At 45.4% G+C, this 71,307-nt stretch overlaps 2 protein-coding genes across 6 annotated transcripts in view; one reads left to right on the forward strand and one right to left on the reverse strand.

The window, feature by feature from the left end:
* Positions 1-16,949: 16,949 nt before the first annotated feature.
* On the forward strand, positions 16,950-51,345 carry JPT2 (Jupiter microtubule associated homolog 2). 2 transcript variants are annotated; one of them, XM_034783671.1, is made up of 6 exons: positions 16,981-17,103; positions 19,247-19,346; positions 32,169-32,317; positions 33,730-33,872; positions 47,668-47,716; positions 48,826-51,345. In XM_034783671.1, the coding sequence occupies exons 2-6, from the start codon at positions 19,312-19,314 to the stop codon at positions 48,996-48,998; spliced, it is 549 nt and encodes a 182-aa protein (XP_034639562.1). In that variant the 5' UTR covers positions 16,981-17,103; positions 19,247-19,311; the 3' UTR covers positions 48,999-51,345. The 2 variants fall into 2 exon arrangements, with proteins under 2 accessions (XP_034639561.1, XP_034639562.1); XM_034783670.1 differs by lacking the exon at positions 19,247-19,346 and having other exon boundaries at positions 16,950-17,103.
* Positions 51,346-59,522: 8,177 nt separating this feature from the next.
* LOC117884371 (major facilitator superfamily domain-containing protein 1-like) overlaps positions 59,523-71,307 on the reverse strand; it is a 12,157-nt gene continuing 372 nt past the window's right edge. Inside the window, exons 3-12 of one of the 4 annotated variants that reach the window (XM_034784720.1) lie at positions 70,308-70,451; positions 69,877-69,942; positions 69,636-69,794; positions 66,644-66,759; positions 65,398-65,498; positions 63,066-63,177; positions 62,231-62,368; positions 61,490-61,629; positions 61,155-61,266; positions 59,523-60,696 (exon numbers count right to left, since the gene is read on the reverse strand). In XM_034784720.1, coding sequence (XP_034640611.1) covers positions 60,586-60,696; positions 61,155-61,266; positions 61,490-61,629; positions 62,231-62,368; positions 63,066-63,177; positions 65,398-65,498; positions 66,644-66,759; positions 69,636-69,794; positions 69,877-69,942; positions 70,308-70,451 — 1,199 coding nt within the window. In that variant the 3' untranslated portion in view covers positions 59,523-60,585. The remainder of the gene's footprint in view (positions 60,697-61,154; positions 61,267-61,489; positions 61,630-62,230; positions 62,369-63,065; positions 63,178-65,397; positions 65,499-66,643; positions 66,760-69,635; positions 69,795-69,876; positions 69,943-70,307; positions 70,452-71,307) is intronic. The other 3 variants (XM_034784722.1, XM_034784724.1, XM_034784723.1) reach the window with 3 other exon arrangements.

Genomic DNA, 71,307 nt, shown 5'->3' on the forward strand with positions numbered 1-71,307 from the left:
GCAGCTGTCTGGAAACCTCGAAACTTCCAGAGGTGGATGTGACAATGCACAACTCCAAAAGCATACTTGCTATCAGTAAAAATGGTAACGGTCTTACCAGCGGCCAACTGGCAAGCTCGGGCCAGGACATAGAGTTCGGCGGCTTGGGCTCCCCAGTTGCCTGGCAGTGAGGCGGCCTCTTGAATGTCCCATTCAGAGGTGACTGCATAACCGGTGAAACGCTTGCCATCAACATAGAAGGAGCTTCCGTCCGAGAAGAGGATCCAATCAGGGTTGTCCAGTGGCATGTCAAACAGGTTGTCCCTTATCTGTAAGATGCTATAAACTACTTCCACACAGTCGTGCTGATCCTGGAGGACTGGCAGGTCAGGAAGCAAGGTAGCTGGATTAGGGGGCCCACACCTTTCAAAAATTAGGTTAGTGTCTTCTAAGAGTTCGGCCTCTAGCTGTTGCTGACGATGAGCCGAAAAGACTTGGGTTGTGTCCCTACGCAGAAGGGCTGACAAGGCATGAGAGGTCCAAACCGTGGTAAAATGACCTAGGGTCAGGTTCTTTGCCTTTGTGATCAGCAGGGCAGCTGCTGCCAGAGTCCGGGTGCAGGATGGGGTTCCCTGAGCGACAGGGTCGATCTGCTGAGAGTAAAAAGCAAGCGGGAAATGGTGGGGCCCGCTCAGCTGGGTAAGGACGCCACTAGCAATTCCGCCCCTCTCGTGGACAAAAAGGTGAAAGGGTTTGCTGTAATTGGGGGGGCGGAGAGACATGGCGGAGGCCACACTGTCCTTGAGTAACTGAAAGGCTTGGATTGTGTCCGGGGACCACTGCAAAGGGTCAGGAGCAAGGTTAGCAGTGAGTCGGTGGAGCGGTTTGCTTAACTCCCCGCAGGACGGCAACCAGGGGCGACAGAAGCCAATTAATCCTAAGAAACCTCGAAGTTGTTTCTTGGTGTTTGGCAGAGGGCAGTTTTGGATAGTCTTTATGCAGACTGGGTCCATTTGTCTCCCCTCTGGGGTTAACAGGAAGCCCAGATATCGGACCTTCTGTGAGACCCACTGAATCTTGTTAGGGTCTACCTTGTGGCCTCTGGTGTGTAGGTATAATAAAAGTGCCTTACCATTGATGCGGAGGGCAGCTTCTTCGCGGTTACCTAATAGGATGTCATCTACGTATAGCACTAACGTGGATCCCTGCGGACTGGTGAAGCCTTCCAAGTCATGGCGGAGGCATTGGCTGAAAATCGTGGGGCTGTCTCTGTAGCCTTGAGGAAGTCGTTGCCAGACATAACTTTGTCCCTCCCAGGTGAAGCCAAAGAGATACTGAGAGTCTGGGTGCACAGGAATGCTGAAAAAGGCTGATTTTAAGTCAATAACAGTGAACCACTCAGCATCTCAGGGGATTTGGCTGATGATAGTAGCTGGATCAGGAACTACTGCATGAAGAGGGACCACATACTGATTAACAACCCGTAGATCCTGTACAAAGCGCCAACGAATAGGGTCTCCATCCTTTTTAGGAGGCTTTTTGACAGGCAGTATAGGGGTGTTACAGGGAGTGCGCTGAGGGCGGACTAGCTTTTGTGCAATGAATCCCTCGATAATGGGGCGGATGCCCTCCCGGGCTTCCAGCGACAGGGGGTATTTGAGGGACTGACGGGGGGGTTAAGGAGGGCTTCACTTGAATCCTTACTGGCTCTGCCGAAAGGAGCAGGCCAACATCAGTGTCAGAAATTCCCCAGAGGGTTAAAGGCAAGTCAGTGAGGTCAGGGGAGAGAGATGGGGGGGGTTTCCCAATTACCCTGAGTTGGGGCCGAATCTCCTAACACTGTCATCAATAATCCTACCCCTTCAGGAGTGCAGGTTAAAGTAGCCTCAAGCTTACAGAGTAAATCCCGGCCCATCAAAGGGATCGGACAAGCTGGGGAAAAAAGAAAACAGTGAGAAAAACATTTATCAGCATAAATAACATTTAGAGGCAAAGGGAGTCCCAGAGACTGTGGGTTGCCCTCCACCCCAGTTGCAGTTTTAACCTCAGAGGATAGCCAGGGAGAGGGGGCATGATTTAAAAGAGAGAAAGTAGCTCCAGTATCAATGAGGAAGGAGACAGGCAGTCCTTGGACTGAAAGGGTTAGACGAGGCTCTTTGCTGGGAGGGGAGAAAGTGAGGAAGGAGCCGGCTAAAGACATTAAGGAAATAAGACCATCACATTGTTTGCCTTCGCCCCCGGGGTACCGTCATTGAGGAGGCTGAGTTTGGTGCAGCTGCTGCTGTTGCCCGTAGTTGATCCAGGCCTGGGGAACGGGCTGAGCTGGTGGTGCAGGGGTGTATTCGTCCCTGGTGTAAGTATCTGCGGATGCGACCGGACCCTCTGGGTGTCCCCAGGGGAGGGGTATGCAACCTGCTGCATCTGCTTGATTTTTTTGCCTAGTAATTACTTCTCCCGAGGTGTGCCCTTCCATTTCCCCCTTATCCCTCTGCAGAGATTCTGATCTGGAGTCCTGCAGATTCCCCTCTGCGCCCTGGAGAGAGTCCCCCTGCGGAGGAATAGGGGCAGGTGCAGTGGGGACCAACTGACGAATCAAAACACGCCGTGGTTTACACCCTTCATCGAAATAACATGGAGGGTGTTCACTCTCGGGAGAATACCTGACTGCCATAATTTTTAAAGATTTCCACAGCTCTGCTGCTGTGTCCCAACAAAACCAGTAACATAACTGTCCCGGATGGTCTTTTTCGATCTGGCTCCTTACTCCTCTTAAGGCAGCCTGTTCGAAAGAGCCATACGAAGGCCACCTCATCTCCGGGTCGGCCAATACCGCGGTATACCCAGTCCAATTCCTTACACACAGTGTGTACAACTTCCTCCTAGACATTCTTGTCTGTACTGGGAGTTTCCCTTCGTTCCATAACTTATTTACAATCCCCAACGGACTCTCAAGAGGCACGCTAGTCCCTTGACCCATGGTGTCTGACAGGAGCCCTCCAACTGGCGTTTACCCTGCTGTCCAGTACACGACCCCTCAATATTGAATTGACTGGGAGAAATCTCCCGTGGCGCCTGCCAATTCGTATATGAGTGGTCTGACCACTGGACAGAGGCACCGCACCAGAAGGAAATCCCGGACGAGCCCCCAAATTGTTAGGTAAAAAAGCAAGTCCTCACTCACCTCTCCAGCACCCGAGTTCGTGTGGAATTGGTATGGGGCTCACAATCTGTCAGAGACCAGACACCAATTCGTTGATCAACGGGCTCACACTATCCTTAGCTTGAAAGGCTTCAGAGTAAGTGTGGCAAGTTTCAGAGTAGCAGCCGTGTTAGTCTGTATCCGCAAAAAGAAGAACAGGAGTACTTGTGGCACCTTAGAGACTAACAAATTTATTAGAGCATAAGCTTTCGTGGACTACAGCCCACTTCTTCGGATGCATATAGAATGGAACATATATTGAGGAGATATATATACACACATACAGAGAGCATAGACAGGTGGGAGTTGTCTTACCAACTCTGAGAGGCCAATTAATTAAGAGAAAAAAAACTTTTGAAGTGATAATCAAGCTAAGCCCAGTACAGACAGTTAAGAAGTGTGAGAATACTTACAAGGGGAGATAGATTCAATGTTTGTAATGGCTCAGCCATTCCCAGTCCTTATTCAAACCGGAGTTGATTGTGTCTAGTTTGCATATCAATTCTAGCTCAGCAGTCTCTCGTTGGAGTCTGTTTTTGAAGTTTTTCTGTTGTAATATAGCCACCCGCAGGTCTGTCACTGAATGACCAGACAGGTTAAAGTGTTCTCCCACTGGTTTTTGAGTATTTTGATTCCTGATGTCAGATTTGTGTCCATTAATTCTTTTGCGTAGAGACTGTCCGGTTTGGCCAATGTACATGGCAGAGGGGCATTGCTGGCACATGATGGCATATATCACATTGGTAGATGTGCAGGTGAACGAGCCCCTGATGGTATGGCTGATGTGACGCCCCATCATCTCAGGCATTGGCACCCTAACATCAGGCTTGTCTGGTTATGTAGACTCTCTCCTTAGACCCTACGTTACCAGCACTCCCAGCTATCTTCGAGACACCACTGACTTCCTGAGGAAACTACAATCCATCGGTGATCTTCCAGAAAACACCATCCTGGGCACTATGGACGTAGAAGCCCTCTACACCAATATTCCACACAAAGATGGACTACAAGCTATCAGGAACAGTATCCCTGATAATGTCACAGCTAACCTAGTGGCTGAACTTTGTGATTTTGTCCTCACCCACAACTATTTCACATTTGGGGACAATATATACCTTCAAGTCAGCGGCACTGCTATGGGTACCCGCATGGCCCCACAATATGCCCCTCTGCCATGTACATTGGCCAAACCGGACAGTCTCTACGCAAAAGAATTAATGGACACAAATCTGACATCAGGAATCAAAATACTCAAAAACCAGTGGGAGAACACTTTAACCTGTCTGGTCATTCAGTGACAGACCTGCGGGTGGCTATATTACAACAGAAAAACTTCAAAAACAGACTCCAACGAGAGACTGCTGAGCTAGAATTGATATGCAAACTAGACACAATCAACTCCGGTTTGAATAAGGACTGGGAATGGCTGAGCCATTACAAACATTGAATCTATCTCCCCTTGTAAGTATTCTCACACTTCTTAACTGTCTGTACTGGGCTAGCTTGATTATCACTTCAAAAGTTTTTTTTCTCTTAATTAATTGGCCTCTCAGAGTTGGTAAGACAACTCCCACCTGTCTATGCTCTCTGTATGTGTGTATATATCTCTCCTCAATATATGTTCCATTCTATATGCATCCGAAGAAGTGGGCTGTAGCCCACAGAAGCTTATGCTCTAATAAATTTGTTAGTCTCTAAGGTGCCACAAGTACTCCTGTTCTTCTTTTTGTGGCAAGTTTATTAGAGGTGAGCATCAATATTTATACACAGAAGTAAACAAAGTGATTAACAGATCATAATGGTCATGCATAATCAATCAAGATTCTACAGGATAAAACAGGTTAAAAATGTAAATTAAGAAAGAGAAAAGGGGAGATGGCTACTTAAGGGGAGGGGGTGTTATGAGTAGTTCGCAGGTCAGAGCTTTGATTAAAAGTTCAGACAGAGACATCAAGTCTGGGTTAAGTTTAAGCTCATCAAAAGTTCAGACTCAACAGTGTTACTGTGGCTCTTCGGCAATGTACATTGGTAAATTCTGGATCCTTCTCAGGCTCAGGTTGGCCACCCTTGCATTAAAGCAACCCTCTGGTACAAGCTTCCACCAAAACGTCTTCCAGCATCTTAGCAACAAAATTGCCTGTGACTTATTAAATTTATACAATTACATTTTGAGGTAGATTCTCTTATGAAACAAGGTTCCTTGTGACATAGTTACTCTCCTGCCTACTCTGTCAAATGCTCTTTACAAAAGCAGTGATGGGATTGCACCTTTAAGCCTGAGATCAGTTAATGGACAGATAATTTAGTCTAAAGTGCAGCTGAAGCAATTCCAGGTAAGCCTTTTAGGGTTGGTGGGTAGGGAGGATCTTCAAGTGGATGTGACCTGGACATTTTTTGTGGGGAGGGGAGATGCTTACAAACCTATTCTTTACAGTAACTCTCTCTTAGAGTTGCTCTCTGCCATTTCAGTTCATTTTTTTTTCACCTGACAAGTGGAAGGTGTGACGTTGCACTCCATATGTTTTATGGAAATACATTATATTTACACTCATAAGCATAACTGGAATATGCTTTATGCAAAAGGTCTCTTGTAAGGTATTACAAAGCTTATAATCTACTGAATGTGTTCATCCTATTTGTATGACTGTAGCATTCTTGTATCTGAAGCTAGAAATATGAAGTATTACTCTGAAGTCCTATTGTAACTATGCAAAGTGTGGGCCATTAATGGTGGCTTGGAATCTTGATGGCTCCCATTAACTAGGACAATTGGTTGTAAATGGCTCTGTTTTACTTGTAAGCCTTCATGTATACATGGGTGCCAGCCAGTGAGTAATGATGTCTCAAAGGACATGTGAACATGTCACATGATACTGGAATCCATCTTAAACCTGGTGCTTTTCCATTGAGAAGGAAGGGTGGGAACCTAGAGAGAGACAAAGGATTCCCGCTTTGTGCCAAAGATATAAAAGGGTGTGTAACAGAACAAATGGGGCTGCCAATCATGAGAAATCCCCTAGTTACCAGAGAGAGAAATATAGGCCCAAATTGAGACCTAGAAGAATGTACTGGCTGTAATGGAGTGAAAGAGACAAAACCCTTCAGCAGCTGGCTCTGCTTCCCCAAACATCCACAAATGGGAACGATTATGCCTACAGTATGATAAATCCAGTGATATTGCTGAATATTTCATCACCTTGGGGGAATGTACACTCTCCATGCGATTCCTGAAGATCAAAAGATGACTACTCTGGTTGCAAAATTGACTGGGAGAGCTCCATTGATGATGCTTCAAACTATGGTAAATTTAAGGAACTGGTTTTGAAATAGTTTCAGATTACACCTAAAACCTACAGGGTTAAATTCAGGAGTCTTAAGAGGGGATCTGGATTAAGTAATGTGGCCTATGTAAATAAAATGAGAGATTTGTTAGATAAGTGCGTGAGAGGAAAAGGCATTAAGTGTTTTAAAGAAATGTGGGATTTCATTACTCAGGAACAGTTCCTGAATATGTACAGTGATGATGTAAAACAGTATATGTGGGACAAAAAGGTGGATGCAGTGGGGGAATTAGCTGGGTTTGCAGACGCTTACGAGCAGTCACAAGCTGCAATTAAACAGAAATCACTGGCAGAGGGCTACAGGGTTGGTGGAAAGCAGAATCACCGTTTTACCCCGGGACAAGGGAGGCTGGGCGTTTACCTCTGCATTCCCCTATTACTCATCCCAAATCTCCTGTACAAGCAGAGGAGCCCAGAAGGTGCTATCATTGTAAGTCCACTGAGCACCTGAGGAATAAATGTCCTTGACTGAGCAGGTAACTTAGGAAGCTGCTGTTTCTCAGAGCACAGGGGTATCCCAGGCTACTGTCTCTTTACACACAGGATTTGTAAAGATTGCTCCTACACAGCCAAGCAGTGAGTAAATGCATGCTGTCAAACTTAATGGCAAAGTGCTCCAATGTTTAAGGGACACTGGTGCAGAGATTTCTGTGGTCAGGAGAGACCTGATCCAGGAGAAGGATTTGTTATCAGGAAAAATGGCAGAATTAGAATTGGTGGGAGGTTACAAAGTCCTTGCACCTTTAGCTAAGGTACATATGGAAACTGGTGACTTGCAGGATGAACTGACTGTTGCAGCAGTGGCACATAACTTTGCACCATTTCTACTGGGGAATGATTTTTTCGATGTGGCAGAATCTGTCCCAGGGTTTGTTAGCAGCAAGAAGGAATCTTGTGCTGAAAGCCCCAGGGGAGAGGGTAAAGTCACAAATGCTGCTGGAGAAATAGTGTGTGTCTTTAATTCCTTGGTAGCAGCAGGGATGGTCATAACCAGTTTCTGTAGCCCCGGGGCTAAAGCCAAGTCCCTGGGGGAAGAGTTGAATAAAGCCAGCTCCTGTCCTGTGATCATCTCCTAGGGGGAGGGGAATGTTCCACTTTGTAACAGAGAGGCCTTCCCTGCTGCTGACTGCCAGGAAGTTGCAGGTCAGCAGGGGACAGAGCCTGCCCTAGGGTACACAGAGACATGCATCCCAGAGATGGAGAGTGGGGTCCTGATGACCGCTGTGGTGGGAACAGACCCCAAGGGCTCTGTAGCTGGAAACAAGCCCAACCTGAGTGGAAGTGTGGGGAATTTTGTTGGCCAGTGAAGGGTCTGTCATAGCTGGTAGCTGTGAGCCCACAGCTGGATCAGGGTCACCTTCCCTTTTGCAGGACACAGGAGTGTCTGCCTCAGAGGGGAGCCCAAAGAGGGAAGTCCAGATGGAAGGTGAGGGGGGACAGGAGGGTCTGCCCACCTTTTGTAGAAAGGCTTTTCCCCAGGAGGAGGGTGAAGGATCTGCATCTGAAATGCCAGACCCTCACCCATGGATCAGGTTTTAAGGGAAGCCTGGGAGTCAAATCTTCTGGAGGTGAGTCTCCACCCAGCTGACCTTTTGGGAACAGATTGGGGTGACCAGGGGATTTTACCAATCCTAAACATTCCATTGAAATATGTTGTTCCTGCTATGCTTGTAAGAGATAAAACTGTCTCTTTAAGACAGGAGGAAGAAAAACTTTGCATTTGGGAAACTTCACAAGCAGGTAGGTCCAACATAGAGATTCCAGAGGGAGGGGCCAAAGGCAGGCACGGTTGCAGTGCACCCTTTCCTTGTCAAATCCCCAAACACATACCTGAATTAAGAGCCTTCTCCAAAGAGACAGGAGTATCTATATCTGAACACCTACCATGGTACACAAAGGGATTGAAAAAATGGAACAGACGTTGAACAAGCCAGGCTCTGTGAACGGAGTCTGTCTGGCGTGAATTGGCTGTTAATCTTGTATCTTTTGCTACTTCATCTAGGGGTCAAGACAAAGGAGTTAATACTAATGGTAAACTCTTTAAAAGTGTGTGACATACCTGATTTATGGGGAAAACTTTTGTACATGCTAGGGATGGTGACAAGACAGTCCCACAAGCATGTTGCTTTTCAGCTTATACCTGTAAACAGGCTGGAACCTTGGCACAGCAGCAAAGGCCTACACTGCTGTGGGAAAGGGGCAACTGAGGCACACCACCTCATGGCATTGGTGTCTAAATGCCAAGACACCTACACTTTAACAGATATTGCTATCTACATTCTATTAGCAATACTGCACCCCAGCATGTTTTCAGGGACCAGGAACCCAGAACTTTGCTAGAACACCTGTAAATGACACCATAGGGATTAAAGGTACTGGGAGGGTGTGACGTTCCACTCTGGTGTTATCTGGACCAGTGATCTGCCAGGTCACCCCAATCCTTGACTCTGGGACCAGGCTTACCCTGCTCTGCTGTGAGAACCCCCACTCCTGGGCTGTTCACGCACAGCCTCTGGTATGTAAGCTGCTCCTAGCTACTTGCAACTGAATGACACTAGTCAATATCTCCGGTCCCAGACACAACCCTAGGAACCTCCGTCTTGCAGTGTCCAGTTATACCCCCTGGACACTGCAAGCTTATATGAGTTTGTCAATTTAACAAAGAAATTGATATGTACCAGGCTTGCTATCCCAAGGGGAACCTCTGACACACTGCAACCCAAACGCACTGCTTCAGGTAGAATAAACAAACAAATTTAACTATAAAGATAGATTTTAAGTGATTATAAGTCAAAGCATAACAAGTCAGAGTGGTTACCAAAAGAAAAGAAAATATAAGCACGCAGTCTAAACTCTCAACCCTATTAGACTGGGCAGCAACTAGATTAAGCAGCTTTTCTCACCCCACTGGATATTGCAGTCCTTAATATACAGGTTTGTTCCTTAAACCTGGGCCAATCTCCTGTGTTGGAGTCTTGTCTTCTTCTCAGTGTCTTGGTTGCTTGCAGCATCGGTGGGGTAGGAGAATGGCATAGTATGTGTCCCCTCTGTTTTATACTCTCAGTCCATGTGCTTGTATAATACAAGTCCAGGCATGTCTGTGGGGCATTGCTGAGAATGGCAGTCACGACTGGAACGCAGGTATGGAGGGGTATGCGCTGTTTAGGAAAGACCGGAATAAAGGTAAAGGTGGGGGGGTGGCATTGTATGTCAATAGTGAAATAAGCTGTAAAGAAATAATAGTTGATGGATTAGGTAACACAGAGTCCGTCTGGGCAATACTCACACTGGGTAATAGGACTACTAGAGCCTCTCCGGGGATAGTGCTTGGAGTGTGCTATAGACCGCCGGGATCGACCCAGGATATGGATAAGGAACTATTTAATGTGTTTAGAGAAGTAATTACTAATAGAAACTGTGTAATTATGGGGGACTTTAACTTCCCTGATATAGATTGGGGCACAAACGCTAGTAGTAATAATAGGGCTCAGATGTTCCTAGATGTGCTTGCTGATCAATTCCTTCATCAAGTGGTAGCTGAACCGACGAGGGGGGAGGCCATTTTAGATTTGATTCTGGTAAGTAGTGAGGACCTCGTTGAGGAAGTGGTAGTGGGGGACAATTTGGGCTCCAGTGATCATGAACTAATTCGGTTTAAAATACATGGGAGGAGTAACAGAATTAAGTCAAAGACTAGGGTTTATAATTTTAAAAAGGCCAATTTTAACAAATTAAGGGGACTGGTAAGGGAAGTGGATTGGGCAAACGTATTAATGGATCTAAAGGCAGAAGAAGCCTGGGATTACTTCAAGTTAAAGATGCATGAGCTGTCGGAGGCCTGCATTCCAAAAAAGGGAAAAAGATTACAAAGCAGGAGATTTAGACCAAGCTGGATGAGCGACCGACTCAAAGGGGCGATTAGGAAGAAACAGAAAGCGTACAAAGAGTGGAAGAGGGGAGGGATTAGTAAAGAAACTTACCTTAGCGAAGTCAGAGAATGTAGAGATAGAGTGAGAAAGGCCAAAGGCCGTGTAGAGTTGGACCTAGCGAGGGGAATTAAAAGCAATAGTAAGAGGTTTTACAGCCACATAAATAGGAAGAAAGCAAAGAAAGAAGAAGTGGGACCGCTGAAGACTATTGCCGGAGAGGAGATTAAAGACAATCTAGGCATGGCGCAATATCTCAATGAATATTTTGCATCGGTGTTTAATGAGGCCAATGAAGGTATTAGGGATGCTAGCATCACTACAGAGGGGCATTCAGGATGGGGGATTACCGTATCCGAGGTAGAAACAAAACTTGAATGCCTTAATGGGGCTAAGTCGGGAGGACCGGACGATTTTCATCCGAGAATATTGAAGGAATTGGCGCGGGAAATAGCAGGCCCGTTAGCGATAATATTTAATGTATCTGTAAACTCGGGGGTGGTCCCGTTAGACTGGAGAATAGCTAATGTGGTTCCTATTTTCAAGAAAGGGAAAAAAAGTGATCCGGGTAACTACAGGCCTGTTAGTTTAACATCTGTAGTGTGCAAGGTGTTAGAGAAAATTCTAAAAGAGAAACTAGTTGAGGACCTGGAGGTTAGTGGCAATTGCGATAAATTACAACATGGTTTTACGAAGGGCAGATCGTGCCAAACGAATCTGATCTCCTTCTTTGAGAAAGTAACGGATTTATTAGATAAGGGAAATGCGGTGGACCTAATATACCTGGATTTCAGTAAAGCGTTTGATACTGTACCCCATGAGGAATTATTGGTTAAACTGAAAAACATGGGGATCGATATGAAGATCCAGAGGTGGATAAGGAATTGGTTAATGGGGAGAATGCAGCGGGTCGTATTAAAGGGTGAACTGTCGGGTTGGAGGGAGGTTACTAGTGGAGTGCCTCAAGGTTCGGTTTTGGGACCCATTTTATTTAATTTATTTATAACTGACCTCGGGACCGATTGCAGGAGTGGGCTGATAAAGTTTGCGGATGATACGAAGGTGGGAGGCGTTGTAAATTCGGAGGAGGATAGGGATATCCTGCAGGGAGACTTGAATGAGCTTGTGAATTGGAGTATCAGGAATAGGATGAAATTTAATAGTAAAAAGTGTAAGGTGATGCATTTGGGGATGACTAATAAAAATTTTAGTTACAAGATGGGGACGCATTGGTTAGAAGTAACGGAAGAGGAGAAGGACCTAGGGGTCCTGGTAGACCGCAGGATGACTATGAGTCGACAATGCGACGTGGCGGTGAAAAAAGCCAATGCTGTCTTGGGATGCATTAGGCGAGGTATATCTAGTAGGGATAAGGAGGTCCTGCTTCCGTTGTACAAGGCGCTGGTGAGACCTCATTTGGAGTACTGTGTGCAGTTCTGGTCTCCCATGTTTAAAAAAGATGAACTTAAACTGGAACGGGTGCAGAGAAGGGCCACTAGGATGATCAGAGGAATGGAAAACCTGTCGTATGAAAAGAGACTAGAGGAGCTTGGGTTGTTTAGTCTGACAAAGCGAAGGCTGAGGGGGGATATGATTGCTATCTTTAACTATATTAGAGGGATTAATACGAGGGAGGGAGAAGAATTATTCCAGCTTAGTACTAATGTGGATACGAGAACGAATGGATATAAACTGGCCGTGGGGAGGTTCAGGCTTGAAATTAGACGCAGGTTTCTGACCGTCAGAGGGGTGAAATATTGGAACGGCCTTCCGAGGGAAACGGTGGGGGCGACGGACCTGTCTGGTTTTAAGATTAAGTTAGATAAATTTATGGAGGGAATGGTTTAATGGTAAAACATAGTAGTCAAGGAAAACCAAGAAATGGTAGGTAAATTGTATAATGGCCGACAGGGGTCAGGCTGGAGACTCTTGCCTATATGCTCGGGGTCTTACTGATCGCCATATTTGGGGTCGGGAAGGAATTTTCCTCCAGGGCAGATTGGCTGAGCCTCTGGAGGTTTTTCGCCTTCCTCCGCAGCATGGGGCAGGGATCTCTAGCAGGAGGGTTTCTGCCAATTGAAGTCACCTAAAACAGGATTGGGGACTTCAACAGCAGAGTCCAGGGAAGGGGTAGGGACGGTTTTATGGCCTGCAGCATGCAGGGGGTCAGACCAGATGATCATAATGGTCCCTTCTGACCTTAAAGTCTATGAGTCTATGAGTCTATGAGTCTCTCCCAGCAAGGTTGAGCAATTCCCCTGGTAGGGCCTCATGCAGGTGAGTCATTGCATTGTAGCTCCCTTGTTAGACAATGGCTGTTGATGGGCTGTTTCACACCCTGCTCGGGTGCTGGTTACTTTCCTTGCTTTTGCCTCTGGGGAGCTAATATCTGTCTGATTCCCCCAACTTACAGCATGTTTTAGTGACAACCATACTACACAATTCTCATAACTTCATATGCATTAATGATATACATACATGAATAGAGAAATGACTTTAAGCAGATCATAACCTTTCCCTGATACCTTAAAAGGCATGCTTTATATGTAAGATCATGATTATATGAAAATGAGGAATATGGGGGTTACACCATGTTCCCCCAAGGTATAGAATGTCACAGAGGGTATGACCAGAAACAAACAGGGATTTTACATGTACTGCCTCCACCATGGACAGTGTCCAAGTCTCTGGCAGTAAGTTCAGGAGGCGGGTGTGATGTTGCACTCCATATGTTTTATGGAAATATGCTTATAAGTGTAAATATAATGTAACTGGAATATGCTTTATGCAAAAGGTCTCTTGTAAGGTATTACAAAGCTTATAATCTACTGAATGTGTTCATCCTATTTGTATGCACTGTAGCATTCTTGTATCTGAAGCTAGAAATATGAAGTATTACTCTGAAGTCCTATTGTAACTATGCAAAGTGTGGGCCATTAATGGTGGCTTGGAATCTTGATGGCTCCCATTAACTAGGACAATTGGTTGTAAATGGCTCTGTTTACTTGTAAGCCTTCATGTATACATGGGTGCCAGCCAGTGAGTAATGATGTCTCAAAGGACATGTGAACATGTCACATGATAGTGGAATCCATCTTAAACCTGGTGCTTTTCCATTGAGAAGGAAGGGTGGGAACCTAGAGAGACACAAAGGATTCCCGCTTTGTGCCAAAGATATAAAAGGGTGTGTAACAGAACAAATGGGGCTGCCAGTCATGAGAAATCCCCTAGTTACCACCTGAGCTGGAACTAACAAGAACTGTACCAGGGGAAAGGATTGGGCCCAGACTAAGAAGGACTCTAGTCTGTGAAAGAAGCTTATTGGAACATCGCTGAGAGTAAGATTTACCTGTATTCAGTTTCTTAAATGTACTGGGCTTAAACTTGCGTGTTTTGTCTTATTTTGCTTGGTAACTTACTTTGTTCTGTCTTATTACTTGAAATCACTTAAATCCTACTTTTTATACTTAATAAAATCACTTTTGTTTATTAATTAACCCAAAGTAAGTGATTAATACCTGGGGGAGCAAACAGCTGTGCATATCTCTCTATCAGTGTTGTAGAGGGTGGACAATTTTATGAGTTTACTCTGTATATGCTTTATACAGAGTAAAACAGATTTATTTGGGGTTTGGATCCCATTGGGAGCTGGGTGTCTGGGTGCTGGAGATAGGTGACTTGTTGAGCAGTTTTTGGTTAAAGTCTGCAGCTTTTGTGGGCGTGGACCAGACCTGGGTCTGTGTTGCAGCAGTCTAGTGTGTCTGGCTCAGCAAAGCAGCGTTGTGGAGTCCCAAGCTGGCAGTGGAAAACTGGCTCAGAGTTAATTCCAGCACGTTAGGTGATAGCCTCAAGGGGCTTTCTGTAACCGAACTCATCACAAGGATGATCCTATGTTTTGCAGGAAGACCTCTTCAATGTAAGGACTAACTTTCACCAACTGTTCACTGTGCTACCCACTTCTTTTTAAGCACAAATTTACTTACACACACCCTAGCTATGCATAAAAGAGACTAAGGGGGAATCTAATATACATCACAAAAGGCATCATGTCTGAATTTCGTCATAAGACCTCTGGCTTTTTGTACTTGTTGGGGATCAGAGGAAAGGCAATCCACTTTGCACTCAGCATGTACATGAACTAGACCGGGGTGGGCAAACTATGGGCTGGATCCGGCCCACCAGCCCTTTTAATTCAGGCCTTGAGCTCCCACTGGGGAGTGGGGTCTGGGGCTTGTCCTGCTCCAGCCGGGGTGCAGAGTTGGGGGCCGCTCCACGCAGCTTCCAGAAGCAGTGGCATGGCCCCCATCTGGCTCCTACACATAGGGGCAGCCAGGGGGCTCCACTCTGCATGCTGCCCCCGTCCCAAGTGCCGCCCCTACAGCTCCCATTGGCTATTGACATGTTTTTCTTATTATGGTCAGTGCTAAAGAGAAGACACAGGGTAAGTGGGGAGTAAGTCATGAATACTCTTCCACATCTGTTCAGAGATTGAGGGTATAATTTAGCCTGCCAAATCTTTATTAATAATGGTGAAATGCAAAATAAGGTTCAGCTTCACAGTGAGTACAGGATGGTTGAAGGGCTAGGAGATGGAAAAGAAAAATTATTTTACTTGTAAATGGAGCATATTTGATAGGGGCTTCAGGGAGACACAAATGTGGAACCCCACCCTGCTGTTTTCAGAACAGTCCCACGCTTCCACGCAGAGCTTGAAGCCATAGAAACTGCAATTCTTGGCCATTATGATAACTGGAGCGAATGCTGGGAACAGCATTTACTAACCCTGTTAGGGATGGAACAACATCAACTGCCACTGAAGGAGTAGGCCCAACTGGGATGGGTGGGGGCAGCCTTAGAGGTGCTTCAGCGGGCCTTGCCTTGGCCCAAGCAGGCCTGGCTAGGATCTGGGCCTCACCTAGAATATTAGGGAGACAATGGGTGAGGCAATATCGTTTATTGAACCAACTTCTGCTGGTGCCAGAGAGACAAGGCTTCCAGCTACCCAGAACTTGTTTTCTCACCAGCAGGGCCGGCTCTAGTTTTTTTGCCTCCACAAGTGAAAAAAAAAAAATTGGCTGCCCCCTCCTCCCCCTTTTTTTTTTTGTGTGGCTTTTACACATGTTTGCACTTTGCAATTTTTTTTTTTTTTACTGTTTAAAATTTAAAAAAAAATGAAAACAGAATTTGTAGTCAGCAAAAACAAAAAACTACATCTTTGATCTGTGAATACACTCACTATCTGTTAATTTGTTCCCCGTTTTTCATTTTTTTTCTTCATACTGGATGGCATAAATCGATGATTCGACTCATTAAATGGATATTCAAATGTAGGATCTAGTTTTGAAGGATGTGTTTCACAATAATCATTAGCATTGCATCAGTAATTATTGTCGGCCATCTAGTTGGATCTGATCCTATGTCAGTCTCTCTACCTTCTAATAATTGTTCTTCAGTTTTAGATTTGGATAACAGTTCTTCGTTTCTGGACTCTTCAGCTGAAGAAGTAAATTTGGATGGATTGTGATTATTCGTCTTTATCAGTTAGTGAAGATAATCTTTGAGCGGATTGTTGTTCATCTTTAGCAGTTGATAAAGATAATCTTTGGTTTGATTGGTCTTCATCAGTTGATGAATAATCACTTTCAATGCATTGCTTAGAGCTTTCTCTTTGATTGTCGACTTTTTAAAAATACTTATTTGAAGTACGAGAGAGTTTTTCTAATTCTTTTTGCCGTTTCTCTCTTTTTGTAGCTGGTAGGCAGTACCGGAAAGTCGTTTTTGTCCCTATAACTACTGGCACCAACGCGTCACGGAAATTAGTGCGAATGGGGCGGCACAGTACACACAAGTAATCATGATTTCTGATTTAATTAATAACCGTTAATGTTTACACATTTATGCACGTTCACATTATGAGTGACTGTGTCACGACGTGAGATGATATTTTTCACGTCACACTCCTATTGGACTATTAGAGATTTTTTTGATCTTCAGGTATTTTTTTCCTGTATATTGGTGGATTTTTCCGAAAAAAATGGATGGCCGGAATGCTACTCCCAAACACGTGCTTGCTTTGCTGCTGCCTCAAGCCGGTCCTGCTCACCAGCAGAAGTTGGTCCAATAAAAGATATCATCTTATCCACCTGGTGTCTCCTGTATCTAGGGCCCACCATGGCTCCAGATCCCCTGCCCTGGGCAGGCTGGGGACGAATGCTAGGGACAGGCCTTCTTTAAGGAACAGAGAAGGGGGGGAAGTGCCTAGACCTGTCCCGTTAAATATCGAGGGTTGCGCTCCTGGTCCTAGCCTCACACTTTGCCCAATGGCCACGCGACTTTTCCTGAATGGCAGGTGACTGCTCCAATGGGCAGGGGGACAGGGTGAGCCACGAAGCGGGTGTTTTAAAGCTTCCCTCCCAGGTCGTGTGGGCGTGTACCTGTGGGAGTGTGCTGCCTGTGGTAGGCTGCTCGACGTGATTGGCGGACAGGCCAGCCAATGGGTTAGCAGGGCGGGCCGGGGCGCTACCTGTTGTCTAGGCGGCCGGAGCGAGCTCAGCCAGCGAGAGGCAGCCGCGGAGCCGAGTCAGCAGCGTACGATCTCTTGGCTCACTGCTGCTATGTTCCAGGGGCCGGAGGCCGAGTCCGCCAAGCCCAGCTCTAGGTACCTGCGGTGGCCGGCGGCAGGGCCCTGCCTTCCCCAGGACGGGGCGCAGGGAGCGCAGGCTTCTGCCCCGCGGGGGCGGTGGGGAGCGGCCCTGGGGACTGGGGAGGCCTCTTCCTGGGCGGGCGTAGGCTGCGGGGTCGTTCCGGGGACTGCGCCCATACCCCCCTTCCCTATCTGGGTGTTACCCTCCCCTCGCTGCCAGGGGCGGAGGCAGGACGCCTGGGTTCTGTTCCTCGGGTTCCTGCGTGTGACCGTGGGCAGGGCGGGGTGACCTTGCCCTTCCCCTTCCTCAGTGTCCCTGCCTGGTCCCAAAGGGCTGCCTGGAGGGGGCGAGGTGAGTGCTCGCTCTCGTTTAAAGGGGCCGGGCGCTTATCCTCTATGGCTGCCTGCAGTGCGCTGGCCTGGGCGTGCGGTGGGAGGAGGACGGGAAGCTCCAGTAGTTCAGATTACGGTAGCATCTCGATGCTGCTATATGGAATGGGGCCCTATTGTGCTGGACAGTGTAAACACGTATTCGGTGTGCTGGAGAACGTCCCGTCTCTCCTGACTGCCCGGATTACTACTAGGCTTTGGCGGTGCTGGGTATGTGAGAGTCAGTGACTAGGAATCGACACCCCACTCCTTGCTGGAGTCTTTCCATGGAGAATTACACTGCTGGGAGGAGAGTCAGATGGTCCCCCTTGCTGGCTCCCAGGAAGAACTCTAGTCCTGGAAGAAGGGCCAGACCACCTGGTGCCACTTCCCACTACAGGGCTAACTTAGGTTGGCTTGCGGAAGGGGACTGGATCATGCTGTTTGGTACTTTATATGTCTTTGCAGAGATCCCGTGCAGCAGCAAGCTTTATTTAAGTGGCTGTTGGGTTTCTTTATGAGCAAATACCCTTACAATGTGTCTGCACTCCTCCTTCCTTCTCAATGGGGCCACGTGGCTCTGTGATGTGATATGGAAGGAGACTAGTTTTACTTTTGAATTTGCAGTTCAAGTTTCTTTTTAAAGAAAGTTATGAAATTGAGGCCCCTTTCAGTTTATCTAACTTTCAAAGTCCAAAATAAGCTATAACTTGAATTTTGAAGGGCTGCCATGAAAACTGCACACTCAGTATAACCCCTGAAGAGTTTTCTGTTTTCACTTTTGGCAGCTTGGGAAGTGTTTTCTTCATAACTCATAAGCTGTATTGCATGGAGTCTGGACTGTAGGGATGAACTCTTCTAATAGGAAGCCATGAAGCTGTGGTTGTAGGAACAATCTATATCGTGGCAGTGTTTACACTGCATTTGGAAGGCAAAATCTTCTTCAGCTGTTGTATATAGTAACACAAACACTTATTTGAGTGGATCTTCAAATAAGACCGGCATCTGATTTGCTAATGCTGCAGTGCATCATATATTGGATCTATGGCCTGTTGCTGTATTGTGGTCTCTGAGATGGTTCCTGTATCTATGAACAAATGGTGCTTTTAGAAGAATTCACATCACTAGTCATATGGAACTTTTCCCCCAACACTTATTCCAGTCAGCATGTTGACAATTTATTCATTGATAATACAGATACCCTTTGCAGTTGTCATGTTTAGAGGCCTGTTTTATTTGTGTGCCTAATTCAAAATCAATCATCAACATCTGGAAGCATGGCAAAATAAATCCTCTTAACACAGACTCTCTGTAATACAGCAAGCCTCTAAAAGGAGGTAAAAACTACTTTGTATGAAATTACTAAAAGTCGCACTGTGCAATGGGGTACACTGAATACCATTATAAAACTTTTCATATTAAAGCTGCTGGCTGAGTAACTTTCCAGTCAAGAAGCCTACTTCAGGGACGGTTCTTCACCGTCACCCAGATTGCTATAGCAATGTACACATTGTTAAATCATCTTTAAAGTAATAGAGCCAAAAGAATATCCAAATGACAGATTTATCATTTTAAAAGCAGTTATGGCAAAGAATGACTTAGTACCTTTTTTACCATACATTTTGAATCATCATTCCTGGTTGGCTTTTGGTACTGCAGAAATAGTAGTAGTTCTGTGCTGCTCTGTCTTATGCATCTTCAACAAAACTGTGTGTACCAACTTCAATTTCCTTTAGAACTAATTTATTTTTTTGCTTTGCACATTACTTGTCTTCTCTTCACCTGGCAGCTAAAGTCTTGCTCTGACTGGTGTGTATTGATTTGGAACACAAAGATGCCACTTCTAAATCAATAATGGCAGAACAGAAGAACATTGTGTTTCTCTGGGAGTAGGTATTTAGTAAAACCCCTACTTGCTTACTGGACTAAAAAGCTGTAACTTAGCAAGCAGTATTTAATGAGTAATAAAAACTCCTTGGGTATGATGAAAGATAGTAAAGCTGGAGGTCTGGTTTAAAGATGTTGCATTTTGTCATAAACATCCGGTATTGGAAGCTTCCATTCAAAGAACTAGCTGTTGTGGGAGTTGAAGCGGCAAAGGGAACAACATCCGGGCAGCTGAAGCACTCTAAGAATTTTATAGCTATCTCATAAGAGCCAAGTGTGCTGACTGACTACTGCATTTTTGGTTGGCTGCTTAATAGTCATCTCAGTGGTAGTAGAGAATAGTGCAAAAAAGTGACTGACTGATCTGTCCTGCCTAATTAGAATTGATTATGAACCTGATACTTTACTTCCTATAGAAAGAAAATGTTATCAAAGGGGTAGCCGTGTTAGTCTGGATCTGTAAAAGCAACAGAGTCCTGTGGCACCTCCTAGACTAACAGACGTATAGGAGCATGAGCTTTTGTGGGTGAATACCCACTTCTTCGGATGCATGCAGTGGAAATTTCCAGGGGCAGGTATAAATAAAGGTAGGCATAGTGGTCAGTGGGCTTTTGGTATAGGGTGGTGTTAACGTGACCGTCACTTATTTGCCACGGTGCAAATAAGTGACGGTCACGTTAACACCACCCTATACCGAAAACACCACCCTATACCAAAAACTCACCGACCGCTATGCCTACCATCATGCCTCCAGCTTCCATCCCGGACACACCACACGATTCATTATCTACAGCCAAGCACTGAGATACAACCGTATCTGCTCCAACCCCTCAGACTAAGGCCAACACCTACAAAATCTTCACCAAGCATACTCAAAACTACGATACCCGCATGAGGAAACAGATCAACAGAGCCAGACGTGTACCCAGAAGCCTCCTACTGCAAGACAAGCCCAAGAAAGAAACCAACAGAACTCCACTGGCCATTACATACAGTCCCTAGCTAAAACCTCTCCAACGTATCATCAGTGATCTACAACCCATCCTGGACAACGATCCCTCACTTTCACAGGCCTTGGGTGGCAGGCCAGTCCTCGCCCACAGACAACCCGCCAACCTGAAGCATATTCTCACCAGTAACTACACACCGCACCAACTCTAACTCAAGAATCAATCCATGCAACAAACCTCGATGCCAACTCTGCCCACATATCTACACCAGTGACACCATTACAGGACCTAACCAGATCAGCCACACCATCACCAGTTCATTCACCTGCACGTCCACTAATGTAATATATGCCAGCAATGCCCCTCTATGTACATCAGCCAAACTGGACAGTCCCTACGTAAAAGGATAAATGGACACAAATCAGATATTAAGAATGGCAATATACAAAAACCTGTAGGAGAACACTTCAACCTCCCTGGACACACAATAGCAGATTTAAAGGTAGCCATCCTGCAGCAAAAAAAACTTCAGGACCAGACTTCAAAGAGAAACTGCTGAGCTTCAGTTCATCTGCAAATTTGACACCATCAGCTCAGGATTAAACAAAGACTGAATGGCTAGCCAATTACAAAAGCAGTTTCTCCTCTCTTGGTGTTCACACCTCAACTGCTAGAAGAGGGCCTCATCCTCCCTGATTGAACTAACCTAGTTATCTCTAGCCTTACTCACTCTTGCTTGCATATTTATACCTGCCCCTGGAAATTTCCACTACATGCAGCCGAAGAAGTGGGTATTCACCCACGAAAGCTCATGCTCCTATGTGTCTGTTAGTCTGTAAGGTGCCACAGGACTCTTTGTTGCTTTTTCTATAGGAGGTTAGGTTTAACACTTAATTTTCAATTTGTATTTGAACACTAGTGTTAAATGGAACACTAGCCAGCTTCTTGAAGATGAGCCTGGGTGTTGAAACTTACAAAGCTTCACTGTCCTTACCACATCACATCTTTCAGATATTCAAACTTCAAATGTACTAATGTTTCAGACAACTTCCTAAATCCTAGAAGACGTGTAAAAACTAACATGCCATGCTTTGTCCCCTCCCTGACTTACTTAAAAGAACAACGTATAAAGGATTTTAAATGAGTACAGCAGTGCAAAGAGTTTAACTTAGATGACTTGTCACACTACCAGCCAGTAGACCAGCTCCAGCCTATTTCCAGTATTCGCACCTATGACAGATTCAGGTTCTGCAGAAAGTGAGCTTTCACTTTTTAAAAAGCCTCTATCCTTTATGTCTGCAAAGAAAACAGTCCAAATGGAAATAGTCTGTAGCATTTTCTTAACCTGAAACAGTTCTAAGAATCATAAAATGGACTTGTTGCATTTCTCTGAAGCATGTGGTTCTTGTTATTGGAGACTAGGCTAGATGGGTCACTGGAGTGATCCAGTACAGCAGTTCCTATCTTCCTGTTAATCTCTGGGAGCTTGTACATCTGTATTTGTTTGTTAGATATAAATGAGGTATGGGGAGACCAGCAAGGTGCAGTGGCTACACAATTGAAAAGAGCCTTTCTATTCTCTCAAGTGCAAAGACTTCTGGCTGCAATGAGGGAATGGGTCTCCATTACTTCTCCCCCAGCTTTCTGGCTCTTGAATCAGGAAGATGGGAGGAGGTCCTTGCTATACTACCCTCTCACATAATTTAATTGCCCCCCACCATGAGTAAGTAACTTAAGGCTTGTCTACACCATGCAGTTTTTAGCAACAAGTGTTGAGACAGCCTTGTCGCTAAAAGTCAGCGTGTGTAAACGCTTTGTCGGCACTTTTGCCAACGAAATACTTCCAGCCCCGCTAGCAGCATTAACTTTGTCCTCAGGAGAGCACTCCTGCCGACAAAGCCACGTTCACACTGCCACTTGTGTCAGCAAAACTTTTGTCTTTCTCGGGGAGGGGGGGGTTAAAGTACCCATGAAAGACAAAGGTTTTGTCAACAACTTTGCAGTTTAGACATACCCTAAAGTGCCTGCCTCAGTCTTAACAAAATTATGTCCACAGAGCTCTGACTAGCTGCTGGGAAAATGATCTCTCTGAAAACTTTGCCACTTGGTTTATATGACGACATGTAAATTGACAGCTTCATGTATCCGAAGCTGTTTGATCCCTGAAGACATGTAAACCAGTGGTGGGCTTTGCTTCATGTTTTTGAAAGTTCTTAGAAATTAAAAGGGCTAGAAACTTTTTTTTTTTTTTCCTAAAGATACAAAAACTGCCAAAATTGATGTCTTAGGTCCCATGCTCACTGGGGAAACTTCAGTGAGGGGGATTTCTTTCACAAGTGCTGAAAGGGAGTGTTAACTGTGAAATCTGATTATTATATTTAGATAACTTGGGTATGAACTTATGGGAGAAGCTACCACAGTTGTATGTATATAAACTGAGCAAATGCATGTACATAAGGCAGAAATGTTCCTAAAAGTGCTCTGCATCATTTTCCCCATCTATTGAATGCAGTAACTTTGTAAAAAGCTTTTTATTTATTACATAATGGTTATATTCTACCCTCTAGTGTTGTGCAAACATCCCATTTTTATCCTTGGGAAGTCTGCTGTGAAGCAAGGGTAGTTAGCACATGCAGTGTCTCCTGGTGCATTCCATTCCCAGTTCCAACTGTGGAACACCACTTGTCCTAATAATGCACAAAATGTAGGCTCTAATTTAAACTTTTTCTAGACCTCTTTGTTTTGAAGCAAATATTGAATATGTGACCTAAGTATAACAGGTGCATTGGCTTCTGCCTAAATCGGCAGAGAGCCTGAACAATACCTTTGAGGGGTGTATACTGAAGACTGATAATGAGAACTTGTCACTGCTGGTTAATGTTAGCAAAAATGGCATCCTGTTGGGATTATCCCACAATCCCAAACAGCCTCTCTGTGCAACTAGCAACTTCTAGTTTTGCTCCTGTTAATGAATAACTGCATCAGAAGCTATCAATACAAAAATAATTGCCCTATTGATAGCTGAAAATGTGAGGACCACATAAGATTGAATTTAATATCAAAATAGCAAAGGGGATAATAATATATTGACTATTAATCTGATATTTAATTCATTAAATGCCAAAATCTTAAAATGAAGCTGTTGCAGAATTTCCAGTCAGCCACAGAATTGGGAGATCTTGCCACAGAACCGAGGTTCATTTCCCATGTAATAGTTGGGGTGTTGGAATGCATGGTCCCATTTGGGAGTATACTTAAACTGACCCTCTTAATACAATGAGGGTTTATACCCTTGCTCTAGGGGTTGACCTTCCCTCATACTCCTGCAAATATGCATGCTAACAAGAATTCTAACAGCAGGAATTTCTTCTAAGTCAATGTATAGCTTCTAAATTAAGCTATGCATTTCTTTTTCCTGTATATCTTTGGCAGTATTCTTTGGGCTGGTCTACAGTGGGGGGAATTGATCCAAGATACTTCGACTTCAGCTACACTATTCGCGTAGCTGAAGTCGATGTATCTTGGATCAAATTACCTGGGGTCCACACGGCGCGGGATCGACAGCCATGGCTCCCCCGTCGACTGCGCTACCACCGCTGCTCGCTCTGGTGGAGTTCCGGAGTCGACGGTGAGCGCGTTCAGGGATCGATATATCGCGTCGGAATGAGACGCGATATAATTGATCCCGGATAAATCGATTGCTACCCGCCAATACGGCGGGTAGTGAAGATGTACCCTTAGACTTCTCCCTTTCTATCCCTCATCCTCTGGCCATACATAAAAGTGCTATAGTTCTTATAAAGAACAAAACCACAAAAAGTAAATCACTTAACTGGCTCCATTAGTGTCTTGGTATGTCCTCATTTGCTCTTCTTGACAGAAATCCCTCCCCCAGCTCCTGTGTTATGGTTTTTGGTCACTCAAATGACCTCAAGCCATAAGTTGGCTTTGTATAATACAGCGCATAGATAAAGCTGACTCTTTCTAACATGGCTTTCTTATGTATGTTTTGATAGCAGTTTAGTTCTTTTAAAAATAGCTAGAAAAATATAACTCACTCAGTTGGAGAACTGATTAGCTTAGCGTTGTAACAAATTCAACGTTAAACTTGAATCTGCTACATCATGAGCAAAAGGCCTTACCTGTTGTGTTTGTAGCTAAAAATCTCAGCAAATGGAAGGGGTTCAGTAAACTGGCGTTCACAGTGAGACTAGGAAGTGTAAAAAAAAAAAAAAAAATAATGAAACGGGTGAAAACAAAAAGCAAAATGCAACTGAGGCTTGTTTTGACAGAAGAAATTGCTCTGAACACAAGGGGAACTTTCTGCCCTTCCCTCCCACCCCCCTTGTAACAGACTGGAACTACTTCCCTTTTCAGGAGATCTGAAATGCTGACATTTATTTTGTGTAACTGAAGTCAGGCTTCATAGAAACAGGGATACCTGGCAACAGGCTACGAGATGCTGCACTGAATATAGACTGTGTACCCGTTGCTTGGGTTAGATGTTGCTTTTATCATGCACAGCACAGAAACCGGCTCTTTTATATCTTCCTTTCTGTCTGTAGTATTGGAATCTAACAGTATTGTCTCATCCATATGAAGGAGATGTATTGCACTAAAGATTTAGCTGAAGTAAAACATAATTTAGAGTGGAATGAGGTGCTTGCAGTTACTCTCCCTTTCAAGAATTCTGAGTTTTTTAAAAAAACAAAAAAATGCTTAATTTAGGCTGTGAACCAGATGATGGTGTTTGTTTCAAGATCTGGAGGCACTTGGTGGTAAAGGGGAATGAACTGCATCATAAGGAGAAATGTCCCTAGGGTTAGTCGTAACCTCCATAAATTCTTGTCCTTTCCCACAATTCCGAACTAACGCATATTGTGTAACAATCTAACTTTTCCTTTCTGCTGCTCTAGGTTCCATCACATTGTTGATGCGACTCCTTTCTTGTACAAGATAAATTTGCTACTCAAACGTAGGAGGTAAAGGCAGCTGACCTAGGCATTGATAAAGCTATTGACTTACTACTCCAGGGGCAAGCCTTAGCTGTTGGAGCTTGTTACTAGGCTTCACTAATCTGATTCTACTATAACCACCTCTCCATGCACTCATTCCTGTCTCCCTTGCCACAGTCTTATTATGACTGCATTCTGTTTGCTGAAAGCTTGGCTTTCAGTGGACTACATTTGTCCACTGTAAACCCTAGAATGGTTAATGAAGTCTGAATTTGGTGATGGGGTCACAGGTTTTCTAGTTTAAGAAGTTTTTACATCTCCTAGGGCTGAATCGCTTGCTCTTATTTCGAACTTTATGCCTGTTTTTTTGCTACAATTCCACTTTAAAGACACCAAAAGAACTCTGGCAAAAAGTCTGATACAGTTTGAAGATCAACTTTATGAAATTTCTGTTGATTCATACTTCCTTTTAGTCTCTTATTGCTTCTGGAGCATCACAAATAACCAGTAGCTGTTCTGTAGATGGTTTTGGTCAACCGAAAAAAGATTTATGGGACAAAAACTTATACCTGGTTCTTTTTTAAAAAAAATTAGTTTGACAAAGCCTCAATTTAACTTGAAAATTTGTGCTTAGTGCCATTTTAGTTTATAATTAAACTTCAGCCACTGACTTCAGTGTCCCTATGGATAAGATACCTTATCTAAATTTTACAAACTGCTGTAGGCAAAGAATAAAGTATTAAAAATATCTTTATTCAGAACAGTGGTGCTGTTGGGTGCTCAGCACTTTGAAAAACAGGTTAGTTTGTTTAGGTACCTAATGTATGGACTTAAAAATGGGTGCCTGAAGTTAGACTCTTAAAAGTCTTGGCCTGGGTCTTCTCCTTTTGAACCACTTCATCCAGAAGATGTCCGGTGCCATTCCAAACTCTAAAGTATTTCAGCTTTCTTGATTTGTGGCTCCTCAATATATCAAAAGGTGGTGTGTGATGCAGAGAGAGCAAAGCTGATTACCTTAGTGTTCTGAGGTTTCTGGTTGCTTTCTAGCAGAGGAGGCTAACAAGGCCCTGGACCTAATCTCTTGACATAGATAAGCATTTTAAGGCCCTGGAAACACTTAAATTGTAAGCGCTTTGGGACAGGGCCCATCTTTGTTCCGTTTATACAGCACCTAGCACAACAGGTTCTTGGCCCATGACTGGGGCTTCTAAGTGTTAACAGGAATTCAGGTATTAAATACACAAGCAGTCATGTTGATCTCAAATAATAAGTGTGTATAAATGTGTATAGGATCAGAGCTGAAGATTTCTTTTTTTAATAAGAAACCCTGTGTAAAATCTGAAATTCTAACAATGAGGAAACTCTTGCCTCTGTCACAGTGATTGTATTAATCATCTGGTTTCTAATTTTAAGACTACAACATTAGAAGAAAGGGAAAAGTAGCAACAGCTAACCATTTCTTTAAAACAGACTTTACTTAAATCATTTTAGCCATCCTGGAGACATCAAAGCATCCATGTGTAGCTAAACAAAGTTCAGAAGTAGGACATTAGCCTCTAATTACACACTGCAGGTTATATAAAGAAATAGCAAGTTAATTCATATCAAAAGCTAGAACACTGCGCTATAAACTCTGATGGAATTGCAGTTTGCCTGAGAATAAACTTACCTCTGGGGGGTGGGGTGCAGTTTGAACAGTTAAATTGTAGCAGGTGACTTTTAGTGTGGTGTAGCCAAACTAAGACTCCATTGGGACAACATTCTTTAAATGGGATAGAACTAAATGCTGCCTCATTCTGGAAAAGCACTGTTCTGTTCATCCAGTCACCACGGAAACTAAGGAGAATTGATGGTGCACAGGGAGTATAGGGTGTTAGAATATAGATATTCAGGTCTGCCTGTACTTTAAGAACTTAAGTGTATTTGTATCACTTAGCTAGTTATAGAGGTATAAAACAAAGAATCAGAATCACAAGTGTGCCTGTCTATGGGCCTTCTCTCACTGGGATAGTCTGAGGCCTTGTTCTTAGGCTAAGGCCTTTGGCTAAGCAGCAGGGGCAGCCATAAGCTGGGAAGCGTAGTCACATCCTCCCATTCCAATCCGGTCACGTTGAAATAAGGTGGTATTGGGCTGTTAAGAAGACGATCCTGTCTTGATGGTGCTCATCACCACCAGATAAAGAAACAGATCTTAAGATGGTTAAAGAAAACTTAAGTGATTTCTTGCCAGACAGGATGCTATCAAACTATCAATGATTGTGGTTGTGAAACCCTCATTTCTGTATTGTTTTATCTTTAGGGCCCTCACTTTTCTATTGTTAATCTGTCTGTTTCTCTAATTGTTTCTGTCTGCTGTATAATTAACTTTGCTAGGTGTAAGTTAATTAGGATAGTGGGATATAATTGGTTAGAGAATTATGTTACAATATGTTAGGATTGGTTAGTTCAATTTCAGTAAAATGATTGGTTAAAGTATAGCTGAGAATATTACTATATAAACTGGAGTCAAACAGGAAGTGGGTGGGAAAATTGGAATCATAGAAGATTAGGGTTGGAAAAGACCTCAGGAGGTCATCTAGTCCAACCCCTTGGTCAAAGCAGGACCAACACCAACTAAATCATCCCAGTCAGGGCTTTGTCAAGCCGAGCCTTAAAAACCTCTAAGGATGGAGATTCCACCACCTCCCTAGGTAACACATTCCAGTGAAATAGTGTTTCCTAATATCCAGCCTAGATCTCCCCCACTGCAACCTGAGACCATTGCTTCTAGGTTCACCGGGGGAAGGAGACCAAAGCCCTAAGGTAAGTGGGGAAGTGGGACACCAGGAGGAAGCATGAGCAGGAGAGTGCAAGAGACTCCTGCCTCATATGGAGAAAGCAGAATGATCAGCAAGTTATCTTAAGTGCCTATACACAAATGCAAGAAGCCTGGGAAACAAACAGGGAGAACTGGAAGTCTTGGCACAGTCAAGGAATTATGATGTGATTGGAATAACAGAGACTTGGTGGGATAACTCACATGGCTGGAGTACTGTCATGGATGGGTATAAACTGTTCAGGAAGGAGAGGCAAGGCAGAAAAGGTTGGGGGAGTTGCATTATATGTAAAAGAGCAGTATGACTGCTTAGAGCTCCAGTATGAAACTGCAGAAAAACCTGAGAGTCTCTGGATGAAGTTTAGAAGTGTGAGCAACAAGGGTGATGTCATGGTGGGAGTCCGCTATAGACCAGCGGGATGAGGTGGATGAGGCTTTCTTGAGGCAACTAATAGACGTTACTAGATCACAGGCCCTGGTTCTCGTGGGGGACTTAAATCACCCCGATATCTGCTGAGCGAGCAATACAGCGGTGCACAGACAATCCAGGAAGATTTTGAAAAGTGTAGAGGACAATTTCCTTGTGCAAGTGCTGGAGAAACCAACTACAGGCAGAGCTCTTCTTGACCTGCTGCTCACAAACAGGGAAGAATTAATAGGGAAATCAAAAGTGGATGGGAACCTGGGAGGCAGTAACCATGAGATGGTTGAGTTTAGGATCCTGACACAAGGAAAAAAGGAGAGCAGCAGAATAGGATCCCTGGACTTCAGAAAAGCAGACTTTGACTCCCTCGGGGAACTGATGGGCAGGATCCCCTGGGGGAATAACATGAGGGGCAAAGGAGTCCAGGAAAGCTGGCTGTATTTTAAAGAATCCTTACTGAAGTTGCAGGAACAAACCATCCCAATATGTAGAAAGAATAGTAAATATGGCAGGCGACCAGCTTGGCTAAACAGTAAGATCCTTGCTGATCTTAAACACAAAAAAGAAGCTTACAAGACGTGGAAGATTGGGGACCAGGGAGGAGTATAAAAATATTGCTCAGGCATACAGGAGTGAAATCAGGAAGGCCAAATCACACTTGGAGTTGCAGCTAGCAAGGGATGTTAAGGGTAACAAGAAGGGTTTCTTCAGGTATGTTAGCAACAAGAAGATGATCAAGGAAAGTGTGGGGCCCCTTACTGAATGGGGGAGGCAACCTAGTGACAGAGGATGTGGAAAAAGCTAATGTACTCAATGCTTTTTTGCTTCTGTCTTCACGAACAAGGTCAGCTCCCAGACTACTGCACTGGGCAGCACAGTATGGGGATGAGGTGACCAGCCCTGTGTGGACAAAAGGACTATTTAGAAAAGCTGGATGAGCACAAGTCCATGGGGACGGATGCACTGCATCCAAGGGTGCTAAAGGAGTTGGCGGATGTGATTGCAGAGCCATTGGCTGTTGTTTTTGAAAACCCATGGCGAACTGGGGAGGTCCCGGATGACTGGAAAAAGGCTTATGTAGTGCCCATCTTTAAAAAAGGGAAGGAGGAGGATCCTGGAAACTACAGGCCAGTCAGCCTCATCTCAGTCCCTGGAAAAATCATGGAGCAGGTCCTCAAGGAATCCATTTTGAAGCACTTAGAGGAGAGGAAAGTGATAAGGAACGGTCAGCATGGATTCACCAAGGGCAAGTCATGCCTGACCAACCTAATTGCCTTCTATGATGAGATAACTGGCTCTGTAGATGTGGGGAAAACGCAGTGGATGTGTTATTCCTTGGCTTTAACAAAGCTTTTGATACGGTCTCCCACAGTATTCTTGTCAGCAAGTTAAAGTAGTATGTGCTGGATGAATGGACTATAAGGTAGATAGAAGCTGGCTAGATCATTGGGCTCAACAGGTAGCAATCAATGGCTCCATGTCTAGTTGGCAGCAGAGTGCCCCAAAGGTCAGTCCTGGGGCCGGTTTTGTTCAATATCTTCATTAATGATCTGGAGGATGGCGTGGATTGCACCCTCAGCAAGTTTGCAGATGACACTAAACTGGGAGGAGTGGTAGATACGCTGGAGGGTAGGGACAGGATACAGAGGGACGTAGACAAATTAGAGGATAGGGTCAAAAGAAATCTGATGAGGTTCAGCAAGGACAAGTGCAGAGTCCTGCACTTAGGACGGAAGAATCCCATGCACTGCTACAGACTAGGGACCGAGTGGCTAGGCAGCAGTTCTGCAGAAAAGGACCTAGGGATTACAGTGGACAAGAAGCTGGATATGAGTTTTGTTGCCAAGAAGGCTAACTGCATTTTGGGCTGTATAAGTAGGAGCATTGCATCAGATCGAGGGATGTGATCATTCCCCTCTATTCGGCATTGGTGAAGCCTCATCTGGAGTATTGCATCCAGTTTTGGTCCCCCCACTGCAGAAGGGATGAGGACAAATTGGAGAGAGTCCAGGGGAGGACAACAAAAATGATCAGGGGGCTGGAGCACATGACTTACGAGGAGAGGCTGAGTGAACTGGGCTTGTTTAGTCTGCAGAAGAGAAGGGGGGGGGGGTTGATAGCAGCCTTCAACTACCAGAAGGGGGGTTCCAAAGAGGATGGAGCTCAGCTGTTCTTAGTGGCAGCAGATAATAGAATAAGAATCATAGAATATCAGGACTCCCTCCAATTTGTCTACATCCTTTCTGTAGTGGGGGCCCCAAAACTGGATGCAATATTCCAGATATGGCCTCACCAGAATAATCATAGAGGGGGAATAATCATTTCCCTCGATCTGCTGGCAATGCTCTTACTAATGCAGGAATCGTGGTACTCCCACATCTTGAATATTGCATACAGATGTGGTCTCCTCATCTCAAAAAAGATATACTGGCATTAGAAAAAGTTCAGAAAAGGGCAACTAAAATGATTAGGGATTTGGAACGGGTCCCATATGTGGAGAGATTAAAGAGGCTAAGACTTTTCAGCTTGGAAAAGAGGAGACTAAGGGGGGATATGATAAAATCATGAGTGGTGGAGAAAGTGAATAAGAAAAAGTTATTTACTTGTTCCCATAATATAAGAACTAGGGGCCACCAAATAAAATTAATGGGCAGCATGGTTAAAACAAATAAAAGACTTGTGGAACTCCTTGCCTGAGGAAGTTGTGAAGAGTTTAAAAGAGAACTGGATAAATTCATGGAGGTTAAGTCCATTAATGGCTGTAAGCCAGGATGGGTAAGGAATGGTGTCCCTAGCCTCTGTTTGTCAGAGGGTGGAGATGGATGGCAGGAGAGAGATCACTTGATCATTACCTGTTAGGTTCACTCCCTCTGGGGCACCTGGCATTGGCCACTGTCGGTAGACAGGATACTGGGCTGGATGGACCTTTAGTCTGACCCAGTATAGTTCTTATGCTTGCTAGAAATTGACCCCAATAAACATCGCATTGTCTGTACTTTGGACTTCTGGTCTTTTGCTGCTTGCTGTCTGTGTAACAAGAACCAGGGAAGTGGGAGGGTAAAGGGAAAGCCCTCTTAAATAGGGCCGACTCTAATCTTGCTTTAGCAAGTATATCGGTCTTCCTTCACTTGCTTACTATCTCTAAGTTTGCTTTGCTCAAGTGGAAACTACAGATAAATCTACACTTTTTATACAAGAAAATGTCAAGCCAAAGGAAATGTTGCTGTGTATTAACATGAGGGTTATGTCCAAGTTCTGGAATGTAACCCTTCAGGCCGGAATTATTACAGTAGTATAAGGTCACAAAGGGATTATATTTAGGCCAGAGCTAGTATCTGTATCAAACTGTCAAACTAATTACTAGAATAACATTCTGAATATTTAATATTCTGGAAGAGGCAGATATGGCACCCCACTACTGCTCAATGTTGACTTAAAAATGTTTGTTATAGTTTTGGTCCTTGACAACCAGACAAGTACGTGAATTTTAATGAGAGACCTGCACACAGTATTCCTAACTCTGGTCTGCTAATCCGAAATTATGTAGTATTAAAAAATTGAGCACTTTAACCAAATTTAATCTTAACTTTGGGGATGGGGAGGAATGTGGCAAACATGCTGAATGCAGTAGACTTCAAATAAGTTGGCATCTGTCAGTAACTGTTAATGTTCTGCAACAGAGTATTGAAACCCCCTGGAGGAGGCTCTAGTAATCTGTTTGGGAGCACAGAAGAAGTTTCCTCTTCCAGCAGACCACACAGAATGGCATCTAGCATCTTTGGAGCAGCTGAGGAACCGCAGAACTTTCCAAAAAGAACATACCCTCCAGGTGAGAACACCAGTTTCTTTAGGGAAACCACTGAGAAGAGGTATATCTGATTCTGGGTTGAAAGATATATTTGGTTCTTGTACAATGTTCATGTTCCAGCTCAGTATCCTAGAGCAATGTAGCAGGTAAATATCAATGCAACAGCAATTTTTGCTGTCCCTGTAAACTATACACTGCTGCTAGCTGATTGAGCTTGCGCACTAAACCCAATCAGGGAACATTCAATCATGAGTGCTGAGTTTAGCTCTAAACTGAATTTTGTGCTGTAAAATAGAGTACTTTTTCTCCTGATGAGCCATCAGGCTGACTTTAATGATTTCCCCAATCCCTATATTTAATAATCTACCCGCTAGGCTTAAAGGACTTAAAACATTGAACAAAGCTAATGTGGGATAAGAGTTTTGGTAGCCTTTTTTCTGCCTGTAGGCAGCAATGAGACTACTCTGCCCACTTATAAGAACCTTGAAATAGCTATTTTTAAGCTTGAAATAGAACTGATATTGCACTGTGTAAATGTACACAAGGGTGATGTTTCTGCTTGCATATTTAGTGTGAGCTTTTGTTACATGGATAGTTTTAGTGGTGATAAGCTTGCCAGCAGTGAAATATGGGGCATTAGGTAAATAGTTACCATTAGTCCAATATGGCAGCTATTGACTATACAAACCACTGATGAAAACTTACTGTTTGAAGTGAAATTACTGTACAGAATTGAACAAAGCATGAATTAGAATGGCATGTAAAGTTAGATTGCTACATTGGACTTTACTAGAAGTTCTTGGTTTAAAAAAAATATATATACACTATATATATATATATATATATATATATATATATATATATATATTTTAAACCATAGGCAACTTTCTAGCCCTGCCTGTTTGCAGCCATTGAGATGCAAGTGCTCGAGACTATACAGTAACTACTGTATGATGTCTAAGTCTGTGTCTGCATTGGCAGAACTCGGGCCTGTAGTTTTTTGGCCTAAGCTATAGCATAGGTATGATACCACCAGGTTGCCCAATCCTACTAGAGAATTGGAGATCTCTTTCACCATGTAGTGTCGGGGAGGTGGGCAGGGGGGAGAGAAACTTGGAGGATCCATTCCAGAGACTTCTCCAGCTGAAATGGTGACCTACACAAAGAAACTACTTCAGCTCTAACAGATGTAAATCCAAGATTTTTCTGAATTCTGGTAACAAAAGTCTTAAGTATTTTCAGGATATTGTAGTAAGCAAAATTCTAGGATTTCTGGACTTGAGGTACAGATTCAGTTAGTGATACCGAAAACCTCAAACTTGGATATTTGACTGTTTTTAATCCCATCTTAGTTAACGTTTTAAAGAAAGTTATAAGGGAAGAATGCAAAACTGTTAAAACCCTTTTCCAAGTAACTGTTAATTACCTTGCAGGGGGGAAAGGAAGTGGTATCTTTGAGGATCCTAGCCCTGTCCAGTCTCGTCAACGCATGAATCCGCCTGGTGGGAAGACAAGTGATATCTTTGGGTCTCCAGTACCTGCTAGCCCTGTTCGAGCACACCCAAACAAACCCAAGGTATTTGTACTGCTGTGGCTGTGAAAATGGTTTAAAAAAAATTGCTAAGAGGGCTTTCTATAATCTGGTAGAGTTCATGTTCTGAACAAGGCTCCTATGTACTATGTGGCATGTTAATCCTACATTATGCCTCAGGAAACCCCAAATTAGTCGGCACTGCCTCCACAACCCTCTTCTAGTCAAGGATCCCTTGTTACTTTTGATAGTAAACTCACTTATGCTGCATCAGTTCTCAGTGTGTTGCAGATTTTTGTACGTAAAAATATACAGTTGCACTGTGGAGGTATGAGGGGGAAGCTGAAAGCTTTTGCAGTTGGATACAGGAGAACTGGTGCTTCTGTCATCCAGATAAGGTGTAGGAGGCTGTCTTCTGACAACCAGGAGGCATTTCAGGCTTTTTGAATTGGAAGGGGATGGATCTCCTTGCTGCTTTTTCAATGCGGGTGCTGACTTCAAATTTGGGAGGTGCTGAATTCCTTACTATTCACCTTCACAAGGCTTGACATAAACTAGCTGCCTTCTACATCCCATCTCAATATAAACAACAACATTGGAGTTGCAGCTAGCAAGAGATGTTAAGAGTAACAAGAAGGGTTTCTTCAGGTATGTTAGCAACAAGAAGAAAATCAAGGAAAGTGTGGGCCCCTTACTGAATGAGGGAGGCAATCTAGTGACCGAGGATGTGGAAAAAGCTAATGTACTCAATGATTTTTTTTTTTTTTTTTTTTTTTTGCCTCTGTCTTCACGCACAAGGTCAGCTCCCAGATTGCTGCACTGGGCAGTACAGCATGGGGAGAAGGTGACCAACTCTCTGTGGAGAAAGAAGTGGTTCGGGACTATTTAGAAAAACTGGACGTGCACAAGTCCATGGGGCCGGATGCGCTGCATCCAAGGGTGCTAAAGGAGTTGGCGGGTGAGATTGCAGAGCCATTAGCCATTATTTTTGAAAACTCATGGCGATCGGGGGAGGTCCCAGATGACTGGAAAAAGGCTAATGTAGTGCCCATCTTTAAAAAAGGGAAGAAGGAGGATCCGGGGAACTACAGGCCAGTCAGCCTCACCTCAGTCCCTGGAAAAATCATGGAGCAGGTCCTCAAGGAATCCATTTTGAAGCACTTAGAGGAGAGGAAAGTGATCAGGAACAGTCAGCATGGATTCACGAAGGGGAAGTCGTGCCTGACTAACCTAATTGCCTTCTATGATGAGATAACTGGCTCTGTGGATGAGGGGAAAGCAGTGGATGTGTTATTCCTTGACTTTAGCAAAGCTTTTGATACGGTCTCCCACAGTATTCTTACCGACAAGTTAAAGACGTATGGGCTGGATGAATGGACTGTAAGGTGGATAGAAAGCTGGCTAGATCGTCGGGCTCAACGGGTAGTGATCAATGGCTCCATGTCTAGTTGGCAGCTGGTTTCAAGCGGAGTGCCCCAAGGGTCGGTCCTGGGGCCGGTTTTGTTTAATATCTTTATTAATGATCTGGAGGATGGTGTGGACTGCACTCTCAGCAAGTTTGCAGATGACACTAAACTAGGAGGCGTGGTAGATACATTAGAGGGTAGGGATCGGATACAGAGGGACCTAGACAAATTAGAGGATTGGGCCGAAAAAAACCTGATGAGGTTCAACAAGGACAAGTGCAGAGTCCTGCACTTAGGACGGAAGAATCCCATGCACTGCTACAGACTAGGGACCGAATGGCTAGGTAGCAGTTCTGCAGAAAAGGACCTAGGGGTCACAGTGGATGAGAAGCTGGATATGAGTCAACAGTGTGCTCTTGTTGCCAAGAAGGCTAACGGCATTTTGGGCTGTATAAGTAGGGGCATTGCCAGCAGATCGAGGAACGTGATCGTTCCCCTTTATTCGACATTGGTGAGGCCTCATCTGGAGTACTGTGTCCAGCTTTGGGCCCCACACTACAAGAAGGATGTGGAAAAATTGGAAAGAGTCCAGCGGAGGGCAACAAAAATGATTAGGGGTCTGGAGCACATGACTTATGAGGAGAGGCTGAGGGAACTGGGATTGTTTAGTCTCCAGAAGAGAAGAATGAGGGGAGATTTGATAGCAGCCTTCAACTACCTGAAGGGGGGTTCCAAAGAGGATGGAGCTCGGCTGTTCTCAGTGGTGGCAGATGACAGAACAAGGAGCAATGGTCTCAAGTTGCAGTGGGGGAGGTCCAGGTTGGATATCAGGAAAAACTATTTCACTAGGAGGGTGGTGAAACACTGGAATGCGTTACCTAGGGAGGTGGTGGAGTCTCCTTCCTTGGAGGTTTTTAAGGCCCGGCTTGACAAAGCCCTGGCTGGGATGATTTAGGTGGGAATTGGTCCTGCTTTGAGCAGGGGGTTGGACTAGATGACCTCTTGAGGTCCCTTCCAACTCTGATATTCTATGATCTATGATTCACTTGACTTTCTATTAAAATGATCAGCAATGAAATAGCTAATTTTAATGTCAGCCTTACCCTCCATTAAGCTTTAGTCCCAACACCCCCTTATTTCACGCTATCTGCAGATTCAAACACATGTCAATATATTGGTTTATATTTTCATTTTTGAGGTTCTCAACAACAATGGTCAGACCTGTTTTTGTGTACAGAAGCTTAGATTCTGGTGCACAGTTGTGGCAGTCATAGGACTACTATGTGGCAATTTACTTGGCTGTATAATCACATTAGACACAAGGTCATAACTATGAGCAAACATTCTTCTCGGGGGAAACAATGTAAATATTTGCCACTTATGTACCATGCTCTTGCATAGTCGATTGGCTCCTGCATCTTGGCTGGTTAACTCTTTTTCCTTAAGTTGAAACTGCACCACTGAGTGATTCAGCCATCATACTGGCAAAGTTCTTGACAAGTGGAGAGTCTTGGAAACATACTATCTATTAAGCAGTAGTGTTAATGGAATCTGTGCTCCACTAAAATTTCTGCTGAAGAGAAACTGATGGTGGTAGCTTTATTGCTTCTAAAGTTCTAGTTGACCAATGTTACTAGAATCTAATTTAAGAACATAGAACTAAACTTGAGGCAGGAGTCAGAAGTAATATTCTTTGTCCCAACCTCTTATGCAGTCCTGCCAGTATTGACTCCAAGGGATTCTGGGATTTGGGTCATAGGAAGAAACTGAGAATTTTGAGGGCTGGGTGTATGCCTGCTCAGGGGTCTGGTGTTACTTTAGAGGAGGTGTGTTTTGCTTTTCTTCCTACCCTCTGCATTGGATAGCTCTGGGGTAGCGCTGCTGTGAAGTTGGCTCCACTCTCTAGAAACACAATTTCACCCAGCCCTGGAACTTAGCGCTCGATGTGGGGAGGGCTGCATGGACCATTGTAATTTGGGATGGAGCAGGGATGCCGTGGGAGCAGCAAGGGGAGGGGGATGAAATCATTCTGTTGGGTTTTAGGTAGAATTCTAGTCAGTTGCTCACCCTCAGAGCATGTAGCCCAGTATGTGTGTCCTCTTGCAACTTACTTTAAGATCACACCTCAACGATTGAGAAATGCTTGAGAGAAATTACCCAACAGTGTAAAGTGATGCTGTCTTTAAAGAGGGGGTTAAAAGTAAAAAATCTTTTTAATGTCATTTTCATGCCAGCCCTTTCTGCTGGGGGTGAAACTATCATAGAAACAATGGAACCATAATGATTTGATGTACTAGGCACTTTAATGAATTGTATTGACTTGACTACAGCAGTCTTGGTGTGAGGAGATCCTTTGAAGCCATGCTTGCTCATCACAGCTGATTCCTAAATCTGAAAATGGGTCAGGGAGGGTGGGTGAAAACTGTCCTTAGGCTCATCTGACGCAGTAATTCAAACTACTCTGGATACTTCACTGAGCATGCGTTTATTGCTGAGACACCCACTGGAGCACTGAAGAGCTTGCTGTTCTGGGTCTGAACACTTCCTGCTATTTTTCGGTGCCAGTGGGTACTTGTAGAAAGAGTCTTGCAAAATAATAGTCTAGAATGGATATAGATCCAAGGGTAGAAAGTCTTAAGGATCTAATGGACTATTGTTGTATCTTGCTTCTGTGAGTTGTCTTAGTACGACATACAGGAGGTCAAGTAAGGTGTCTATGGAAAAGTTGTAATTTGTTAGTTATGATTATGCTGTCTGTGTATCATTTTTATATTTGAAATTATGAATATTGGCTATGTACTTGTATCTCAATGTTTGATTCTAAGTAACATCAGTGAAGCATTGGGTCAGCTTCTTGAGAATGGGCAATTACTCAGAATAGTCCTATCAGGAAACACTTAACTGACAATGGACTTTGGGAGACGCCAATCCACATCTGAGCTTTCCTGGGAACGTTCAAACTAACATGTAAACAATGGAGTCGGCCTGCAAAAAGCTGAATCATTCATGGACATGTGACTTGCCCAGGTGGCTACAAACTCCATCTTGTTGCTGTGATTTTGCACAGAAGAACAAAAGGGAGAGAATATAAAAGGCCCTGAAAGCCTCTCCATTTTGTCTTCAGCTGGCTCAAGAGATGGCCTCTCCACTCCAAAGAGATGCCTTAAAGAAACTGGAACAAAGGACAGTAACTACAGGTGTATGAGTGATTGCTGGACCCAAGCCATAAACTACAACGTTGGCCTGAAAAGGATTGGGCTCAGACTAGGAAGGAGTCCAGTCTGTGAAAGAAGCTTATTGGAACATCTCAGAGTACTGTATTCAGTTTCTTAATGTATTAGGCTTAGAGTTGTGTGTTTAATTTGGCTTGGTAACAGACAGAACAAAGTAAGTTATTACTTGAAACCACTTAAATCCTACTTTTTATACTTAATAAAATCACTTTTGTTAATTACTTACTCTGTTAATTAATAAATACCTGGGGGAGCAAACAGCTGTGCATATCTCTTAGTGTTATAGAGGGCAGAGAATGTGAGTTTACCCTCTATAAAGCTTTATACAGAGTAAAGCAGATTTATTTGGGGTTTGGATCCCATTGGGAGCTGCGTGCTGGAGACAGGAGCACTTCTTAAGCTGTTTTGAGTTAAGTCTGCAGCTTTGGGGGTGTGGTTCAGACCCTGGGTCTGTGTTGCAGCAGGCTTGCATGTCTGGCTCAACGAGGCAGAGTTCTAAAGGCCCAAACTGGCAGAGAAAACAGGCTCAGAGGTAGTCTCAGCACATCAGGTGACAGTCAAAAGAGGGTCTCTGTGACCAAACCTGTCACAGTGGCATAGTCGGCAGGATTTGTGCACAGCTGATTGCTGTGAGACACTGGTAGCGATTTTAAGTGAGTTTTAAGTGTGGTGGCCGGAGAACAGACTAAGTGGCTACAGGTTTGTTATCTTTGTTTATTTCGGGTGAGGGAAATAAGCTCAAGAAAACAGGAAAATGACTACCAGTGAGGCAGCTACAAAATTAGAGCTGGCCAGACTGGAAGCGGAAGAAAAGCCAAAGGACCGTGAGTTTCAAATGTGGCAGGCAGAAATGAGGTTCAAAGAAGCAGCTGCAGCCAGGGAAACCATGGAGGCCCAGAAACAGGCTCAAATTGAGCTGCCCTGGAGTTAAAAAACCAGAGAAATACAGGCCCAAATTGAGACCCAGAAGCATGAACTGGCTGTAATGTAGTGGAAGAGACAGAACCCTTAAGCAGCTGGCTCCACTTCCCCAAAAATCCATAAATGGGAGCAGTTATGTCGGCAGTATGATGAATCCAGTGATCTTGCTGAATATTTCATCACCTTTAAGAGACTGTGCACCCTCCATGCGATTTCTGAAGATCAAAAAATGACCACTGTGGTTGCAAAATTGACTAGCTCTGGACGTATTCAATAAGATGCCTATTGATGATGCTTCAAACTATGGTAAATTTAAGGAACTGGTTTTGAAATAGTTTCAGATTACACTTGAAACCTACAGGGTTAAATTCCGGAGTCTTAAGAGGAGATCTGGATTAAGTAATGTGGCTTGTGTAAATAAAATGAGAGATTTGTTGGACAAGTAGGTGGGGGGGGGGGAGGCATTAAATGTTTTGAAGAAATGTGTGATTTAATTACTCAGGAACAGTTCCTGAATATGTGCGGTGATGATGTAAAACAGTATTTGTGGGACAGAAAGGTGAATGCAGTGGGGGAATTAGCTGAGTTTGAAGACTCTTATGAGCAGTCACAAGCTGCAATTAAATAGAAACCACTGGCAGAGGGCTACAGGATTGGTGGAAAGCAGAATCACCATTTTACCCCTGGGAAAAAGGAGGCTGGGTGTTCACCTCCCCATTCCCCTGTTACTTGTCCCAAATCTCCTGTACAAGCAGAGGAGCCCAAAAGGTGCTATCGTGGTAAGTCCACTGAGCATCTGAGGAATAAACGTCTGAAGCTGCTGCCTCTCAGAGCACAGGGGTATCCCAGGCTGCTGCCTCTTTCCACACAGGATTTGTAAAGGTTGCTTCTACACAAACAAGCAGTGAGCATATGCATGCTGTTAAACTTAATGGCAAAGTGCTCCAAGGATGGAGAGTGCAGAAATTTCTGTGGTCAGAAGGTACCTGATCCAGGATTTGTTACCAGGGAAAATGGCAGAATTAGAATTGGTGGGAGGTTACAAAGTCCTTGCAACTTTAGCTAAAGTACACATGGAAACTGGTGATTTGCAGGCTGAACTGACTGTTGCAGCAGAGGCACAATTTTGTACCGTTTCTACTGGGAGATGAATTCTTTGTGGCAGAATCTGTCCCAGGGTTTGTTAGCAGCAAGAAGGAATTTTGTGCTGAAAGCCCCAGAGGGGAGGCTAAAGTCACAAATGCTGCTGGGGGAATAGGAGAGTGTCTCTTTAATTCCTCTGTAGCAGTGGAGAATGTAGCTCTGGGATGGTCATAACCAGTTCCTGTCGCCCCAGTGCTCAATGCTGGTCCCTGTGGGAAGGGCTGGATAAAGCCAGCTTCAGTCCTGTAATCATCTCCTTAGGGGAGAGGGATGTTCCACCTTGTAAAAGGGAGGTGTTCCCAGCTGCTGACTGCCGGAAGTTGCAGGTCAGCAGGGGACAGGGCCTGCCCTTCGGTGCAGACACATGTATCCCAGAGATGGAGGTTTGGGTCCTGACAACCGCTGTGGTGGGAAGAGACCCCAAGGACTCTGTAGCTGGAAGCAAGCCCAACCTGAGTGAAAGCGGGGGATTTTGCTGGCCAGTGAAGGGTCTGTCATAGCTGGTAGCTGTGAGCCCACAGCTGGATCAGGGTCACCTTCCCTTCTGGGGGACACAGAAGTGTCAGCCTGAGAGGGGAGCCCAGAGAGGGAAGTCCAGACAGAAGGTGAGGGGGGGACAGGAGGGTCTGCCCACGTTTTGTTGGAAGGTTTTTCACCAGGAGGAGGGTGAAGGATCTGCATCTAAAATGCCAGACCCCTCACCTATGGATCAGGTTTTGAGAGAAGACTGGGTGTTAGATCTCCTGGAGGGGAGAGTCCACCCAGCTGACCTGTTGGGAACAAAGAGGGGATCTTACCAATCCAAAGCACTCCATTAGAGAACGTTGTTCCTGCTACCCTTGTAAAAGATAACATTATCTCTTCAAGGCTGGGGGAAGAAAAACTTTGCATTTTGGAAGCTTCACAAGGGGGTGGGGTACAACCCAAAGAAATTCCCAAGGGAGGGACAGAGGGCAGGCATGGTCGCAGAGCACCCATTTCCTTGCCAAATCCTCAAACCCATGCCTGAATTGGGAGCCTTCTCCAAAGAGACGGGAGACTCTGTCTAAACCCCTACCATGGTACACACAGGAATTGGGAAATGCAATAGACACTGAACAAGCTAAATTGTGTGAACAGAGCCTGTCTGTCATAGATTTGCTGTTAATCTAGCATCTTTTGCTACTTCATCTAGGGGTCAAGACAAAGGAGTTAATACTAATGGTAAACCCTTTAAAGATGTGTGACATACCTGATTTATGGGGGAAACTTTTGTACATGCTAGGGATGGTGACTAGACAGTCCCATAAGCATGTTGCTTTTCAGCTTATACCTGTAAACAGGCTGGAAGCTTGGCACAGCAGCAAAAGCATAACAGGTCCACACTGCTGTGTGGAAGGGGAAACTGAGGCACACCGCCTCATGGCATTTAGCCACCAATGCCAAGACACCTACCCTTTAACAGATATTGTGATCTGCATTCTGTTAACATGTTGGGGTGTAGTATTGTTTTCAGGCACCTGGGGACCAGGAACCCCAAACCTTGCTAGAACACCTGTAAATAACAGCATAGGGTTTAAAGGTACTGGGAGAATGTGTGACAAGAGACAAACAGGGATTTTACAAGTACTGCCTATGCCATGGACAGTGTCCAAGTCTCTGGCAGTAAGTTCAGGAGGAGGGTGTGACATTATTGACATGAACTGTGACTGTTATCATTGTTGCAACCAAGGTCCTAGAGTTGCACCAAATCCTGTACAAAGGAGGTCAGGTAAGGTGTCTATGAAAAGGTTGTAATTTGCTGGTTATGGTTATTCTGACTGTATCATTTTTATATTTGAAGTTATGAATATTGGCTATGTACTTGTATCTCAATGTTTGATTCTAAGTAGCATCAGTGAAGCATTTGGTCAGCTTCTTGAGAATGGGCAATTACTCAGAATAGTACCATCAGGAAACACTTAACTGACAATGGACTTTGGGAGATGCCAATCCACATCTGAGCTTTCCTGGGAACATTCAAACTAACATGTAAACAATGGCGTCGGCCTGCAAAAAGCTGAATCATTCATGGACATGTGACTTGCCCAGGTGGCTACAAACTCCATCTTGTTGCTGTGATTTTGCACAGAAGAACCAAGGGGTTTCCACCCACGAGAGAGAATATAAAAGGCCCTGGAGGCCTCTCCATTTTGTCGTCAGCTGGCTCAAGAGATGGCCTCTCCACTCCAAACTGATGCCTGAAAGAAACTGGAACAAAGGGACAGTAACTGCGGGGGTGTGAGTGATTGCTGGACCCGAGCCATAAACTACAATGTTGGCCTGAAAAGGATTGGGCCCAGACTAGGAAGGAGTCCAGTCTGTGAAAGAAGCTTATTGGAACATCTCCAAGGGTGAGATTTACCTGTATTCAGTTTCTTAATGTATTAGGCTTAGACTTGTGTGTTTGAACAAAGTAAGTTTGTTACTTGAAACCACTTAAATCCTACTTTTTATACTTAATAAAATCACTTTTTTGTTAATTACTGTGTTAATACCTGGGGGAGCAAACAGCTGTGCATATCTCTCTATCAGGGTTATAGAGGGCGGAGAATTTGAGTTTACCCATTTGTCACGGAGTATTGGGGAACTCAGGGCCCTGCACCCCCGGCTTCTTGCGATTCACCATGACTCTCAGCCAGCCAGTAAAGCAGAAGGTTTATTTGGATGACAGGAATACAGTCCAAGACAGGTCTTGCAGGCACAGACAACAGGATACCTCTGTTAGGTCCAGCTTGGGGTCCCAGGGCATCCCAGCCCACCCCCCTTTGGGGGGGTCAGAGCCATCTCTGCCTCCCAGCCATCTCTCCAGCTCGCTTCCCACACTCTCCCCTCAGCCACCCCTCCCACCGCCTTTGTTCAGTTTCCCGGGCCCCGGAGTCACCTGGCCTTCAACCCCTTCCTGGGTTCTCATGTTACAAGCTCAGGTATGTTCCCTCGGGCAGACTCCCATCCCCCGATGCAGACCATCCTAGCCACACTCGCCTGTTAGCATTCACACACCCCAGCAAGAACAGTCCCAGTTCGTCACATCTCTCCCCCCTTCGAGACCGAACTGAGCGGGGTCACTTTAGCCAGTGACCTGGGGAAGTTCGAACCTACCCCCGTTCCCATGGATGCCCCCGCATCCCTCCCATTCCTTGGTGAGAATTACACCAGGCCCCTCCAGTTTCACGCCCCCCCTTAGGTCGGGGGTGCTTGATGGCACTCGCAGTTCGCATGTGGGAAGGTTTATGCGGCCTGTGCCCTTTTCCCACCCCCATACCTCTGGGGTTCCAACTGGGCTGTGGTCTTCTCCCAGCGCTCCAGTCTGGAGGTCTGTGCTTTGGGCTCTCTTGGTTTAGAGCCGCCCTTTTAACCTTGGCCACCCTCCGGAAAGGATCCTTTATGCTGGGCAAGGGTCCTAAAGCTGTTTTCCCCTTGTCCCAGGCCTTCCTCCCCCTCTGACAGGGGTCACAGGATCCGCAGTACTGTCGGACAGTAACAAAGACCCCAGGCCAGTAAAAGCTCCGTAGCAGCCTCTGCTGGGTACGCCAGGTTCCCTGGTGCCCTGAGAGGGGAATGTCATGGGCCTGGCACAGCAGCTGGCGGCGATACTTCTGGGGTACCACCAGCTGCCTCCTGATCCCCCCCTGACTCCATTTTCCCTGGGGGAGCCCATTCTCGGTACAGGAACCCCTTCTCCCACAGGAACCTTTTCCGGCCACCTCGTCCCATGGTCTGTACCGCATTGAGGTCGGCCAGGTCCCTTATCTTCCGCAAGGAGGGATCTCTCTGTAACTCGGCCTGGAACTCAGCAGCTGGGACAGGGATGGCCACCTGCTCTTTCTCGCCCGCTGGGTCTGAAGCTGCAGCCTCCCTGAGCCGTGTCCCTGGGCGTTCCCTCCCCACCAGGTTAGGGTCCTGCGCCTCAGGCAAGGCACCCCCCCCCAAGGCCAGGGCGCAATGCCCCTCGCCGGCTCCGACTGCGGGTCACAACCAGTGCCTTTTGGGGGTTGCTTGGCCAGTTCTCCAGGTCCCCCCCCCCCATCAATACCTCAGTGGGCAAATACGGGTGTACCCCCACATCCTTGGGGCCCTCCTTGGCCCCCCACTTCAGGTGTACCCTTGCCACGGGCACTTTGACTGGTGTTCCGCCCACCCCCCTCAGGGTCAGGTAGGTGTTGGGCACCACCTGATCTGGGGCCACCACCTCGGGCCGGGCCAGCGTCACCTCTGCGCCCGTATCCCAGTATCCATTGACCTTCCTCCCATCCACCTCCAGGGGAACAAGGTACTCTCTCCGGAGGGACAGCCCCGCGCCTACCGTATAAACCAGAAACCCTGAGTCTGGAGCATCCAGCCCCCTAGAGGAGCTGGCCTGGAGCTCTCCTCCCTCCTTAGCAGGTGGTACTCTGCCAGCCCCCCTTCCCTGGGAATGCTGCCTTTCGGCGGGCTGGGTCTCTACCCAGTCAACCCTCTGTGGGTTCGGTCTGCTCAGTCTGTCCCCGAGCCTAGGGCACTGGGCCCGTATGTGGCCCTTTTGGCCACAGTGGTAGCAGCCCATGTCCCATGGGTCCCCTTGAGTAGGTCGGATGGTCCTGATGCCGGATGCTCCCCTCTGATGGGTTTTTTCTGTATTTTCCCACGGGGAGGTCCCATGGTGACTCTCTCTCTGCGTTGTGGTGGGACTGTTCCTTTGGGACTCCTCCCTTTTATCTCCTGACCGGCTCTTTACAAACTCATCGGCCAGCCGGCCTGCCTGTCGCGGGTTCTCTGGCTTTCTGTCCACCAACCACAGCCTCAGGTCGGATGGGCACCGCTCATACAGTTGCTCCAGTACCAGCAGTTTGACCAGGTCCTCCTTCGTCTGGGCCCCATCAGCCCACTTGCTGGCGTATCCTTCCATGCGGACGGCTAGTTGCAGATATGAGATCTCAGGGGTTTTATCCTGACTCCGGAACCTTTCCCGGTACATCTCAGGAGTCAGCCCAAACTCACGTAGCAGGGCCTTTTTGAATAGTTCGTAGTCCCCTTTCTCTGCCTCTTCCAGTTGGCGGTACAATGCCACGGCTTTGGGGTCCAGTAAGGGGGTAAGGACCCGGAGTGTGTCCGTGGGATCAACCCGGTGCAGCTCGCAGGCCGTCTCAAAAGCCTCCAGGAAGTCATCCATGTCCTCCCCCTCCTTGCGTGGGGCCAGGATGCACTTATCAAAGCTCCGTGCAGTCCTGGGTCCCCCCTCACTCACCGCAGCCGGGGGTTCGCTGCCCCTCAGTCTCGCCAGTTCCAGTTCATGCTGTCTCTGTCTCTCATTCTCCTCCCATTCATGCTGATGCTGTCTCTTTCTCCTCCCGTTCATGCTGACGCTGTCTCTCTTCATGCTGTCTCTGTTGTTCACGATCCTCCAGCTCTCTCAGTTTTAGCTCTTTCTCCCATTCCAGCCAATTCCGCTCCACGGATGCCGAACGTTGCCGGGAGGATCCTCTGCTGGCCGGCGAGCTTCGCGGGGAGGATCCCCTGCTGGCCGGGAAGGTCACGGTGCCTTCGGTATTTGCTGGGCTCCTCCCCACCCTTCCCCTAGGCATAGGAAGGAGGGGTCTCGGGAAGCCCTCAGCAGCCGGCTGACCACTCCCCGCTGGGACAGATACTGGTGCCTGCGCTGCATTTGCCAGGCTGCTTCCCTGAGACACAGGGATCAGTTCATTCGCGCGATCTTCCGCCTCCAGCCGGGCAATGAGCTGTTCTTTGGTGAGCCTCCCAATGCACAGCCCCCTCTGCTTGCACAGCTCCACCAGGTCGCTCTTAAGCCGCTTGGCATACATCTTCCTGCTGGCCACTCACCGGCCTGTGTGCTCACAGCTCCCCACAGTTCCCAGGGGGCCCCCTAGTGTGCCAGCCCTTCTCGAGGTCACCACCTCTCTGCCAGGGTCGAGCTGCAGACTCCTCCGCCCCTGGGACCACTCGCTGCGATCCCCCCGGGGGACCCTGTTACTGCAAAAGTCCTTCTCGCTGGTCACACACTCCCAGGGGTAATAACCGTCTCTCTCTCACTCTTCAGCACGCCTGGTCCCCATCAATCCCCCTTCGTTTTACTGCTCCCCAGTCACTTACTGCAGGAAGCGCCGTCCACGGGGTGCAGTAGATCCCACCGCTACCACCAGTTGTCACGGAGTATTGGGGAACTCAGTGCCCTGCACCCCCGGCTTCCTGCGATTCACCATGACTCTCAGCCAGCCAGTAAAGCAGAAGGTTTATTTGGATGACAGGAATACAGTCCAAGACAGGTCTTGCAGGCACAGACAACAGGATACCTCTCAGTTAGGTCCAGCTTGGGGTCCCAGGGCATCCCAGCCCACCCCCCTTTGGGGGGTCAGAGCCATCTCTGCCTCCCAGCCATCTCTCCAGCTTGCTTCCCACACTCTCCCCTCAGCCACCCCTCCCACCGCCTTTGTTCAGTTTCCCAGGCCCCGGAGTCACCTGGCCTCCAACCCCTTCCTGGGTTCTCATGTTACAAGCTCAGGTATGTTCCCTCGGGCAGACTCCCATCACCCGATGCAGACCATCCTAGCCACACTCGCCTGTCAGCATTCACACACCCCAGCAAGAACAGTCCCAGTTCGTCACACCATTATAAAGCTTTATACAGAGTAAAACGGATTTATTTGGGGTTTGGATCCCATTGGGAGCTGGGTGTCTGGGTGCTGGGGACAGGAGTACTTCTTAAGCTGTTTTGAGTTAAGTCTGCAGCTTTGGGGTTGTGATTCAGACCCTGCGTCTGTGTTGCAGCAGGCTTCCATGACTGGCTCAACGAGGCAGGGTTCTGAAGGCCCAAACTGGCAGAGAAAACTGGCTCAGAGGTAGTCTCAGCACATCCGGTGACAGTCCCAAGGGGATCTCTGTGACCAAACCCGTCACAGGGATCACTGTCTCCTTAAAGAACTTGATGCTACAGTTGCTTTCACAATGCCATTGCAGGAGGCTTCATGGAGAGCAAGCTGCAGCATTTGGCTCTTAATGCAGAAATTACATGGTCTTGGTGTAAAGGATCCTTTAGGTCTAAGATTTAAGAAAAGCTTGCAGTGGAGTAGTAGTTGACCTATAGCCTATGAAGCCCTAAAACAGTTCTGATTTTTATTGCAGGATCACATTGTCTTACAAGAGGCAGGAGATGCTTCAAAGGAACTGAAAGGTAAGGCAAGAGAAACCTCTTTCTCTGAGATGCTGTGAAGAGTATTTTGGCCTGTGTATGCAAAGAGGAAGAATAAACCAGACTAATCCTGGTTTTCAGGACAACACAGTCAAGCAAGGTCATGGCTATAGAACTTCAAACTGGTCAGGCAGACTTTCAGTATCAGTTACATGATAGGAAGTGATCCTGAAATAACCATCCAACTTCTTCTATTAAGCTGGGTCACTTTAGGTAGGGTATTGAAAGTGGGCCCTATGCTAGGCTGATATCTAGATATGGGAAGTGTGTTCCTTGATATCTGCCCTCCTAGATGGTCTGTCTGTCTGTTTTTATAGGAGACTATTTTTGTACTTAAGCCCAAGCCCTTAGAATGTGGTGGGCCAACTTGGCCCATCTCATTCTGAAGCAGCAAGGACACAAGTTAACTGAACAAATTGAGATGTAACTCCCATTTCTGCAGCTCTCTCAAGCAGTTGAGCTATTCGTGTAATGTATCTGAATCTTGAGCAGAATGATCTCCTTATTTAAGTGGGGGAATGTGCAATTATTTATGATATATAAAATATCATGGTAAACTGTTCCTCCTTTTCCCGCATTCATAGCTTGTAATTCTGGCCTTCCTTAACTGTAGCTATGGAGTAACTGATTTTCCCAGAATACTTTATTGCTCCATTACTCTCTGCTAGGTGAGAACATAATGTATGCTGTACTTGTGAGCTCGAAGCTCCTACCTGGCAGGGCATAGAATTTATGGGTTGGCACACTATCAGTAATAAGTGTGTGATGTCAACATTTTACAGTATATAATAATCTTACACAGCACTCTACAGAATAAGTAATGACCTAAGATGTCTAAAGGGGGGAATAAATAATTGGTGAGAACAAGATAGAAGAGTCTTGGAAGAAGTAGGCCTTGAGCAGGAAAAGTGAAGGGGTAGAGAGAGAGTGTTCAGAGCCGGGACAGCATAAGTGAAGAGGGGAGATAAAGGGGGTGGAAGGATGTGGGGGTTGGAAGGAGGGAAGAATGTACAGACTATTGAAGATGTGTATAAAAGGTAATGTTATTGCACTGCAGTGTAACTATTCTAACCTCCCTTGTCATCACACAGCTACAGAAAACAACAAACCACAGATGGAAGACCGAGGCGAGAAGAGAGATCTTGGGAAAGATGAGCCAGGCCCCAAGATAGATGATCATGAACCCAGATTGGGACCAAGGCCACGGTCCCACAACAAAGTCCTCAATCCCCCTGGTGGAAAATCCAGCATTGCATTCTATTAGGAACATTCACTTTCACTAATGGAGTCAGCACAGAAACTTTATCTATGGGTCCTGAGGTTTGTTTTCAGACACTTGTATGGGGACAGATGCTTTAGGCAGGAGGACGGGGACTTTAGTGACTCATCTAATCCAAATGCAGGACATCTTGATGTTCAAGACTTCTGTAAAACATGTTAGTTATGGTACTTATGGAAATAACTGAAGACTCTTATGTGCTAGACAGTGCAGGATTCGGCGGGACAGTAGCTTAGATAGGTGCAAGAGGAGTGACCCTTTGTGGTGGGCAATTTAAAAAAAATACTCTTAAGCTTTCAGCCAGTTAGTAGTTCAGACTCTTGGACCGAAGCATTTAGGTACAGTCAGTATGGTGAAATTCCATCCCAGTGGATGGGGACCTTGGATGCCAGGCCTGGCATCTGTCCAATTGAGCCTAACAGGAACTAATGCTCTCCTAGGCAGTGTATCCTAACCTTAAGAAGCTAAAAATTGATCTGCAACCATTTTAATATAAACATGCTCCATTCTAAGTGGTGGTGCTGGGTTCTGAAGAGTTCTGCTTTGTCCTTGGCCATAAGAAAAGGCTTCCTCCCCAGGTTTATTATGTTAAAACTCTCATTCTTCTGTGGCAGTCTCGCAAGCCATCAAGTTGTGTAAACTTTTGGAGTACTTCAGTAGTAGTCTGTGCTGATATTCACTAGACAAAGAGAAAAATTATAGTTTAGTGTACTGTCTCATCCAGGCACTCCTGGAAATATCTTATTTCACTGATGTCATGCAAGGGTGCCTCCAGCTTTCCTGGTAGGGAGGGCAGTGATTTGGGTACACACAGTTGCATCTATTGAAAGAACTCTGACAAGCTCAGTAGTGTATAATTAGATTCTGGAAGCTGTCCCAGGAGATCTCTAGTGAGCCAGCTTTAATGTCTCATCACCAACCTCTAAAAGCCCTCATGTACCGATGCGTTAGCTTCTGCAGGGTTTCCCCCGCTCTGTCTTGGAGAAATAATGGACTGTTCTGCTTGTATCCTCCAGTAGCTTTGTTTTTTGTTTCTATGCTGATTCTATTAGTGAAACCTCTGTTTTGTTAGCCATGGGTTGCCTTTGACTACCTTAGTTATTCCTTGGTAGTGTGGACAATCCAAGTTGCTCATCCACAAATACTCTTGTAGCTATTTCAAGACTGTTAATCCCTGTTCATCTGCTTGGGACAGTCTAGGGATCACTGCAATACTCTTCTGGCACAGTGGCTGTTCTGAATTATGTTTGCAAGAATGCATTGTTTTCTCTAATTAGGTTTGGGGGTGGGGGGTTGAAGGAGGGCTCTCAAATTTCAGTTGTTAATTCTAACTGGACTTTCCTCATACATATCAAATACTGATACTTTGGATAACACTAGGTGCTTAGACTGTTGGCCACCTGTAATGATTTTTTTTTTTTTTTTAAACTATCTAACTCATTACATACAGGAGTTCAGGTACACCAAAGACCAAGTGGCCTTATCTACACAATGGCTCCACATACCAGTAGCTCTTCTAGCCTAGGTTCACTGAAAACTATTTCTGTGACAAACTATTCAGAAGAGCTGTCTCTTAGCTAGGTGGTACAACAGCTTAGAGGTCATAATGATTGTTAAAGTGCCCAGCAAAGATGAATGACTGACTGTACCACAGAGACTCGCAGCTGCCTTTTAAGTTATGGAAGTGAAAATCCCTTTTTATAGGGTGGAAGTGGCAGGAATCTTAATGCCTCCTGTGCCTCTTCCACAGGAGGCCTGGCGCTCCTGCTGCTGGCTGCCTCTAACTTTATGACTATGATGATCAGGATTGAGGGAGTGATATCCCAATCTGTTTTAGATTCATATTCCCCCATTATAGCAGTTTCCTAGTTGCTATTCCTATTTTGTAAGGGATCTCCTGTCCCCTTCTGCCTTGTTAGTGTTTTACTTTACTTTCCAGTAGGAGCTAGGCTTTTCCAGGGGTTAGCAGGTAGGAAAGGCCAACCAGTCTGCCCTTCTGCCTTCAGCTTTTGTATTGAAGGGTTTATCTGTGGGCAAGTCAGTGAGCTTAGATTCAAAGCTTGATATCTTATAGACTAACAGGAGCTGAAATACTGTTTTAAACAGCAGTTTCCAGCTAAGTCTTAAACTACTATGGACTTCTATCTGCATGTGTTAGCTAGCATTTCCCTCATTGGCATACACTCTGCTCAGTGTCTCAAGTCTAAGTTTGATAAAGACGCTGTTTTTTTTTCTTTCTTTTCTTCTCCACACAGGGGCAAAAGGGGAATGGAACTTGTATTAATGGTTAAATCATGGACTTCTCAATAAACCACCATATTTTGTTACTTCACTGTGTGTAGCTGGGTACTCCTGTAAATAAGTCACTGTTCTAGTCTATAGCAAACACTTTAGCCTGTGATCAAATTCCATATAACATTTCTTGTGTAATATAATGAGCCTTCTCAAACACCTACTTCCTACCACAGTTAATTTTAAAGGTACTCCATCCTCTGACATGTTGCGGAAGCACTGTAGCCTAGAGCATGCCTGGAATCAGAATCTACACTAGCTTCCCCTGTGATGGATACAAAAATGAAAGTTCAGCAGCTTCCAACAGGCTGTGTTTAGATGCATTTTCTGCTGTTTAAGCCCCTTTCCATAAACTTTGAAACTGTCTGGATTTGCCTTTAATTGCTTTGCTATTGAGCATCTACACATGTCCCTAGAAATTGATCCATATTTGTGAAAATTCATAGCTGTAAGCCTTTTCCCTATTGAAACAAATGTAAGTGCATAAAACTGTCCTTATATATCTAGCTGCTTTTGTTCTGTAGACTAGATACTCAGACCTGGTCTACACTACGAGTTTAGGTTGAATTTAGCAGCGTTAATTCGAATTAAGCCTGGACACGTTCACACGACGAAGCCCTTTAAACCGGTTTCTTTACTCCACCTCTGAGGGGATTAGTGCTAAAATTGGCCTTTGCGGGTCGGATTTGGGGTAGTGTGGACAGAATTCGACGTTATTGGCCTCCGGGAGCTATCCCACAGTGCTTCATTGTGATGCACTGACCAGGTAGACAGGAAAAGCCCTGCAAACTTTTGAATTTCATTTCCTGTTTGCCCAGCGAGGAGAGCACAGGTGACCATGATGGAGTCCCAGGATGGCAAAAGAGCTCCAGCATGGACTGAACGGGAGGTAAGGGATCTGCTCGCCATATGGGGAGACGAATCAGTGCTAGCTGAACTCCGTAGCAGTAAACGAAATGGCAAAATATTAGAAAAGGTTTCAAAGGCCATGAAGGACAGAGGCCATAACAGGGACGCACAGCAGTGCCGCGTGAAAATTAAGGAGCTATGGCAAGCCTACCACAAAGCCAGAGAGGCAAACGGAAGGTCCAGGGCAGAGCCGCAAACATGCCGCTTCTACGCGGAGCTGCATGCGATCCTAGGGGGTGCAGCCACTACTACCCCAACCGTGTGCTATGACTCAGTCAATGGAGAAACACGCAACAGGGAAGCGGGTTTGGGGTACGAGGAAGATGAGGATGAAGATAGCTCACAGCAGCAAGGAAGCGGAGAAACCGGTTTCTCCAACAGCCAGGATATGTTTATCACCGTGGACCTGGAGCCAGTAACCCCCAAACGCACCCAAGGTGTGCTCCCAGATCCTGAGGGCACACAGGAGACCTGGTGAGTGAACCTTTGTAAATATTACACAGGGTTTAAAAGCAAGCATGTTTAATGATTGATTTGCCCTGGCAATCGCGGTCAGTACAGCTACTGGAAAAGTCTGTTAACGTGTATGGGGATGGAGCGGAAATCCTCCAGGGACATCTCCAGAAAGCTCTCCTTCATGTACTCGCAAAGCCTTTGCAAAAGGTTTCTGGGGAGGGCTGCCTTATCCCGTCCGCCATGGTAGGACACTTTATCACGCCAGGCCAGTAGCACGTAGTCTGGAATCATTGCATAACAAAGCATGGCAGTGTATGGTCCCGGTGTTTTGCTGGCAGGCAGACAACATCCATTCCTTCACTCTTTGTTATCCTCAGGAGAGTGATATCATTCACGGTTACCTGGTTGAAATAGGGTGATTTTATTAAGGGGACATTCAGAGGTGCCCGTTCCTGCTCGGCTGAACAGAAATGTTCCCCGCTGTTAGCCACGCGGTATGGGGAGGGGTGAAGTGATCATCCCCGAGAATTGGGTGTGCGGGGGAGGGAGGAGATTGTTGGGTTTGTGCTGCATGTTAACCTGGAACCCGCAGCCCCTCCTTTTACATTGCAAACCCATTTTAAATGGCCAACCCAAGGGGTGCTTGGTATGGGAAATGAGGGCTCCACTGTTTGAAACCATTCCCACATGTTAAGAAGGTTAAAAAAGCCAAAAGACTGTGGCTTACCATGGTTGCCTGCTAGCTGAAAGCTGTTGCCTGGCACTGCGTGAGTGATCTCTCACAGCAAACCGGCAGGCCCTCAATATAAGAGGAAAAATGCGACCTTGTAATGAAAGCACATGTGCTGTGTAATGTGAACAGCAAAATTTAACGTGAAAGTGTACCCATTGTTCTCTAAAATGTCTTTTTTTTTTTTTTTTTAAACCACCTCTCCCTTCTCCTCCACCAGCTGCAAATGTTTCTCCTTCACAGAGGCTAGCGAAGATTAGAAGGAGAAAACGGCGGACTCGGGCTGATATGTTCTCGGAGCTCCAGATGTCCTCCCACGCTGACAGAGTACAGCAGAATGCGTGGAGGCAGTCAATGTCAGCCTACAGAAAAGCACAATATGAACGAGAGGAGAGGTGGCGGGCTGAAGATGATAGGTGGCGTCAGCTTGCAGACAGAAGGCAAGAGTCGATGCTCCGGCTGCTGGAGCATCAAACTGATATGCTCCAGCATATGGTTGAGCTGCAGGAAAGGCAGCAGGAGCAGAGACTGCTGCTACAGCCCCTGTGTAACCAACAGCCCTCCTCCCCAAGTTCCATAGCCTCCTCACCCATACGCCCAAGAACACGGCGGGGGGGGCCTTAGGCTACCCAGTCACTCCACCCCAGCTGATTGCCTAAGCATCAGAAGGCTGGCCTTCAATAAGAGTTAAAGTTTTAAACTGCAGTGTCTCCTTTTCCTTCCTTCCTCCTGCACCCCTCCTGGGCTACCTTGGCAATTATCCCCCTAAAATTGTGTGATTGTTACTTCACATTCATGCATTCTTTATTAATTCAATGACTTTATTGCCTCTGCAAGCGGTGCTCAAAGGGAGGGAGGGGAGAGTGGGGTGGTTGGTTTTACAGGGAAGTAGAGTGAACTGCGTGGGGGGGGGCGGAGCATTCATCAAGGAGAAACAAACAGAAGTTTCACACCGTAGCCTGGCCAATCACAAAACTCGTTTTCAAAGCTTCTCTGATGCACACCGCGCCCTGTTGTGCTCTTCTAATAGCCCTGGGAGCTGGCTGCACGTAATCAGCAGCCAGGCGATTTGCCTCAACCTCCCACCCCACCATAACTGTCTTCCCCCTTACTCTCACAGATATTGTGGAGCGCACAGCAAGCAGCAATAACAATGGGAATATTCTTTTTGCTGAGGTCTAAGCGAGTCAGTAAGCTGCGCCAGCCCGCTTTTAAACGTCCAAATACACGTTCCACCACTATTCAGCACTTGCTGAGCCTGTAGTTGAACAGGTCCTGACTACTGTCCAGGCTGCCTGTGTACGGCTTCATAAGCCATGGCGTTAAGGGGTAGGCTGGGTCCCCAAGGATCACGATAAGCATTTCAACATCCCCAACATTTATTTTCTGGTGTGGGAAGAAAGTCCCTTCCTCCAGCTTTCGAAACAGCAGAGTGCCTGAAGACACGAGCATCATCTACCTTTTCTGGCCATCCCACATTGAGGTTAGTGAAATATCCCTTGTGATCCACCAGGGCTTACAGCAGCATTGAAAAGTACCCCTGGCAGTTTATGTACTCGGTGGCTTGGGGCTCCGGTGACAAGATAGGGATATGGGTTCTGTCTATCGCCCCACCACAGTTTGGGAATCCCATTTCAGCAAAGCCATCCACTATGGCCTGCACGTTTCCCAGAGTCACTACCCTTGATATCACCAGGTCTTTGATTGCCCTGGCAACTTGGATCACAGCAGCCCCCACAGTAGATTTGCCCACTCCAAATTGATTCTCGACTGACTGCTAGCTGTCTGGTGTTGCAAGCTTCCACAGGGCTATCGCCACTCGCTTCTCAACTGTGAGGGCTGCTCTCATCCTGGTATTCTGGTGCTTCAGGGCAGGGGAAAGCAAGTCACAAAGTTCCATGAAAGTGCCCTTATGTATGCGAAAGTTTTGCAGCCAATGGGAATCGTCCCACACCTGTAACACGATGCAGTCCCACCAGTCTGTGCTTGTTTCCCAGGCCCAGAATCGGCGTTCCACGGCATGAACCTGCCCCAGTAACACCATGATTTGCACATTGCTGGGGCCTGTACCTTCTGTGAGGTCTATGTCCATGGCAATTTCCTCATCACTCTCATCACCGCGCTGCAATCGCCTCATCGGCTGGTGCTGGTTTTGCTTTGGCATGTCCTGGCTCTGTATATACTCCAGGACAATGCGCGTGGTGTTCATAGTGCTCATAATTGCCGCGGTAATCTGAGCGGGCTCCATGATCCCAGTGCTATGGTGTCTGGTCTGAAAAAAGGCGCGAAACTATTGTCTGACGGAGGGAGGGGCAAGTGATGACATGGCATACAGGTAAAGGGAATTAAAGTCAACAAAGGTGGCTGTGCATCAGGGAGAAACACAACTGTCATACAGCATGGTCCCTCCCAAAGATTGAACTCAAAACCCTGGCTTTAGCAGGCCATTGATTTCACGGAGGGAGGGGGAAGCAAATGAATACCAAACAAATCTCTTTTTTACATCTTAAGCTGGCAGCCGACAGTGCAGCATGACTGATAGCCCTCGGCATCTTCTGGGTGCTTGGCAGAAAATACTGGGCGCTTGGCAGAAAATAGTGTACTACTACTGATAGCCGCCATCATCATTGGGAAGGCAGCAGAATATGACTGGGGGACATACGGAGTTTCAGCCATCATCTGATCGAACTGCAGTATGACGACGCCGGATACCAGTTGTAATACACCATCTACTGCCAAAAGGCAAGGGGCTGCTGCTGTGTAGCAATGCAGCCCCACGTCTGCCAGCACCCAGATGACATGTGATGGTGAACTGAGCTGAGCGGGCTCCATGCTTGGCATGGTATGTTGTCTGCACAGGTAACCCAGGTAAAAAGGTGTGAATCTATTGTTTGCCGTTGCTATGATGGAGGGGGAGGGGCCTGACAACATGTACCCAGAACCCCCCATGACACTGTTTTGCATCATTCAGGCATTGGGATCTCAACCCAGAATTCCAATGGGTGGCAGAGACTGTGAGAACTGTGGGATAGCTACCTATAGTGCAATGCTCCGGAAGTTGATGCTAGCCTCGGTACTGTGGACACAGTCCGCTGACTTGATGCACTTAGAGCTATTTTATGTGGGGACACACACAATCGGTTGTATACAACCGATTTCTATAAAACCGCCTTCTATAAATTTGACCTAATTTTGTAGTGTAGACATACCCTTAGACTATTACACATCCAACTCCAGATAAATTAGACAGCATGACAGTTGGAGAGAAATATTAACTTAAGGTGAACTATGCAGGCCCCCTGTCAAAGTTGATGTTTTGTCACAGCTGGAAAGTATAAACAACCAGGGATCCATATTCCATCTGCAGACTTCACTGTACCTCTGTGCTGCTTGTAAGACCAGGCTTTCATATTTCATCTCTTGGTGGAACACATTCTTAAGCCAATCTTTTAGGTAAGAGCTTGTGACCTATGAAATTGTATCAATGATAATTAAATCTTAATACAGTGATAGGCAGGGGATAAATGAATACAAACACTGGATGTAACCCATAGATTGACATAAAGGATTAAGCAACCTTATTGGTGAATGACCAGAGTTACAGAACTATATGATGAAGTCATACTACAGAATCTGCCAGTGAGTTCTTTATTTCTCTTCTAGAAAAAACAAATCTGACTTTTGTACTGTTTCCTGACTTTTAAGATAAACATTATCCAGGTTAATGCTCTGGACAATGTAACAGAAAAGTGCAGGTGCCTAGTGTACATACTGAAGTTAGCTTAAGATGTAGCAGAAGTGTTGATCAATTGCATGGTTTGGCAAGTCACACTTGTAGGCTTTTCCATGTCTCAAATAGCAGTCAGGTATCATCTGACAATCTAGTTCAAAATTCACTCATGAGAAACAACAGAAAACTTACATATTGACGAGGAAGGAGCAGCAGGCTACCAACCTTCCCATTACCTTTGAAATAAATAAAGGAAAGTTAGAGTGGTGAGGCATATTAGAATTCGTTGATGGTGTCAACAAGCATCCATAGCGTGTACATGGACTTCCAGAAAGCTTTTGAAGATGTCCCTCACTAAAAGCACTTAAGGAAAATCAGCTCTCATGGGATGAGAGGGAAGAGTTTCTCATCGATCAGTAACTGGTTAAAAGATAGGAGACAACAGCTAGGAATAAATAATCAGTTATCAATGGAGGGAATTAAATGCGGGGCCTAAGGATCTGTAGTGGGAGCTGTGCTGTTCTGGAAAAGGGGCTGTACAATTGAGAGGTGGCAAAATTTGCAGATAATACAAAATTCCTTGTTAAGTCCAAAGCTGACTGCAAAGAATCTCACTAAAGTGCATGACTGAATTTCATCTGCCATTTTGTTGCCCAATCTGGCTAAATTCAAAGTAATGCATATTATAAAACAATCCCAACTACACATACAAAATCATGGGGCCTGAGTGGTAACAGCTCATTTAAGAAAGAGATCTTAGAGGCATTGTGGATAGTTCTATGAAAACTTCTGTTCAATATGCAGCAGTAGTCAAAAAAGCTAATAATGTTGGGAAGCAGTAGGAAAGGGATAAATAAGATAGTAAATATGCCACTATATAAATCCATGGTATTCTCTTCCTCCCCTCCCCCCCTTTGAATACTACATGCATTTCTGGTTACCCCATCTCAAAAAAATATTAAGAATGGAGAAGGACAAGAAAAAAGGTATGGCACAGCTTCCATGTGAGGAGAGATTAAAAAGACTGGGATGATTGAGCTTGGAAAAAGAAATGACTAAGGGAGGGGATAGAGGTCTATAAAATAACATGAGAACCAAGGGTCACCCAATGAAATGGATGATGGGATGGATCAATTAAAATTGCTCGATTCTATTCATTCCCTCTACAGCATCTGACATTGGCCACTGTCAGGAGACCGAATATTGAGCTAGACAGTCTATTGTCTGACCCAGTGTGGCCATTATGTTAAGTAGTAACTTTGATAACTTAGTGCTGACAGCTATGTTTTTTGTGAAGTGTTAGACTGCTGCTTATGATGATGTTAACTAGGCACAGAACATCTGTTACTCTTCTGAGGCAGAGCCCTACTATTTGTGTCCTACACTGGATATAGAAATCCCGCCATGAATTTCCAAATGCAACTACAGAATGTTACAGCATGAAGGTCTAGTAATACGATGCCAATGCAGAATAGCAGTGATTGCATGTAAAAATATGCATTTAAAGGGGTAGTATAGCTGAGGTCTGCTTTACTAACCCATCAAAGGCTCTCCCCTCAACTAATAGGTGGCTAAAACTATTGTTAAAATCATAGAAGATTAGAGTTGGAAGAGACCTCAGGAGGTCAACTAGTCCAACCCCCTGCTCAATGCAGGCCCAACGCCAACTAAATCATCCCAGCCAGGGCTTTGTCAAGCCAGGCCTTAAAAACCTCTAAGGATAGAGATTCCACCACCTCCCTAGGTAACCCATTCCAGTGCTTCACCGCCCTCCTAGTGAAATAGTTTTTCCTAATATCCAACCTAGACCTCCCCCACTGCAACTTGAGACCATTGCTCCTTGTTCTGTCATCTGCCACCACTGAGAACAGCCTAGCTCCATCCTCCTTGGAACCCTCCTGCAGGTTATCAAACCCCACCTCACTCTTCTCTTCTGCAGACTAAATAAGCTGTTGCGGGCAAATAAACAACACAGGTTCACACTCGGCTACCAGGAAGTTTCAAGCTAAGTCCAATTATGACCATCTCTATAGGATACATGCTCACATTACAAGTATCTCCATTGTACTGCCTCATGATAGTAGAAGGTATAAGCATAAGCCATCAAGTTTTCAGGAAAGGGCACCATATCTTTCAAAATCTCCTCCCACAGGAACTGGAGCGGGTTATAGCCTGTCCCCTCAGCCTTTCAGTTGCCTTAGTCATAGGTGTTCCTAAAGTCCAGTCCTTCCATTGTTTGCATTAAGTTGTACTGTGAGTCGGAGTAGCGTCAGATGAACGTACACATACTAACAGAAGGCAGAGAGGGAATTGCTACATAAAAACTTATCCTAGCTCAGCTGTGTCACTGGAACAAAATTTGCTGTAATAGAGGATTTCTCCTCTGTAACAATTACTTTAGAAAAGGTTACTTTATTGGACTCATCAGTACACCTTCTGTTCTCACATGAATACAGAAGTTAGTAATTTTACTCTGCAATTGTTTAACCATGTACAAGCAGCAAATTCCATATCTGTCATTTTTTTTTTAGCAAATCATCTTTCAAGTGGTTGCTCTCAGCTCTATTTAACAATTAAGTTAACATACACTTGATGCATCATCCTCAATGCTTATAAGAGTACCATTCAAGAGGCTGCATAGTAAAGATGATTGTTTTACATATCTGTACAAGTCAATGATCAATATGCATTGACAATCGCTAGTATAAGATCAGGTTTTAAGGGGGTTTATTTACTATTTTTGATCAACAGTTTCATACAATTTGAAGGTAACATTGCTGTATCTGAATAATGCAGCTTGTGGGAGTGTTAAGCAAAAAGTTTGGCTAGTTTTCAAATAATTGGTCTTGCCAATTTAAAATAAGTAAAACAATCCCAACAGCCTCTGCAGGACAAAGTGGCAATCTTATTTACACACAATGAATTTGTGAAAGGACATTGACAATCAACAGCAATTATTGAAATGGAAGGCTACTCAACCCATTCACACCACTGCATGAGGAGCTTTCTGTGAAGGTGCAGTGATATTTTAATGAAATACCTTACATTGACACATTTATAATGATGAATTAAGGTGAATTATAAGATGGTATATAGTTGCTTAGAACAAACTTCAGGTGGATTGAGTTTAGACTCTAAACATTGTAGTGTAGTCCATTTCAAAAAGTGCACCACATAAGCTTCATCATTGGCTTAATGTACCATATGGCTGATTTGTTCCAGACACAAGGAACAAAACAACTTTCCCTTCATATGCATAATTCCCTTCATACACCAGCTTGTTTTCATGGATGACTGAATAAGGTTACCCTCGTTAAAAAAAAAAAACTAAAAATATTACAATGTATTCCATAAAAGCATACAATTGGAAATAAAGAGGGACAATACTGTGCCAACAACTAGTTGTGGTTGTACTCTGTCACTGTAGGATCCAAAATAGGGCATCCTGATGCTGCTTAGTTGATGAACCCTTCGTTTCCCACTTCATCCAGGAGCGGTGCTGTGTCTACAGGCTGTCTGACCTGTTCTGCAGATGATCGCTTTGTTGCTCTGTTCAGTGTCCCACCCTGGCAATTCAGAGAAGCAGATAGTGAAACAAACAAGTAGCTTTCCTAGAGAACGTGTGTAGCTTTCAGACAACCTTTCAGCAGATATTTGGGTCTTCAATATTTTGTGCAACCCATCTTGGGGAAGGAATCTGTGATTAGGCCACCAACATATGTGATATTGGTAGTTCCCACCATTGCCACTCCTATCTTAAAAAGTATGGTAACAAAACACGGAAAGCAGTAGGTAACTGCAGGATATTCTGCAGTGACCAACTCAACAGTACCTATCCCGAGTCAGTGAGAAAACCTTCCTTATACAAACTCTGCACTACCTAAGGTCCCTTTCAAACCAACATGTTGGGAGCTAAGTTTACACCTAAGAACTGCCCCAATGCACTTTTTGTAGGAAATACCTAGTGTCCAAGGCATCTTGCCCTGGAGGTAGGAGGGTAATGAAAGTTTAAGCATGTTACTACCTGCTGCTTGTCCACCACGTTGAGGCTAACAGAGGCAGTAATGCATGCAATGGTGTTTGCCAGCATGAAGATCATCATCTGTTGCCAGCGCCATACTGGGATCTTTAGTTCACTGTTGGGTCCAGAAGATGAACAAACAATGATCATGTGAGAATGTGTTTCCTCTTGCTATATAACATCCAAATAAAATGAAGCAGCACATGGTGTTAACTTTCCTGTCCTGAAATGATGCTTGGTTTAGACCATAAACAAAACTGGTTTTATGCTCTCAGTTTAGTCCCCATCAGCACAACTTGTGGGCTTTTGCTTAAGAGAAAAAAGACACTAGTTCTCACCTGGACTTGGTTCCCAGAATGTGTCCAATGATCAGATTGGAGAGGCCAATTCCAATCATCTGCACAGAGGTTGCCAGCCCCATAGCTGTACCTAACGTTGCCTGGGGAACCACAAGGGGTATGGATGGCCACAGACTTGCCTATTGTAAGGAGTAAAAATGGGCTGATGTTAAAGTAGGAAAAGTTTGCTGCCAAGACACTTTCTAGACGAGTCTAACAATTCAAGCCCCAGCTTCAGGCTACTAGCTGATCGACTGAGGGAGAAAGGAAGTTGTCCCCATTACACATTTGGACGCCTTATGGAGGGGTTTACACCTTCCTCTGACTCATCCACCAATGACCACTATCAGACCAGAAGATTACAGTAAATGGATGATGAGAGTGCCTATATCTTTCTACTCCAGTCAGCTTAAAGCACACACAATTCAGAGTCAAACATCTCAATGAGGAGCTAAGATAACGGACTTAGGTGGACACTCTAGATCCTGCTCAAAAGATGTCATGAAAGGACAGTAATGCTTAACAGCTAATGTTTCCCACAGACCATGCCAATGGGTTCCTTAAGCTGTTTTGGGTGTTTGCTGACTACATCCTTTGGGCTTTGTAATCCAAAGACCTCAGAATGCACACATGCCCAATGTTTAGCCCTTGGTTAGTGTAAAATGCCAGTGTCGGGAAAGGAGTGAGGAGGGACCAGAGTTATAAAGTGACCAGCTAATCCTGTGGCTTCTACATACTTACAGCAGCAAAGGAGTAAGTGATCCCCAGCCAGATGGTAGAGACAAGCGGAGGAACAAATGTAAATGCCAGGAGAGCAAAGACAGGCAGAGTCAGCACAGCACAACCAACTGCAAACACACCTCTCAATCCTACATAGTCCTGATGAAGAACAAACAGAAGGTGATTTACCGAGAGTCCCCCACAGTTTCCACCAGGGCTCCAGTGCACTCCTCCTCAATGTGCGCAGCTGGGCAATGCGTGCTGGTAAATGATATTTTCCATTAGCTGATAAGTTAACACCTCACAAAGTATTTCCAGTTCCTCACATGTACCGAGAGGGACTGAAGAGACTGGTGTGCCTATCAGAGAGTAAGGATGTTCCAAATCACCTGAATTTGAAACCCCAAGGTTTTAGTTTTAAGGCAGTATGTTGCATTTTAGTGCTTACGGAAGTGAGGGATTGATAAATTAGACAAAGCATGAGTTGATTCTGTGCAAGCTACTGCTCCTCATCCCTTACAAAGCTCTGCCTGTGCCCCTCAATCCTGACCTGCAACACTTCCCTCACTGTTTTATCTTGGGACTCTCATGAGTATTCAGCTCTTGCTGTCATTCTTCTACAACAGGAACTAGGGGATCAGAGATCAAACTCATTTCACTTCTGACCTAATACAGAATGGTATTCAGGGTTTCTAAACTAGTCTGTTAACCCCCTGCATCACTAATGACCCAACTCCAGAGCTCTAAACACTCAATCTCTGTCAGAGACGCACAAAATATTATTTGCACTAAGCCTTGGTCTATCAGCAGACAATCCACCATGTAGTTGATGTTCTGCTAAGTACTGGGTACTTACGATTAATATGCCAACTGCTGCAGAGAGAACAAGGGAGCTGTCGTATACCGCCCCAGCAATGTAAGCGGCTGCCTGCTGACTGTAGCCAGAGTACTTATCCTGGATAAACTTGCTAAAAATAAAATTGAGGGGGACAAAAAAAAATTACATCAGGATTCTTGGTCTGGTTATCTTGGCACAAAGCAAGTCTGAGCACACATCTGGACAGGGAGTTTTTATTTAGAGAACTTGTCAAAGCAAAAACTCAAATCAATCTGCATTCTCATCATTTTTTAAAAAGGTGTGCTGAACAAAAAGGTCTCTTGCGGGGAAGGGGGGAGGTTTGTGTCCTTCCTTGCTTTATGATGGATAAAGGAGGCCTGAAAGTTTTGGGGCATGGGGAAGGGGGCATGCATCTTGGAAATTCCAGGAACAGCGAGTCCTGTTTTCCCTGGTGGTCTTCTTGGTGGAGTAGAAGATTTCTCAGCCCTGAAACTGAAAGACTGAGAGGGATGTTAAATTTTTAGATACATAAACTCAAAACAGTGGAGGAAAGGATCAGCATTTAACAACTTCAACCCTTTGATTAAGGGCTCAGAAATTTCCCACTCCAGTTCTCTACTGCTCCAAGAAGATATCCAATAAAAGCAGAGAAGACAGGCCCCAATATCGCTACAGCGGAAAAAAAGCTCCTTCGTACATTATGGAGGACAAAAATGGCATAAACCTAGTGTTTTTAAAATCCTTTGTAGGGCACCTAGATTTCTAGTGGCCAGTCACTGCTTAGCAGCTTTGAGAAGCTAATTTATTTGTAAACCCTCTTCTCACCTAGATTTTGACTGGTTGCTTTTAAGTGACTAGAATTATTTTGAGGACAGCTGAACTTCTCTGTAGCGCTGGGGCAGCAAAATGCTGTCCCTGCAGATTTACTTCCATAGATCCAAGTAATCAATGACACGGAAGGCACTGAGCCATGATTCTTGTTTTGGAAACAAGCCTGGAATTAATCTGCCAAAATTGATATTTGAAACATGACTCTTTGTTCCAGAGGCAGTATAGAGTATTGCTCCATGATAGAACGTGGGGATACAGCAGTGCAGGAATCAGGCTGTATGGGGACCATTTCTGGGTAAGGTAAGCAGATGACAGCTGGCCAGAGAGTCCATTTCAGGGAGTGCAGGGAGAGCCCCAAAGATCCCAGTACTGTGTATTTTGCTTTCACTAGGTTCTAATATTAGGACCTTTTTTGTTAATTGCTGCAGCAAGCCTGCAAGAACCCCTCTCCACCCCAAACTGCTGAGCTGTTTGTTTGTATTTATAAATATAGAGCCCTCCTTTCATTTTTCTCCCAAGATCTCAAAGCACTTTGCTAATGTTAAGTTTTGCAAGCCGCCTGTGAGAAAAGTAGCAGTATAGCCATGTGCAAAATGGGGAAAACAAACAGAGGAGAAGCACTTTCCCCAAGGTTATATAGAGTCTGTGTCAGAGCCAGGGCGGGCAGAACCCAGGTCTCTCGACCCCTAGTCTGCTACTCTAACTGCATTCCCTCCTACTGAGGTTCTAGCATTTTGGAAATGGCAGTGTGCGGTAGGAACTGCCATGCACAGCAGTTTTAATCTATGCCTTATCTTAAGATGCTGGCTGCTGGCCACCTTCCAGGCAGCTGCTCACATGTGTGGCAGTCTTGGAAAGCATCTTGGGAAGGCTGCAATGGTTCTGAGTTGTTTAGCCAGGAAACACTTTACAGCATCAGTGGCCATGAATCTGACCCCACTGGAGCCCTCAGCACCTTTCTCCTGTTGACACTGCCACTCCAGTAAGTGTTTTACTTGAATGGATTTATGCAGCACAAACCCCCTGACCCCAGAAGCTGAGCAATTCCATTTAGATGCACTTCATGAGCCTTTCAGGTGCTGGTCAGATGGGTTTCCTCTTTGCCATTGTTCCACCTAGGTCAGGGGAGAAGTATTAATTGGGGAAATTCCAAATTTCCTGCAAATCTTTGGAGTTTTGGAAGAATCCACGTTCCTTTAAGGTTGCTTTGGACTGGAAATCCTCATGTCTCACATCATCTTCAGAGATGGCTGCATAACACAGTGCAAGGGAGAGAAGAATCAAAGGACCCTGATGTTGTATAGCTAAATGTTAAGCTCCTTGCTTGAGAAGGACATTGCTCCCTTTCTGGCTTTGTGCTCACAAAGGCAGCAGTGAACAAGCTATTTGGAAAGCTCCCCATTCCTCTGAGATGCCCCTGCTAGCTGAATGGAGAGGGAGATAGATACTGTTAGCTCTGTACCGAAGCTCCAGTGCTGGGAACAGTTACCAGCACCAATGCTACCATTCTGGTCAGTACCTGGCATCTGCCACAAAAGGGAAGACCCCATTGTAGAAGAACATGATGGTTAGGACTAGGAGCCAGTAGCAAAGTGGCAGTCGCCGGACATCCTGAACTCGCTGTAAAGAGAAAAGCCCCCTAGATTAATAGGATACAGACTACTTCCAACTTCATAACGATGTTACCTTCTTCCTCTACTATTTCATGAGAATGGCCAGCTGGTGACTGGAGTCTGAAACGTCACTCATTCGCCTCTGGGAGTTCCAGCATTTGCTGTGCCCCTCCACACCCACACACCACCCTTCTCTGGCAGTATGGTCAAGTGCTTTTCCTTCCCTTCATAAAAGTCTGTAGCAGCAGAAGATTTTTCTGAGCAGAACTAGCAGCTGCCAGAGGCAAACCATGGGATGAAGCACAGCAGGGATGTAGGTATAACTAGGAGTTATTAATGAAGGGAAATACCAGAATATAACCAGTACATTAAGAATGGAAAACTACCATTAAGATCTTCTGTCAGGGTATACTCTTCTGAAGTTTAATGGATCTGATGACCTGAAACAATGGCAGCCCTGTTACTTGGGACATTAAGGGTATGTCTACACTGCAATTAGACCCCTGTGACTGGCCCAAGCCAGCTGACTTGGGCTCACCAGGATGTTTAATCGCAGTGTTGACATTTGGGAGGGTCCCAGAGCTCAGGCTGCAGCCTGAGCCCTGAACGTCTACACCACAATTAAACAGGCCCTTAACCCAGCTGGGCTAGTCAGCTGGCATGGGCCAGTCACAGGTATCTAACTGCAGTGTAGACATACTCTTGGAGAGTGTAGCACAAAGACTGGTTCTGCCTTGGCAGGAAGATGGGCTAGTTCTGACCAGATTACTCTGTAAATCACACAAGAGGAGGCTAGAATCTCATCTGTATTCACAAGCAACTTGCACAATGAACTCAGGTGAATGTTTGCTGACCCCTCATGCTCAGAGTGCTGGCTCTGGTCTCTGATAGGCTGGCAACATTTATTCTCTTTGTTTAGTTTAATTTTCACGATCCCTTGTTGTTTGCAGCAGCAGAAGCCTAAGAGACTTATATGAAGAACTACCATATAAAACTTGGATAAGTGGCATTGGCTCCCTCTTCTGGCCAAGATCAGCTACTGCTATTGCAAACTACAGTCACAAAATAAACTCAGCAGAGACAACAAAATTCAGTTAGCCCATGCCAAAACCTCAAGGCTCTGGAGGAAAAGGCGGTCTGTATTCCACGTACCACTTTCTTGGACTCTTGCTGGACAACCCCATCCAAGCCAAGCTGCTTCATGCCCACTTTGTCCAGCACGCTGACTGTGATGGCTGAAATAAAACCCAACATACAGAGCAGGGTACCTGCAAACACAGAAGAGATTTTAGGACTTCCCTGGAGCAGGGAGAGCTGAATGACAGAGCCCTCTGCATGATTCATCTTCCTGGCTTCTCTCTTACAACATGACTAGTACTTCTCCATTGAGCCACAAGTTGGATCCTTTACAATGTATGGATCAGCACAAGACTGAAAAGTTTGGGTTGCAAACATTGTAAGGCCAAGTTTTCACTGATATTATATTATCAGATCTTATTATAAAAAGATCTGATTGCCTTCTATGATGAGATAACTGGCTCTGTGGATATGGGGAAAGTGGGGGACATGATATATCTTGACTTTAGCAAAGCTTTTGATACAGTCTCCCACAGTATTCTTGCCAGCAAGTTAAAGTAGTATGGATTGGATGAATGGACTATAAGGTGGACAGAAAGCTGGCTAGACTGTTGGGCTCAACGGGTAGTGATCAACGGCTCAATGTCTAGCTGGCAGCCCCAGGGAGTCAGTCCTGGGGCCAGTTTTGTTCAACATCCTTATTAATGATCTGGATGATGGGATGGATTGCACCCTCAGCAAGTTCGCGGATGACACTAAGGTGGGGGGAGAGGCAGATACGCTGGAGGGTAGGGATAGGGTTCAGACTGACCTAGACAAATTGGAGGATTGGGCCAAAAGAAATCTGATGAGGTTCAACAAGGACAAATGCAGAGTCCTGCACTTAGGATGGAAGAATCCCATGTACTGCTACAGGCTGGGGACCGACTGGCTAAGCAGCAGTTCTGCAGAAAAGGACCTGGGGATTACAGTGGATGAGAAGCTGGATATGAGTCAGCAGTGTGCCCTTGTTGCCAAGAAGGCTAACAGCATATTGGGTTGCATTAGTAGGAGCACTGCCAGCAGATCAAGGGAAGTGATTATTCCCCTCTATTCAGCACATGTGGAGTATTGCGTCCAGTTTTGGGCCCCCCACTACAGAAAGGACGTGGACAAATTGGAGAGAATTCAGCGGAGGGCAACGAAAACGATCAGGGGGCTGTGGCACATGACTTACGAGGAGAGGCTGAGGCAACTGGGCTTGTTTAGTCTGCAGAAAAGAAGAGTTAGGGGGGATTTGATAGCAGCCTTCAACTACCTGAAGGGGGGTTCCAAAGAGGATGGAGTTGGCTATTCTCAGTGGTGGCAGATGACAGAACAAGGAGCAATGGTCTCAAGTTGCAGTGGGGAAGGTCCAGGTTGGATATTAGGAACACTATTTCACTAGGAGGATGGTGAAGCACTGGAATGGGTTACCTAGGGAGGTGGTAGAATCTCCATCCTTAGAAGTTTTTAAGCCCGGTTTGACAACGCCCTGGCTGGGATGATTTAGTTGGGGTTGGTCCTGCTTTGAGCAGGGGGTTGGACTAGATGACCTCCTGAGGTCTCTTCCAACCCCAATCTTCTATGATTCTATGCTTTAGTATTAATATTTCTGCTTATTGATACCCTCCTCCCCCAGCTGAGGATTAAAATAGTCCTGGTTATTGAAAACGGCTAAAGAAACCCCCAATGTCCATGGGACCAGGAGATCACCTGGCCTATCTCCGGAAGATGGAGGGGAGAAAAACAACTCCCATACTTGTTGGTCTGCTTCACATTTGTAGAGTAACTGCAGAGAAGGAAGGTCAAATTGAGCCTTGGTGTAAACAGGTACAACTCCTCAGAAAGAAGTCAATGGAGTTACACTGGGTTATACCAGCAGTGAATTTGCCCCCAAGTGACTGTTGCAAATCAGACCAGTTTTCTAACTGAATCCTTTGGAAAAATCAAGCAAAGTTCACTTGAAAAGCCTGTTCAGATGTGCATTTGCTTAGCTTTGGTGTATTTAACCCTCCACATGTAGGATACTCAAGTTGTTCTGATGCTGCTGCAATTGGAAAATTATCACCCGAGTACACAGCAAAGATCTGGAGGTGAATCTGTTAAAGCAGAGCTGGTTGAGAGAACATCTTAGTAGGGCAGAGGGGCAGGATTTTTCTCATACTTGCCTCTTGGCTGGAATCACATCCTTGAATAGGACTGGTACAACATTCACTGATTTGTTACTTGGTAAGTATATTTATCCTACACTCCCCATCTCCAAGAGACCCCACACAAAGTACAAACACAGTGATTCCCTTTACCATCCCCTCCAAGGCATTTTTAACACACCCACTACCATAATATCCAGGCACCATCATCATCTAGCAATATTATGACTCTACATCATAGTGTCTGCTACACAGGGATTCCATTTGTCAATGTAAAAAGGAAAAAATCGTCAAACAACATGGAGGCCAGAGCAGAACTGCACCAAAACCAGGAAAGTGAAAATCCTGCACCCCCTGTACATACGCGCGCATGCGCACACAGACACACGCTTTCTTGAGGTGAGGTCCTAAATCTATAAATATTCAGAATTTGACCCATGTTAAAGTCTGTCTACAGGCAAAACTATCATCAACTCAGTGGGAATTGGTCAGAGTGAATTGCCAACCCAGAATATAGCAGTGTGTGTGTACACACACACACACAAGTAATTCAGTTTTACTCCATTGAGTCAATGGGAGTATACATTCACACACAATACTGTTTCACATATGCCTTCAAGTGTTGTAAAGTCACAGAAAGGCTGCAAACAAAGCTAGAGGTAAATGCAACAGTTTTAGAAGGAAGCTTCAGCCAGCAATGAAGCATCTTCTATTGTGTCCTCAAGCCAGGAAGGAGAGCAAGGGAACGCTGTCTGGAAGACACACAGCCCACCTGCCACACACCAGGTTCACTCTCTTTCCTATGCATATTCTTTACCAGAGTTAGACAGTATCACTTGGCTTCTTTGTCTTGGGCTTAGAGGCAAGTGAAGCAGAAGCCAGAAGGAAAAGCTCACCTCCCCAGAGTGTCCACTGGATACCAAAGTGGGTCTCAAACTGCTGGGTGAAGAAGAAGTTGAGGACACTCCCAAGCCGGGAGAAGGAGAGGGTCAGTCCAAATGCCAAGGCCAGTTCCTTCCCCTTGAACCAGAAGGCAGTGATGCGATTCTGCACAACTTGGAGGGGGTGGGAACAGAGGAGAAAGGGCTATATTAACAAATGCACGGAAACCAAGCCCAGAGCATTAAACACACATACCTGGGGCAATTTTCCAATTCATGCTCGGTGGGCCAGATGAGATCAGAGTCAAAGACTCTTGGATATCTGAGGTAGAGATACAGTGTATCAGATTAGCATCCCTTTGGGATAGTCCTTACCACTACCACAATGCGGGGAGGTCAAGTGGCTTCTGAAAAGCCAAGCTGTAGTGTGAGTATTGCAGTTGCTGCTCCCAGAAGGGGGCAAAGGCTGGTTAAAATGATGGTTCTTAACATTAGAAGGGCAGATGAAAGTTCTACAACTCCCAGCAGGCAGACCAAATACTCTCTCCTCATCCATCACCACTCAGGCTTGGTTCCTGGCACAGAGCAGGTGAAGGTCTGACTAGGAACAAAGGCCCAGGGGCAAAAATCCCATTTGTCCTCCCATTGTTGGGGTCTAACCAGGAGAGGAGTTCTCAGATTCCTTACTGGTAAGTGACCCATTCCCAGATCCAAACAGCAACCGTCCTGTCAGCATCAGCGGCAGAAGGTACGGAGTTCCCTTGAAGTGAGAGCCCAGAGCGAAGATGGACGATCCCAAGACAGTAAGGAAAGAGAAAAGAAAGACACCAACTAGGGAGGGAGACAGAAAAACACAGGGACACATTGAAATAAAGGCAATGGATAAATATCATAAAAAAATAAAGAGAGAAAATTACTGTGCAATAGGAAAATTTGAAAGGAGCTCTGAATTTTTATCCCTGGGTCTCCCATCAAATTGACTCTATGACATATTATTTTACTACTATATAGCCCCTTTCATTGAAGGATCTTAGGTCACTTTGCAGAGGAGAGAAATATTATTGTGTGCCTTATACATGGGGAAACTGAGGCAAGGGAACATTAAATGGCTCAACCACAAGCCTATAAGCTTCATACTCATGAGTCTCACTCCTAGCTCTGCCACTGACTCTTTGACGCTGGCCAAGTAACTTCACTTCTGTGCCAGTGTCCTCATCTGCAAAAACAGAGACAAGAATGCTGACCAGCCCCACAGGGAATGGCCAGGGCTGCATTCCTTATTGTGTTGTGGAGCTTAGATACCATGATGACAGATACCAAATAGAAGGCCATGTAGAAGAGAAGAATACAGGACTATCAGACAGTCACATTAAGAGTGTAAAGTTTGTAGATAAAGGATCACTGCCAGCTCTGAACATACCTGCCTTCCTTTTATTGTGTGTCAGGAGATTAAAACAATGTTTACTCAACTGTTGTGTGTCATACTAAATTCTAGTGATCTACAATCAGGCCAAAGGGGAAGCTGTGCAAGTTTACAGCAGAGATCCCTGATGCTTGTAATTCTATGGAGCAGCCTTTGTTACACCCATCTTCTCTCCACACCAGAAGGAAGTACCTTCCTTGGTTTGCTCTGTTTTGTTGCTCACACTGCTTCATCCCGCAGGACCTTACTGAAAAGGTGATTCTA

This window comes from Trachemys scripta, chromosome 10 (assembly GCF_013100865.1).
Source record: "Trachemys scripta elegans isolate TJP31775 chromosome 10, CAS_Tse_1.0, whole genome shotgun sequence".
Lineage (NCBI taxonomy): Eukaryota > Metazoa > Chordata > Testudines > Emydidae > Trachemys > Trachemys scripta.

Coding starts and splice junctions, on each gene's coding strand:
- JPT2 (XM_034783670.1), top strand. CDS start 17,060: ATGTTCCAGGGGCCGGAGGCCGAGTCCGCCAAGCCCAGCTCTAG. Junction 33,873..47,667: donor CACACCCAAACAAACCCAAG/GTATTTGTACTG, acceptor TTTTTATTGCAG/GATCACATTGTCTTACAAGA. Junction 47,717..48,825: donor TGCTTCAAAGGAACTGAAAG/GTAAGGCAAGAG, acceptor GTCATCACACAG/CTACAGAAAACAACAAACCA.